This window comes from Lathyrus oleraceus, chromosome 6 (assembly GCF_024323335.1).
Source record: "Lathyrus oleraceus cultivar Zhongwan6 chromosome 6, CAAS_Psat_ZW6_1.0, whole genome shotgun sequence".
Taxonomy (NCBI): domain Eukaryota; kingdom Viridiplantae; phylum Streptophyta; class Magnoliopsida; order Fabales; family Fabaceae; genus Lathyrus; species Lathyrus oleraceus.
The window spans coordinates 31,914,507-31,986,595 of NC_066584.1; the positions used below are offsets into that span (position 1 = coordinate 31,914,507).

General features: G+C 35.2%; 1 protein-coding gene across 1 annotated transcript; it reads right to left on the minus strand.

Annotated features, from left to right (window-relative positions):
- Nucleotides 1–11,301: 11,301 nt before the first annotated feature.
- On the minus strand, nt 11,302–15,444 carry LOC127095935 (uncharacterized protein At2g24330). The gene is made up of 5 exons (XM_051034573.1): nt 14,879–15,444; nt 13,611–13,755; nt 12,829–12,938; nt 11,977–12,403; nt 11,302–11,714 (listed from the first exon to the last, which is right to left on the minus strand). The coding sequence occupies exons 1-5, from the start codon at nt 15,167–15,169 to the stop codon at nt 11,446–11,448; spliced, it is 1,242 nt and encodes a 413-aa protein (XP_050890530.1). The 5' UTR covers nt 15,170–15,444; the 3' UTR covers nt 11,302–11,445.
- Nucleotides 15,445–72,089: the final 56,645 nt, after the last annotated feature.

Sequence of the window (72,089 nt, forward strand, 5' to 3'; positions counted from 1 at the left end):
CCTTGGGAAGATTCATTTTAATTACTTGACTGGTTACATTGCCTTCGAACATATGATCTGTTGCCTCTCTCTGGGCCCTCTCTTTGTTGCCTTACGATATTACGGCCATGTCCCGCGAATGCAAGGATACCCTTAGCAAAGTCCCTTCGGTTAAATCATCATAGTCCCTCGAATGTTGCCTTCGAATACATGACTTTGTCCCTCGATGACCCTTCGTGGTAGCCTACGGTTAAATGATGATCGTCCCTTTGAATGCTAAGGTATCCTTACAAATGTTGCCTTCAATGACCAATCGACGACCCTACGATGTCCCTTTACATCCAAAGGATAAGACTACTTACTTCTCAATAGTAAGGACAGTTTTACCCTCCTAAGGATAGGAAATACCTATAAAGACCCTGGTGAAGTATAACTCTTAAATGCTTGCTCGCAGCTTAAAATACTTTTCACACCTCCCACTTTTCAAAACATCTTTTAGAAAATCACCACTTGGTGTACATTCACACTAGAATCATCGCCGAGTTATATTTTTCTAAACATCTTTCAAAATCAAACGAGATAAACAGTTTGTATACATTCGTACAAGAATCATTATAAAGTTAAACTCTTCATTCAAATATTTTCTAAACACACCACATTTCTCAAACACTTTCTCGAACAAGGAAAACATAAGTGAGCTAAGCAATTAAGAGCCCATGGATAACCATGGATACAAAGGGTGCTAACACTTTCCCTTTGTATAATGTACCTCCCGAACTCAAAATCTATAATCAAGGTCTTTCCTGTTCTTTTCCGCCTTTCCTTATTGGATAAAAGAAAAGTCGGTGGCGACTCTTGCTATCCGCGACATTTGCTTTCCAAAGCAAAAACACAAAAGTCAGTTCACCGTATAACACTATGCTATGTATCTATGTTATGTATGCATGTTATACTATGTGCTATAAGTTGGAAATGTAATGATAGGTAAAGAATAATTATTGTATATTATGGTGATTATAGTATATATATATATATATATATATATATATATATATATATATATATATATATATATATATATATATATATATATATATATATATATATATATATATATATATATATATATATATATATATATATATATATATATATATATATATAGCAAACACTTGCAGATACATGATCCTATGATTAAGACTATAATTAAGATGCTACAAGCAAATAAGGCAACAAATAATGCTGACAGTAATTACACTAATTATATTGATTGACAGTGTCAAGGTAAATTATTGGACCCACATATTAAGGGATCTTATCTCTAATTCCCCCCTTCAAACTGATGGGTGAGGAAGTCACCCCAAGTTTGTATTTGAGTTGGTTGAACCATGTGTGAGTTAATGCTTTAGTGAGGCAGTCAGCAATTTGATCAGCTGATGGAACATAGGCCACAACAATCTCATTTCGCAGCACTTGGTCTCTGATGTAGTGCACATCAATTTCAATGTGTTTGGATCGAGCATGCATAACTGGATTTGAAGCTAATGCCTTGGCACTCAAGTTATCACACCACAATGTTGGTTTTCTTGGCAGAGGGAGTTTTAGCTCATCGAGGAGTGAACGAGTCCATGCTATTTCAGCAGCTAGGTCAACCAGTGCTCTATATTCTTATTCTGTACTAGATCTTGAGACTACCTTTTGCTTCCTTGAGGACAAAGAAACAAATGTTTCACCAAGGAAGACACATTGACCTGCCATGGATTTTCTATCGTCCATACTTGTGGCCCAATCTGCATCTGAGAAGCCTGTTAAGTCCAAGTCAGTGGATGGTTTAATGTGTAGACAGTGTTGGATGGTACCTTAAAGATATCTCAATATTCTTTTGATGCCTTGCCAATGATCTATAGTGGGAGAGCTCATGAATTGGTTGAGCTTGTTAACTGAGAATGCTATGTCAGGCCTTGTATTTGTTAAGTATTGCAATGCTCCTATAGCTTGTCTGAACACGGTTGGGTCTTTTAACCTATCCCCTTCAACTGTAAATTGCTTGTCAGTTACCATAGGTGTTGGACAGGATGAAGCATTTTCCATTTTGAATTTTCTCAGGACGTCTTCTATGTATTTCGATTGCTTTAAGTACATACCAGATGCATCTCTTTGAGCTTTTATGCCTAAGAAGTGGTGTAGTGGACCAAGGTCCTTAAGGGAAAACACAACATTGAGTTGTTTGATGAAGGATTCTAAAAATTTGGTGTTATTCCCTGTGACAATTATATCATCCACATATATAAGTAGAAAGGTGATGTGGTATGTACCTCTTAGAGTGAAGAGTGAGGAATCACTTTTTGTGTTCTTGAAACCCCAACTGAGTAAGGCATTTTTTAGGCTGTCAAACCAGGCTCTTGGGGCCTGTTTTAATCCATAGATTGCCTTAGATAACTTGCATACATGTTCATGTTTAGTTGAGTCAACAAATCCCTCTGGTTGATGCATAAACACAGTCTTTTTGAGGTAGCCATTAAGGAATGCATTGTTTATGTCCAATTGTTTGACTTCCCAATTGAGATGCACTGCAATTGAGAGTAGGATTCGAACTGTACTGGCCTTGACAACTGGGCTGATGGTCTCTTCATAATCTAGTGCAGCTGTTTATTGAAATCCTTTTGCAACTGATCTTGCCTTTCTCCTTTCAATTGTCCCATCTGCTTTGTACTTGGTCTTGAAGACCCATTTAGAATCAATGATGTTTTCATGGCCTTGATATGGTACCAAAACCCAGGTTTGATTTGACATGAGTGCCCGATACTCATTATCCATAACTTCTTTCCACTGTGGTCTTGTAAGTGCTTCTGTGACATTTTTTGGTTCCTTCTCATATGTGCAGGTTTCATCTAACCCAACATATAACTGCTTTAGCTTGTGAATTCCAGCCTTGCTCTTGGTTCAATGAGTGTTGATGGTTGTGCTTGGTTCAGCAAGGTCTTGGGGAGCTTCAGCAACTATTTCTATGGGATCAATGTCATGTGAAATTTGAATGTTCCTTGTTGAATCATTTGTAGTTGGACTGACTTGTTCTTGTTCGACATTAGGATTGTTGTCATTTGAAGGTGTTACTTCTCCAGTATGTGAGCTACTTGCAGTAGGCAAAGAAAAAGAGGCAAATGGACATTCAGTTAGTGTTTTCAAGGGACTTCTTGTATTGAGAAACCCATCATGGAATGGAAAGTGTTCTTCATTGAAGACAACATGTCTTGAGGTGAAGATTCTTCCATGAGAGTTTATGCATTTGTATCCTTTGTGGGAGTTACTATAGCCCAAGAACACACATCTGGTTGTGTGGAACTGTAGTTTGTGCTGATTATATGGCTTGAGACAGGGATAGCAAGCACACCCAAAGGGTTTTAGGGAGTTGTAATCGGGTTCCTTTCTAAAGAGTAGTGAGTAAGGACTTTCATTTTGAGTGACTAGAGAGGGCAGTCTGTTTATGAGATAAACTGTCGTGGAGAAAGCTTCCCACCAATAGTGTAAGGGCATTTTGGCTTGTGGTAGTAATGTCAGGCCAAATTCAGCAATATGTCTGTGTTTTCTCTCAGCCCTACCATTTTGTTGTGATGTGTAAGGGCATGAAATTCTGAATTGTATCCCTGCTTCTATTGCATGGTTTTGCACAACCTTATATTCACCACCACCATCACATTGGATTGTTTTAATTCTTTTGTTAAACAAATTTTCTGCCATGTTTTTAAATTGGGTAAAAGCTTGTGCAGTATCTGATTTCTGTTTCAGAGGATAGATCCAGGTAAATCTACTAAAGTCATCCAGGAAGTGAACATAATATTTGAAACCCGAAGAAGATGTTACTGGTGCAGGTCCCCAGACATCAGCGTGAACTAATTCAAGAATTTCTTTAGCATGAGAGGAAGAGGTTTTAAAGGGTAAAAAATGCATTTTGCCATATTGACAAGCCTCACAAAAGTTTAAATGATCACTAGGTGATAATTTGACGTTACAATGTTTCAAGACTCTATCTAAGACTTTATTATTGGGATGAACAAGCCTTCTATGCCAGCTTTCCTTGACAGATACATAAGCACACATGTCCCTTTCAGTCCTTGAAAGCTGATACAAGCCATCTTTAAGTGTCCCTCTTGGGATTGCCTTCCCTGTCAACTTGTCCTTCACAAAGCAACAGTTTGCATCAAACTCAACCAGAATGTTATTGTCAGTAGTTAATTTCGACACACTTAATAGATTTTTGGTAATATTGGGCACATATAAGACATCATGTAAGTTAAGTGAGTTTAGTTTTGAGGAACCTGTGGCAATAATCTTCAGTTTTTCACCACTTCCAACAATTAGTGAGTTCTTACCATGATGTTCAGTCAGATCCTCAAATTTGTCAGTTTGGTGTGTCACATGATTGCCTGCACCACTGTCAAAGTACCAATCATAATCTTGAAGAGAGCTTTGTGAGGCTAAGAAGGAATTATGTGCCCCTTGCCTGTCACTGCCTGCTGAATAATTTGAGTTTGAATAAGACTTATCAAATCTGTAATAGCAATTTACTGCTGTGTGCCCGGCCTTGTGGCAAACTTGACATGTTGGCTTAAACATTCTTCCTCTTCCTCTGAAGTTAGAGCCTCTCTAGTTGCTGTTGGTGTTGAATTTGTTGCCTCTATAATCAGTTTTGTTGGCAACATTTGCTGAAGCATTAAGGGTTAGGTTGGTGAGGCTATTCAATTGATCATGTCTACTCTCAAAGGTCAGCAACTGAGCCTGAAGATCAACCCAAGTGAGACTAGTTTGATCAGATAGCTTGACCACCATAGGGTTGTATTCAGAATCTAAACCATTCAGAGCTTGAATGATTAAATCTGAGTTGGAAATGGGGTTGCCTGCAAGTTTCAGCTTGTCAGCGAGATTCTTCATTTTGACTAGATACTCCTTCATCTTCATCTCTCCTTTTCTAATGCTGTGAAACTCAAATTTGAGGTAAGTGACTCGAGATCTTGTGTGTGCACCTACTAGGCTTTGGGCTTCATCCCAAAGTTGTTTTGAGGTTTCACAGTGCAATAACTGTGTTGCCATTTCAGTAGTCATTGAATTCATCAACCATCCAAGGAGTTGTGAATCATGAGCCTGCCAATCTTCAAAAGCAGGATTTGACTTCTTGCTTGAATCTGTAGAAGCTATAAATTTTTCGGGACACTCCTTTGTCCCTAGCATGTGCCCATCGAGCCTGCAACCTTTGACTATAGAGATCACCAAAGATTTCCATAGTGGATAGTTGTCTCTGTCCAACTTGACAGACACAGTAAATGGGAGATCATTTCTGGACTTTGAATCTGCAGCGGATGCCATGATTTGTGTTGGATCAAGAGCCTTCAGGGCTTAAGTGCTCTGATGCCAAGTTGGAAATGTAATGATAGGTAAAGAATAATATTATTGTATATTCTGGTGATTACAGTGTACATATATATATATATATATATATATATATATATATATATATATATATATATATATATATATAGCAACACTGGCAGATACATGATCCTATGATTAGGCTAGAATTAAGATGCTACAAGCAAATAAGGCAACAAATAATGCTGACAGTAATTACACTGATTATATTGATTGACAGTGTCAAGGTAAATTATTGGATCCACACATTAAGGGATCTTGTCACTAATTCTATATGCATGTTATGTTATGTTATGTATGCATGTTATAATGATAAATTTTAGTGGATATGTTACGTGTGATATGATGCATGAATACAATGTTTGATTGCCATACTAGAATCAAGCTTTAAAATGACTTTCCAGATGGGAATTGGTCTTTGGAACGTTTTACCAAACGGGAACTAAACTTTGAAATGATTCGTCATACGGGAACTGGGCTTTGAGTGATTTTTTAGACAAGAACTAGATTTGGAGGATAGATTACCAGACGTGAACTAGATTTGGAGGATAGATTACCAAACGCGGACTTGAATTGATTCGCTAGACAGAAATTTGACTTGAAGTGATTCTCCATACGGAAACTGGATTCGACTGCCTTGAGAACTAGACTTTATTTGATTACCAGATGAGAAATGGTCTTGAAATTGGATGAGTTCCAAGCGAGAATCGGATTTTGAAGAAGAAAGGGTTTGAACCTCGTCAGACAAGTACTACTCTTTGCGGGTGCCAAACGATTTAGTCTCAACTTGATGATTATCAATACGTTGAAGGACCAAAACATAATTGCAAAGCTTTTGTAAACGAAAACCAATCCATTAATAATTGATTTTGATACATCCATTTAAACCAACCTAAAGCACTATCTTTCATGTAAAAAGATATAAAAGATAATCTATTTTCTGGTGACAATTGATAAAAGTTGAAAAATTGATCAGCTTGAAACAACCATTCTAATGGGTTTGAACCATCAAACATAGCAAGTTCTACTTTAGGAGTCCGAAAAGGGGGCATTGGGGGTATTTGAGGTATGTGAGAGTACGAGATCTATTAGAATCAGGAAAGATTATAATCGTGGGTGGGTGGGAAAACTGAGGGGGAAGTGAAGTAGGTTGAATAAGGTGGAGGTTGTGCAGCGGTGTTACACATCACATCGGTGACCGTAGGTTGTGGAGGGGTATTTGGAAATGTTGTTGAATGTATTTAGGGGGTGTTTGTTAGGGAGTTAACATGGGTAATAAGTGTTGTTACCATAAAGATAGATGGATGATTTTGAGTGATACCTGAAGAACTTGATGTTGAGTAAACATTAACAGTAGGTTAATGTTCCTTTTGATTAGTTATCTTATTGAGAATGGAAAATGATGGAATCATATCTAGCATATGAAATTTGTTTATCATTATCCATTCGTTTGTGGTTCTGTCCAATATGTCGCTTCATTCAGCATTAACTTTGTCAAATCTTTCATCCATTTCTTATTGGATATGATTTATAGCATTGTCTAGGTGAATGTGGGATGTTTGAACACCTTCTTCTACAATTTCTCTAGAAGAAGGATTAGGGGGGATGGGTCATGAGTTCGACTCTCAATGAAAGCACCAATATTATGTCACACTAAGGCTACAATGTAGGTCTAAGTTGCATAAGAAGAAAAATAACATAAGAATAACTTTTCAGATTTTTTATTACCCTCAAATTACAATAGACATATAATATATATTTAGGATTTAGAAACGGGTTGGACCATGGACCACTAAACAAACCATAATAAAATTAAATAAACTAGAGGAATGCCAAAGATACCCTATTTAATAATAAAAATTCTTAAATAAAACAAATTCTTTTCTCTTTCTCTAGTGGACCTCCTCTTTAACACCGTGTCTTAAATGTTAAAAAAATGAGTTATATATCACAATTTAAAAAAATTTAGTCCTGAATTCACCAACTTTTTTTTCTTTCTGAAATCTATATTAGAATTAAAGTATTCTCATTTTTATTTAAATAAGGTCAAGAATAATTTAAACTTATCTAATTGATTAGTGATAAATTATTTATTCCATGTATGAAAATGTGCCTTTCAACTGCTTTTTAAGTGACTAGTTTAAAAAAGAAAAGAAAAAACTAAAGTGTGATATAAAATAGTTTAGTGTATAATAATTTTTCGCTTTTTTATTTGAACAATGTTAAAATGAAATATTTGTTCATGTATGATTTTATATTAATTAAATCAAATTAGTATCTTTTCTAATTCTAATTATTTTTTATTTTTTATTTTGAAGATGTAAAATAATTTAAAATTTAACTAATTTATTAGTTATAATTAAAAATTATCCCATGTATGAATTATTTGTGTTAATTTTATTTTTTTAGTTGACAATACAAATTATGACTTATAAGAATGAATAAAAAGTATAAGAGTTTTTAATTTAAAATAAAAGATATGTGACAGAAAATCAAATGACAATAATATTAAATGAAAATATTTTGGATACTATATAAAAATGATACAATCATTATTTTAATAATATTTTTATTCCATGTTAAAAGGAAAATTCTATATTTATTTTTATATCTCTATATTTTATAAAAAAAGTGACAATTTTATCCTTATATATTTTTAACTAATTTATTATTTTATTTTTTTAAAAAGAAATTATTTTATTTTGCGTATCCCAAGACTTTGTAAAAGAGTTCTGATAGTCAATTTTTATGTATAAAAAGACTTTACAAAAGAGTTTCGGTAGTCATTTTTCAAATACTTATTTAATTTATTTACTTGTGTATCAGAAGACTTTGCAAAAGAGTTCTGATAATCAATTTTGATGTACCGGAAAATTTTACAAAAGAGTTCCGATAATCATTTTTTAAATATTTTTTAATTTTTTTTATGTACCAAATTTTTTGCAAAAGAGTTCCGATAATCAATTTTTATAATATTTTCAACTTTTAATAAATTATTTATATGAGGATAATTTGATCAAAATAAATTTAATGTAGAGATAGGAAAATAAACTATGGAAAATAGAAAAAAAATTATGTTCAAAGACAAACTTAACAATAAAAAAAATACATGTGTCATAAAAGAAGAGATAAGCATAAATGATTTTTTTAAATAATTTTTTTATATTTAACATCTTTCGGATATTAATATAGTGCGATTTAGTTTTTATAAATTTTTAAAATCTTTTAAAATTATTTTTGTTTTTTAAATTTTGGGTATACGCGGGTGAAATTCTACTATTATATTTATTTCAGCTTTTAAGGTCTATTTGATTCAATCAAGAAGAGGGGAGGAGAGAATTTTTTATCAAAGAGATGAAAGGTAAAGGAAAATTTTTTAATTACATGTATGTTTGATTCAAAATATAAAAAAGGAGAAGGGGGAGGTGTAACACCAAAAACCTTGAGACTTATATATTAATCTTTACACGACAATTAAAGGTGTCATCCGTGACAAATTCTCTAATAAAACAAATATGTAGAAATATCAATGTCATACAACAACTATCATTGCACGTTCACCTTCACTTAGGGTATCCTTGCGGCAATATCGACCTCATTTCAATTAAACAAGACGATATAACTTAAACATTTAGTCTCAACTTCAAAATTAAAATAAATTATTTTCAAAATGAAGAGTTATCATATTCAACTCTCAACAACTTCAACATAAAATGAATAAAGCAATTATACTCCAACCGAAACATAACAAACAAATGTTTTCAACCTCAATGTTACAGAATCAGAGCAAGACTTTTAAACAACGATGAAACTAAGCGAAGTAACTTCATGAGCTAACTTCTACTTACAACAACAAACTCTACTCATGGGTATCTGCAAGATGTTTTTGGTGGACAACATGAAAGCAAATGGGGTGAGAAACAACAATCCAATATAAACAGTATAAAGAATGCTAAGGTAGACAACACACAACAAACACACATTCATTACGCAATCATCCATAACATATTCTCACACCCAAATCAACATCATGAACAATAAACTACACATGCAATTATGTATGCAAATATACTTCATATTTGACCCATTATGCATGCGGTATCATTCATGAACACTCAGGTTCATCTCGCTCCCGATCTCCACCGTAGGACTAGAGCACACCAAATCGTTATCATCATCATAAGTAACTCTTCACCAGCTCCCACCTAGAATCAGTTACTCACTCCCAATCCCCATCATAGAACCAAAGATACCAAAACTGGACTGAAGTTCATACCCCATGATGCATGACTCTCGACAACATAAGGATCACCCTACACATCTCACCATTTAGCCATCAAAATCAACAAAAAATAATACATACATGACATATATTCATCCATAACATATTATTTTCATGGTTTAGCATATTTAATACATCAATCCCTCAAAATCTTGTTTCCGTCAAAACCTTCAAAATCCTCAAACATAGTGGAAAAATCAATATCTCAAAACAAAAAATAATACACATATATGCACACAAAATTCATCATTAAAACATTCAATAACATCAAAACATCATAGAAATTCAGAATTAATCACATTCCAATTACTAAAGAGAGTAAAGGACCTCTCATTTCTATCCGTCATGCAATACACCTAGATTGATAGCATTTTCTTCCCCCTTACATTAGATTTCCAACAATGATAGTGAATTGAACAACTTCTATGCGTCTCCCTTCTCAATCCGGACTTTCCTTCCCAAAATGCTCTTGGTTCCTCTTTATCTCTTGTTTTACATATTGTCAAATTTCTCTAAAAACTTAGCTCCTCTCCCAACTTTTAGAATATATAAAAAAAATTCTAACTATTTTCTCAAAATTACCGTTTTGTCCAACTCATTAGCTTCCCTACTCTTCCACATACTTTCTCCAATTCTCATAAATCACCCAAAACTTCTATTTTACTATTTTATTTAATTAATTCAAAGAAAATTATATTTATTCTAATATTTAACTAAAATTCTAATTAATTCTAAGCAATTATATCAAACTCTTACTCTCAATATCGCTACTCCAAGGATACTTACCTCCACAACTACACAACAAATAATTTAAAACATCAATTAATCAAATAAAATTTTAAACAATTAAATTAATTAATCGAATTTTAAGTGTTATAGGAGGCATTTTATTTACAAATATTGTTTTATAGGGAAAAAAAAGTATTTTAACACTAATTTTTATTTTTTTATCATTCTAATTTTACCATACCTTAATATTTTCTGTTTATAATTCAAATACAAATTTATTGATAAAATACAAAGAATATCATGAAAATTTTGATAAAAATATAACAATTATAATATAGGATTTAAAAAAAATTATCAAATAAAATAAAATCTAACAAAAAATATTATAAATGAACCATTAGAATAATTAAAAAATAATATTAAAATATAAAAAATAAAATAAATTTTTTTAAATATATAATGATAATAAGATAAAGATGCAAAAATATAAAAAATATATAAAAAAAAGATAAAATTTATTTAAAATAGAATTTTTAATATTTTAATAAATTAAATTTTATATTTAAATAAATAAATAAGAATAAATATGTAAATATAATTATAATTATAATTAAAATAAAACCTCTCCACTCCACTCCAAATCCCCCAAATCAGAGCAAAAAGTGATTCGGGAGAGATTTTTATCTATTCCATCTACTTCCCCTCCCTCTCTTAAAATTTGAACCAAACACATAAAACTATTAAATATTCCTCCCCTCCCCTCCCCTCCATTTACCTTCAACCAAACCAAACCAAACCTATATATATATATATATATATATATATATATATATATATATATATATATATATATATATATATATATATATATATGAAAAGAAAAATCATCTCAGAAAATTTGCGTTGAGTCACAGGCAAAATATATATGATACAAAACCAACTGCAAAGTTGCTCTCTTTATAGTTGTCAGTTTCATGGAACAATGAGACACGTATTCAAACAGCCCGTCCTTGAATGAAGCTTTCTTATAGCTATCTTTCTTCATTCCCTCCTAACTCAACCTCTTCAGATGTGTGCTCGACGATCTCACGGGTAGCATTTACTGGTTCATTGTTAGTGACCGATCTGTCAGAAGCACAAATACTATCATTTTTATCTGCCTCTCCATCTGTTTTAGGGGACCTGGTGTTTGTCGAATTAAGAGCAGATATGGGCTCAGCTGAATGCTTTGGTTTGTTCAGGGCGTGGCAGTGTGGGCAGTAGTAAGTGATAAATGGGAAATCCTCTCTCCGAGCAAGACCTGAAGAGACATAAGACCTTATCATGGTCAAAAATGTGGAAAAAAAATTTTAGTGATCAAGTGACGACCATTAATTATTCATCTTCACTATCTATATATGGTTGCATTATTGCATAGTCAAAATCTATTTCTATTAGTACTGTATAAAAAGCCTTCTTGATAGTATTGACTGAAACATAAATGGGATGGTCATGATTGGTTTTAACCATCAATGCATAATTTTATGATAAAGCCTGTAAGATAAAACCAAAATTCCACTTACCATTATGCATATAGCAGTTACCACATATGAGTGCATAAGACTGCTTTGGATCCTCACCCACAAGCAATGCTGCAATTTGAGCAATCCATCCTCCATCATACTTTGTTGAGCTTTGAGGTTGGTGATGCTCAACAACTACAACCTGTTTCTGCGTGTGAGTCTGAGTTTGATCAGTTCCCCTGGAAGCAACTAATTGTTGATCGGGATGATTTGGAGCTGTTGTCCCTAGAGTAGTGGATTGAGCTTGCCCTTGTTTGCGATTCCTAAGTCCACCAGACTGCACAAGTTCAACATTGTTGGTCTTTCCTGTCGGAGCACCAGATATGGATTCATCTGCCATGTGCAGTTTCAAACCTGATTCTGCACCCAACTTGGATGCCAAAACAGTTGCAGCAGCCGCCTTTGCTGCTGGGTCTGTGTCATATTTCTACAATCACAAGTAAAACCAAGCACAGTTAGATTGAGAACACAAAGCATACGAAATCTCATTGAAATCTAGCACGAGTTTAAAAATATATATGGTATACGGGTCTTTTTCTTAAGGGTCCTCTGTAGTAATGGTGGCATTCGCAGTGAGTGGGCATTCGAAGTGAGTGGGCTTCATATTAGCTCAAGGGAAATATTTTCCATTATTGGGTGTTATCAAGTGACGGGGGAGGGAATGTTAGGGGACCAAAATGTTTGACTTGATTTATCGATTATAATATGAAATGCACCAAATGTAGCCTCAAATTTTTTTATATTTAAGAACATGAACAGATCAATACAACCCCAAACATTGGCAGCTCCAAACAACAAGGAGAAAAATGTAATATTGAAAGCCATGTGACAAGTATCACGCCAAACAAACACCTGAATGAGTTGTTGAGTAATGTAATAGTTTGTCTTCTCTTTGAGGTCGTCAATTTTTTCCTTCCTTTCAGCTCTCAGCCTATCAAGAGTTTTTTGGTCCCTGCGATCACCTATTAAAATAACACCTTCATATTAAAAATTCAACCAATATTATTTGCGTTTGGCATATCAAACTCTAAACACGGGCTTCCAGTCCAAAAAATTGCATCCATTCAATTGAAAGTTAATGTTACAAATTCATCTTTAGAGTTGGGAATCATAGCTTATTACATCGCATGACTGATGGTACCAAGTTTCTTTGTTCAAATACTGCTCCTTCAAGCACAAATTTATCACAGAAGCTTCATTTTAGGTATATGTCCTAAACTGCATCATTTTTAGGAGCTTCTAATAAATGTCCTAATGACACATAAAGATCATGTTTTGTTATCGGTATTACTGCAAGACTACACCAAGGTAATCAATAATGCATAGAGAAAGAAGTTTGTTTTAAATTCTTGGCAGGAAATCCACTTAAAGCACAAATAACAACAGAAATTCTACAGAAAATGACAAAGTCAGAACTATTCCCGAACAGTAAAATACGTCATATATCAAGCCAACCAAAAAAATAAAAATATCATGGGAAATACAAAATTAAAGGTTTTATTGACCTGGATGTCAGACTGCAAATTCAGTAGAACAACTGACATGATAAAGAACTAGTGATCTGGTTTATGAAAATAAAAATAAACAAACTACTGCAGGATATGTGTATTAATTAGAAATTTCGTGACACATACACATCCTTATGAAGCTTACAAATGTTGAATATGCAGCAGATGAAAATGCAGGCAAAAGAAACATCGGCAAAACTCGAATTGCCCTCATTTTCCAATTCATATCCACAGTTCTTGTTGTCATAATCGCATAAGCTACGGCAATGACCTGAAAATATTGAAAATGTTTTCAGCAAAATATATTTTTCCAACAATGTCAAAAAATAAAACCCTCGGTAGAACAATATTAATATATCATCAAATTAATTTGTAATTCGAGCAAGCCCCTCTTTTCATTCTACAAAAAGACTTTTATCATCAGATAATCATATATATTTTGTAAACATCACAAGTGCTATAAACTTTAGTCTTCAAAGACTTTTATCATCAATTTAGTAACCAAAGTGTAATCTGCTTCTGTACTCTCCTTTGAAAGATAAAAAAGAAGGTAAAAAATGACTAACATAACGGGTATGTATGGAATTCCATTGCAAACTCATTGTTGGGTGTCTACACAAATGCTACGGATATTTAGACTATGTTTAGATATCATTAAATTAATAGAGCAAAATGGAATGGAGCAAAATGGAGTAGAGTGAAATGAAGATTCCATTCCATCTTTTGTATGTTTTAGGACGAAATAAGGTAAGTTTGTCATTCCACCCAAATCGGAGGGGGAGAAATATGGTGGTAAATGATGGAATGAAATCCATACCATCCCATTTCGCTCCCGCTGCATCCAATTTTAACTTATCTAAACAATGGAATAACACTTCATTCCATCTCATACCACTCCATTCCATCCAATTCCATCAATCCAAATATACCTTCTCATTTTCGCATATTTTCAAATGTAAATCAAACCTACACTAAAAGATGGCAACAACTCCAATCATTATCATACTAATCAACAACAAAAATCTTCCAAAAACCAAAGAGATAGAATGTTTGTATTTTCAGAAGACAACAAGAGAGGTTTAGTCTTATAACTTTATTTCCTCTTCAATACTCACTATAGTGATATAATCTCATTAGTAATTATAATAAACAGTATACAATACACCCCTTATCTTATAACTCAATTTTTTAGGGGTGAACTAAACACAACCTAAATTCCAAATATTATTCTAAGATCATATCATAGTATCAATAATAATTAAATTATTTTTTTGCAAGAGTAGTGAATTTTTTGGACTGGTGCAAGAATAATGAATAATAACTAATAAACACCGAAAATAATTAAAATTAAAATATTAAACATCTAGGAGTAAAAATCGGAATGAAAAATATACCTCAAATAAAACAGAGAAAATAATAATATGGCGAGAAGCTCGCCTCCAAGAACGGGATCTCTTGTTCATTCTACTCATAACCGAAGATTCTTCCTTAGAAATACTCTGAAGCCTTTTTTCCAAATTATCTCTATTAGACCTAAATATAAAATTCCAAATTCGAGAAATTAAACCTTTACGCTTCGTCTTTCCGTTTTCATGAGTAGAATCAACAGTGTCAGTCGTCTTCTCTTTCTTCTCACCGCCACCGCCACCGCCGCCGCCGCTAGTAACCGCTTTCTCTTCTGCCATTGCCGCTATCGTTCTCGAAACGCGGTGTTAGAGTCGTGATTAACGAAATCGAAGAGAGGAAAAAGAGTTGAAGTTGAAAATGAAAGCGCGTTGAATTGGATCGCGGAGAGGAAACGAAGTTCGATCTGAGAAGGTTCGAGAAGGTTTCGTCACGCGCGAGCGCGTTACTGAGTTGACGAGTTATGAAGTGGATGTGAGATACGATGGTGTAGTGAAAAAATGGGACGAGGGAAGAACCGATAAAGCGTAACCATCGGGAATTGGATTTAATTGGGGGTTTTGGTTTACTTTTCAAGATTTTTTCTTACATTATTTGTTTATTATTATTATTTTCACATTAGTCGTTATTGCATTCTACTACTATTATTATTTGTTATTTTTATCTCTCTTTTACCCTTTAAAAAAAATCTCTCTTCGTCAACATGTTAAAAAAATTACTTTGTTTGTTGTTCTGTTTCATCTGAAAAATGCTGAAATTACTAGGTAAATATTATATTTATTTATCTTAATTTTTGAAATTATTATTATTTTATCTATATATTAAAAGATTAAATTTATGATTTCAAATTCAAAATCAAACTATTCAAAAATTCAAGTAAATTGAAAATTAATACTTTAAACTTTGTTTTGTTTTATGAAAACTAAGAATATTTTGTAACTTAGTTTTTGAAAGGAAATACAAGATTTCGCTTATATTTTAAAATAATTTATTATTTTTTAAAATTTAAAAATAATATAAATATATAAATTATATATTTTTAAATATCAAACAAAATTTAAAATATAAACGTAATTTTTCAAAACTTTTTCTTCTAAAACTCTTTAAAAGTCACATAAAATAATTTCATGGAATTCAAAATTTAAAATATTTCTGTTTATATTTTTTTTAAAATGAGCATGTTATAAAATATCAATAAAATCATTTTTTATATAGAATCATGTCTAAAAACTTATAGATTTACTTTTTTATATTTTGTTTTGTGAAGACTGAATTTAAATATGAGATCATGAGAAAACACATTTTCAAAATTCAAACTTTCACCATAAAGTCAATAGAACCCTTAAATTAATATTTTATATTTTTACAAAGGTGGATATGTTATTTACTAATTATATATTTTTCTTTCCTCTCATTACTTATTCGTTTTCATTTTCTATTTGCTTTCATTCTTTAATATTCATTCTTCACATTTCATTTTCTATATACTTTCATTCTTTAATATCATTCTTCTTAATTCTTTAGTTATTTATTTCTATGTTCTTTTTTCACCCAAACAAAGCATAGTGAATTTGTGATATTTAATATGAGATCAAGACTTGTTACCAAAAAAAGAAGAGATTAAGACATACGAGCTAATCTAATTAATAACATTTTTCTTATAATTTTATAAATCACTTTAATTATCCATTTTTGGACAAGAAGTTGGTTATGCTATGGTATTGTCAATGTTATGGCGTTGAACTAGTTGACAATTAAATGCAAAATAGCTCGAAGACCATGTGGGGTGGTTTACCCAACTATCCAAATTCTAATAACTGAATATGTAAATTTCGAACACACAATACAAAATTAAAAGTAGAGTTAGTGACCGTTTTTCTATTTATATAATAACATGATAGTATCAATCACCTCAATTATCCTTTAATATTATTAAAGTTTATTAGGAGAAAATAGTAAATAACCTATTATATAATTATAGATGTTGAATTGTAATTTTTTGTGTCGAAGCAAGTTGTGTTAGTGTGTCGAAGTGTCGAATCATGTTATTTTCCACAGGATTTCGACTTAGGCATATTTTAGTACTGTTATCTATTTTAGGTTTTTACAGTTTTGGGCTTTGACTTCAGGTCCAAGTTAACATAAATCTATAAATAGAGGGAGCAACCCTTATTTTTGTAATGAAGTGAATAGAGTATTCATAACATTGTAATTCACAGTATTTTGCAGTTGCAAAATGAATAAGAAGTTTTCTACAGTTTGTGGACAAAGAGAAACTCTATAGAATTTAATTCTTCCTTCATCGTTCTTTACTTTCTTTCTTCATTCTTCTTTTTTCACTGTTATTGTGTGGGTGATAAAAATCTTGTTCATCAAGATTGATTAAAATTCTCCATAGGTTTTGGTGGATTTCCAACATCTGGTATCAAGAGCTCCGGTTGAAACGATTCGTGGGAAGAAAATCATCATGGCAACGAATCATCCAAACGAGCATTTTTCAGCAAATCTTCTGATTCTCAAGAACAACAATTATGAGAATTGGTGCAAGCAGATAAAAGTTGTGTTTTGTTATTGAAGCTAGCGGAAATATACCCGAACGTATCGCACGCTCGAGCATACAACAGAGTCGCCATCGAACTTTATTTATCCCCAAAGGGAAGGGAAAACATCAATAAACCCCTGGGGGAAAGAGATATGCTGGGTAAGGAAGTCGGTTATGTAAGGGGAAGATATTAGCACCCTAAACATCCATGATACTCCATGGGAACCGTTTTGATTGTTCTCGCTCGGTTAGGTGTTATCTAAAGATTACTCGTAAAAGAATGGGAAAAGGAAGAGAAATAGATACAGTGCTCGGTGAGAATTATGGCCCTCATGCCTACGTATCCTCATAGTGCGATAAGGAATTCAGAGCTTCGTAGTTCAAGGAACTAGAGGCGGGAGGTGAAAAGGAGTGTGATCGAAGTATGATTTGAACCAAATAATAGTGTTTTGAGCTCCAACAAGAGGTGAAAACATGAAGCCAAGAGTAAACAGGTATGAACCAACAAGTGAGGGCCTACGACACTGTATCATTGTATTGGAACAACCAAAAAAAGAGGAATTAGGTGTTTGGGTTAAGGGCCAAAAAACTCTTGGTTCATAAGGAGATACAAGATGGAGTACAAATGTATAGTGTACTTGGCTCAAAGATAACTGCTATATCACATGGAGTGAATAAAGGTAGAATATGAGTGCATCATGGGATGAACGGAGTGAAGTGACCAAAGTCACGAAATTGATTATTTGGTGATGAGTGACTGAAGAAGTATTGTTTGAAATCGAAAGGTGAAAGTATATTGGAATCCATAAGGGAAATGAGATTTCTACCATAGAGAGAAACAACTCTAACCACTATATGGACTAGTAGCCCGCCACTAGTTTGGGTTAAGGGCCAAACAACTCTAGGTAGAAAGGCGGATTATTCGTTAGGCGTCCTAAAAGGGTGTATATGGAATTCCAAAGAAAGTGTATTACGATGTCAAAGGAATAATATGTCACTGGGTGAACGATTTATGATCGAAGGTAGGTAATGGATTGTGAAAGATATGAATGATGCCCTAAGGCGAAGGAGGAATAATTAGAAGTATGTTCGCCAAGGATTCGCATCCTTGTGCCTACGTATTCTCATTGTTCAATGAGAAAGTCATACCAATCGTAGTTTGGAACTATGAGAATAGAGAGAGAGACGTTTGTCTAAGCAATAGGGACTCACAAGACAAACACTTCGTCAAGGAATGATTGTAGTATGGTAGTACAAGAAATAGTGTGTCACTTACTGGGGAAATACACAATTCGAGATCAAATAAGAATAGTATCTTGGATCCAGGAAAAGGAGATAGACTCTTGATCAAAGAGCAAGGTAGGCATTTATCAATACGCGGACCAGCAGGCTGCCACTATAAGGTAAAGCCGAAAAGAAAGACTGAATTAGGTGTTTGAGGTTGTTTGCCCAAACAACTCTAGGATGAAGAGATGGACTGTCATCAGGACGTCCTAAAAGGATAGACAATGAGTCCAAGGAGAAGTATGATTGATCTCAAAGGATGGTATAAATAGAATGAATGGTGAATGATTGATTGATAAATAGGGTAGCTCGCGAAGAAACTAGGTTCTCCTGCCTACGTATCCTTATAGTGCAATAAGGAAATCAGAGCTTTCGTAGTTTAGCCCACTAGGGCTGAAAACAAGATGATTTATGAGGCAAAAGAAGTAGAATGAAATGATTGAATGGAATAGACTTGATAGTTGTTGGATGAGATTCACACTAAAGTCTATGAGTAAAGGTGGATACGATAAGCGACAAGCCAAATGTCTCGCACCCAAAGATATCCAGAATGAGTGTAGGAAAGCTCTAGTCTCATTCCTTCTTTACCACTTAAGGCTCGTGGCATGTAACTCTCTTCTTAAACTTCAAGTGGAGAGAGAAGAGTCTTTGTAGTTATTTCTTGTGATGATGAAGACCTTATCGATCGTTCGAGTCGAATCGTACTAAAGTCTATAAATAAAGGTGAATACGATGAGCGTTGGGTCATACGTCCCATACCCAAAGATACTCAGAATGGGGGTAGGAATACTCCATTCCCACTCCTTCTCTATTGCTTAAGGCTCGTATCGTACAACTTGATTCATGATTGATAAGTTGTTGATGTGGTCCTTGTTGTTGTTTTTGCTTTGTAGTGTGAGAGAGACTTGTCAATCATATGGTTAGAATTATGTTAAAGTCTATGAGTAGAGGTGAATACGATGAGCGATGGGTCATACGTCCCATACCCAAAGATACTCAGAATGGGGGTAAGAATACTCCAGTCCAACTCCTTCTCTATTGCTTAAGGCTCGTGCCACACACTTCTAACTTTGATTTAACAAGTTCTCGAAGATACCACTTTTGATGCGCTTGAATAATCTGTTGCTTGATATAACTGAGGATGCCTTGATTGAAGATCTTGTCTTGAGGCCTTGAGCTCCACATTTTGGAAGAAAAGTCTTATTAAGTGACCAAGGGTCTTTTGGTCACTCAATTTAGACCGTGGGATTATACAGGTTCAAAGAATTTAATCAATCAAAATTGCTTTTGATCAATTTAACCATGAGTTTTGTTTTGTTTTTAGGGAATTAGGTTTGGATCTAATCAAAGTTAGTAATTGTTAGAAACTACCCTAAGGGATCATGCACTGATTTGTTAAATTTGATTGAAAATTCTAAGTCAGAGGTCCTAATGGAGCATGTACATATTGGTCAAATATTGATTAAAAATCCTATGTACGAGTCCTACAATTGTAAGGAAATGATTAAAGTCTTATGTCAAATTCTAATCCTAATGGGAGCATGCCATTCTATCACTAAAATAACAAGAATAAGCCGATGAGGGCAAAATGGCCATTTGCAAAATATGTCAAATTCTATGGTCCAAAGTTGATTAAATCCTAATGTTGATCTTAAACTAATGATGAAAATGGCCATGATTCTAAATTGAATCAAAGGTTAATTGTCTCTAACTAGAATTTAATCAAAAGTCCTAATTAAAATTCTAATAAAAAAGTCCTAACTAAATCCTAATATCCTAATGAAGATCCTAATATGCTAAAAATCAAGATTTAGATCCTAATTGTCAACCATCAATCTAATTACACTAATGTTGTCCTAATTAATCTAATCAAATTAAAAAAAACAATTAAAAAAATAAAAGAAACAAGCAATTAACTAGGAGGTCCGAAGCAGGAAATAGAGGTGCAAACAACATTTACCTCATGGGCTGTAAGTGAGCCCACTACAGTTTTTGGTATAGAAAGCAAATTCCAAAAAAATGGAAGTGGGGTGTGAATCTGAAAATGCACATGGGTTGCGTCCAAGCCCAATCAATTCAAACGTTTCCAGGGGGTGTACATTGAAAACATAGGGCGAATCCAGTAAAAATCCAATGGGCTTGGTCAAGCCCAAAATCCATTTCTCTCAAAAGGCACTAGGGGTGTATCAACAATACATGGTGTATGATAAGAAATTCTATGGGCCTTAACAACTTAAGCCCAAACCTTTCACCTCTGTTGACTTGCCTAAGTTAACAGATTCAAACTGGCCTTCTAAGCACGCTTACTCTCACTGTTCGTTCACCATGGCTTATCGCGCCGGCGTCCCTCACCGACGTTAATAGTGGCCTACACCTAACTACCACCACCATTGGATGCGCCACTGTATGCTAAACATGAATATGGGAGTGGAATTGGGAAATAGTCACAAAGTTGGTTGAATCGAGCCTAATCATGGAAGAACCCTAATCTTCAAATTTCAAATTAAATGGCGCATGACATGAATCAATCCCTAACACTATGGGGCTTTCACTCTCTAACCTGAGTACTACGCTCTGGCAAGCTCAACGTAAGAAAACAACACGGAAGAGAAAATGACATATCGGAGAAGATGATCGGTAAAATCCACCGGTGAGTTTCTGCACTTGATTTGCTTTCTTCTTCTTCTTCTTCTTCTTCTTCCGTCTCCTTCTTCTTCTTATGAACTAGAAAACGATGAAAATGAGGATGTAGTGGCTTAGCTCAAGCAAATTGAAGCTTCGATGTGAAGCTTCAATGGCTTCTAGGAGAAAAAAAGAGCTTTGAGTAGGGTGAGGGAAGAGATTGCAATAGAGAGAGAGAGTGCAGGTTCAAGCAAAATCCAAGGGTTCTGAAAATGTGAGTGATGAATCTCTTAAATAGAGGTGAGGCTTGGAACTTTGGTAGGCTTGGATTTAGGTTTGGAATCAGTTAGACATGGTTAAGAGTTAGTTGGATTTGACTCACTGAGTTAACTGAAAACTTAGTTGGTTAGTGAATGAGAAACTCAGTTAGTTATGTTAGTTTAAGTTGATTAGTGAATGAGTGAACTTAGAATTAGACAAGTTATTATAAGTTAGGATTAGATTGAGGTTATATGGAAATGATTTTAGTGACCTGCTGAACTTGTTGCAGGTTGGACTTAAGTGACTTTAGCCTTGCCCTTTGGATTGATGAGTGGCTTGTTGTGTAAATGTTATCTCTGCTCATGATTTGGTTCAAAGTTTCACATGTTTTAATACCACTGCTTGCATTCATTCCCTTGCCTTCACTTGTTTCTTTTGTTGCATCATGCTTGAATGGACTTGGCATATCATCTCAAATTAAGGTTTATCCATGGTAGCCTTTTTTATGCAAGCTTAGTCAATCCCTCTTTAGTTTCTTTTTGTTAGGCCTGATAATTTATTCCATGAAAAGAAACTTGAATTTCCTCACCTTGGTGACATTCTTTCATGTAGAATCAGGTGGAATTTGTTGCACTACTGTCACATGCCCTGTTGTACTATAGGTTGCATTTGCTTGGCTTTTTGCTCATGATGGCCCTTGTTGATATGCATGGCCACTAATAGGTTTTGCTTGTGGAAATTGCAGCTGGTGTGCAGTTGCAGGTGAAGTAAGAGCAGGTCAGGTGAAGTAATACATTAGCTCCATAATGCAAATGGCTTGGTGTTACTAGCAGGTTAATGCCTCATTGCTGTTGTTGATGATGATGGCATGATAAGCTTGATGGTTCCATGATAGTTCAGGACAGTGGTATGGAGTTTCAAAGTTTGGACTGCTCCTTATATTCTATTATCTCATAGAACTATTGGCATGATGGTTTGGTGCATCTCATGGGATATCCGTCCTTGGTTTAAACAATGCCTTAGCATGTAGCTTGTGGTATTCTGATTTTGTTTGATTGCTTTTTCTAGCAGGTTAGTAGACTCACAACCATCTGCCAGTCTGATTATGTTTCAAGGCTTGTGTTTTGGCACTCTGTTTGGAAGACAAGTCTTTGGATATTTTGTTTTGATTATAGGCCAGTTGTTGTGGACTTACAACTTCGGATGTATTTGTCTGTTTTGGATGTCATGGCTGAACCAGGGTGGATCTTCTATTGCTCAAGGCTTATGTTGGCTTAATGTTCATGTACTAGTTCTGCAGCATGTGCTTGTGGATAACAGGTATGAGGACCATGGTGGTTTGGTTTTGTAAGGCAATTGTGCAATGATGCCTTAGCTGCAGCTGATACATTGCAGGTTGGTTTGTGAAGCATTGTGAATTGGTTGGCCTGTTTGTATGATGTTTCTTGGTGGTTTTTTACCTGTCCTGACTGAGTTTGTTGTTATATTGGACTGTTTCCCTATGCTGCAACTTTCCATGATCCCTTTCCATCATCACAAGTTCCAAGCCCAATGTATGTGAGAATGTTACACTGGTCATGTAAGTGTCATGGTGTTACTGCAGGGTCCAAGGTAAGGCAATTGTGTGCTGCAGAATGTTGAATGGATTGTGTCATACCCCAAAATTTGCCCGTTAATCTTACAAAACATTTTTCGAAGCACTCCAACTCATTTTTCAAGGGATTGACCTTAAAAGAACAAAGGCCCAGCTCACGAGTGGCCCAATCCAGAAAATGGCCCAAACTGGCCTGCTCGCTAGGCGAGCAACTCCTTCGCCTAGCGAAGCTTGCGATATATCAGAATTTTCGGGCTTCATTCTGAGCCCATTAGGTCACCACAATCACTATAAATACCGACACTTCAGTCACGAAAAGGGAGACGAAGGCGGACAGAAACCCTGGCATAGAAACCCTGGAGACTAACTCAGAGAATTCCGAGTAAAGAAACCCTGAAGGTCGCTCATCCGCACCGAAGTTACCTCCGCCCAACTCCATCCGATACCAAGAGTGGTCAGTCCCTTCAACATCGCAGCTCAGTTGCAAACAGGTTTGCGCATCACTACTGTTTTATGCTTTTAATCGGTAATCTCTACATACATAAGGCATCATGATTAAATTTTCGGATATGTAATTTGATTTCACATGCGAATTTAAGTATGCCTGAATATCTTGAATGTTTGTCCATGCTATTCCTGTAATTAAATGCCATAAAGTTCAGGGTTCTGGAGATCATGCTGCTATCAAACTCAAAACCCGTAGCCGCTCGCTAGCACATCGCTAAGCGAGCCTGTAGCGAGCACTCGCTAAGCCTTCGCTAGGCGAAGCAGGAGCGAACGGGACAGTGGCTGTTTTGTTTCTTTTCTGTTCTGCCTTATGTTTATCTAATCAAGATTTATTATAATTCTGCATTATTTGGCCTGACTTTATGACTGTTGTGTTTATTTTGTGGTGCAATTTTCAATTGTACTTTATCTCGATGTTCTAACCCGTGTGCTGAATTGTGTAAAGGCTTACATATTCCCGAGGAAACGGCCGACTAGGTATTCCACTTTATGTGTGGGATACCCTTATGGAGATGGATTCTGAATTACTTAATTTTAATGTGGAGATTCATCCTAATTGCCTAATTAATTTTAATGTGGAGATTCATCCTAATTACTTAATTAATTTTAATGTGGAAATTCATCTTAAATACTTAATTGCAAAATATTACCGTTGAATATGTGATCTTGGACCTCTCTTTGTTGCCTTACGGTATTACGGTCATGTCCAGCGAATGTGGAGATACCCTTAGCCAAGACCCTTCGATTAAATCATCATGTCCCTCTAAAATAAATCATAGCCCCTCGGATGTTGCCTTCGAATATATGATTTTGTCCCTCGATGACCCTTCGGTGTAGCCTACGGTTAAATGATGATAGTCCATTCGAATGCTAAGGTATCCTTACAACCGTTGCTTTCAATGACCAATCGATGACCCTACGATGACCCTTTTACATCCAAAGGATAAAACTACTTATTTCTCAATAATAAGGACGGTTTTACCCTCACAAGGATAGGAAATGCCCATCAAGACCTTGGGTAGGTATAACTCTTAATTGCTTACTCACCAATCGAAATACTTTTCACACCTCACACCTTTTCAAAACATCTTTTAGAAAATCACCACTTAGTATACATTCATGCTAGAATCATTACCGAGTTATATTTTTCTAAACAACTTTCAAAACTGAACGAGATAACCACTTTGTATACATTCATACAAGAATCATTACAAAGTTAAATTCTCTTTTCAAAACATTTTCTAAACAATTCACAACCACTTTTTCCAGACAAACATAAGTGATCCAGCAATTAAGAGCCCATGGATAACCATGGATACAAAGGGTGCTAACACCTTCCCTTTGTATAATGTACCTCCCGAACCCAAAATCCAATTAAGGTCTTTCATGTTCTTTTCCACCTTTCCTTATTGGATAAAAGAAAAGTCGGTGGCGACTCTTGCTAACCGCGACATTTGCTTTCCAGAGCAAAAACACATAAAGTCAGTTCACCGTATGACAGAACTGGCGACTCTGCTGGGGAGAAATAAAGAGAGGTTACCTTAAAAAAAAAAACAAGATCACTTATTCAAATTGTCTGATTTACTTTTAAGGGATTGCTTGGGTATTTTATGCTTGAGTGAAAGATCCTACACCCGGATCTAGTGTACCTTAGGTAAGTAGCAAAAGATCATCGCGACTATCCGGCGTATACCGGAATGGTCAAAATGATGGCTACGGTTAATGTGACACTTTGGATGTCCTGATGTTCCTCATGTTTACTTGAGGAAAAATTTGGCTTCTGCGTGGTGTCATCAAAGCATTAACCAGACCTTTAGAACCCTAATTGACTCATCCTAGCCATTAGAAAGTAGTGAGATAACTGACTTCGGTTCCGATTGGGGTTGGTTGATACTCGATACTACACTCTTTGAGATTGGACTTTAGGGAAGCTTCGGTCAACCACTTGGTGTTGCACTGAGGTGGACTTAAAGGAAGGTCAATGATTGGAGATCCTTCTAGAACCCGGTTACTATTCTAGGACAGGTGGAACCAACCAAACTTCAGTGGGGAGGGTACTTACCTATGGAACTCATGCAGGCCTTAAAACCTAAGGATGATTGTTGTGTGACTTGTTTGTGCTTGTTATTTATTTAACATCATAACATCATAACATCATAACATCATGACATCATAACATCAAGACATCATGGCATTGTACTAACCATTTCAAGGACTTTAAACATTGAAAACATTTCATACATTGCATAACAGGTACTCTAAAGGGATCAATGTTCTCACGGTTTTCCTCCAAACAGAAAAATGGACCTCGAACAAGCTGTCAAAGATCTCCAGGCTCAGAATGCTCAATTCCAGGAGATGATCTTGAACTTATCCAAGGGGCAGGAGGAACTGAAGGCTCTCTTGCTCGAGAAAAAGAAAGACAAGAAACCTGTGAGTTACATCAACCCGGGAAGAAGGCTCAAAGGACAGGCTGCAGGAGTCAAGATTAGGATTCCGAAGAATCGAGAAGAGGGGACAGAAAATGATTCGGAAGATGAGAATGCTGACCCTCTCAATCAGGAGGACGACGATGAAGATTATGAAGATGAGCAGTACTCTCCAAAAGAGGATAAGTATAAGTTGTTGGAAGAACGCATGCTAGCTATGGAGGGTCAGAAGGCGCCCGGTCTGGATTTCGAAAGCTTGGGACTGGTCTCTGATGTGGTCATTCCTTGCAAATTCAAGATCCCCACTTTCACTAAGTATGATGGTGCGTCTTGTCCTCAGATGCATTTGAGAGCTTATGTGAGAAAGATTCAGCCGTATACCACTGATAGGAAACTATGGATCCATTTCTTCCAGGAGAGCCTGTCTGGCACACAGTTGGAGTGGTATTATCAGCTCGAGAGCTCTAACATCCGCACCTGGACTGATTTAGCAACAGCTTTCTACAAGCATTACCAGTATAATTCTGAATTAGCGCATACTCGGCTACAGTTGCAGAATACGACTATGGGATCTAAAGAAAGCTTCAAAGAATATGCTCAAAAATGGAGAGATTTGGCTAGCAGAGTCAAACCCCCTATGACTGATCGAGAATTGGTGGACATGTTCATGGGTACACTGACTGGTCCATTCTACAGCCATCTTTTGAGAAGTTCCTCATCGGGTTTCACTGAACTTATATTAACAGGTGAACATGTTGAAAGCGGAATTCGAAGTGGAAAGATACAGGCGGCTACCTCTGATCCTCCGGAGACTCCTAATGTCATCACTGCTCCTCTGCCTAGTCATGACAAGACTGTCAATGCTGTTGAAGATGCTGATAGCAATTGCGACTTGGATAGCTGGATTTTCCCAACAATTGGTGACGAACTCAGTAATTGGAAGGCTGAAGACACTATCCTGATTTCCTTTAGTCACGAGTAATTGTTATTGCTTATTTTAATGTATTAAATTTTGTTAAAGGTTTTGTCATTTTTATAAGCATATTCACATTCAATAAATCAATGGACCTTTTTGCATTCAAATATTGCGCTCTTTATCTTTCCTGTCATCTTTCAAATAAGCTATGTTTTCTTGCGCACACTCACGTAACAATTTACCGATCCATATCCACTCTGGATCCTGTTGGTAATAACTCTGCTACTGTGCATTATGACTTTGAAAATCCGATCTACCAAGCCAAGGATGGAAGTGAGGAAGTTTGTGAAGTACCTGAGAACTTGCCAGACTGTTACTGCAAGAAGGAAAGACCATACAGCCGCAGGAATAATCAATTGAAACTGTGACTCTGGGTACTGAAGTAGACAAGAACATTACTGAGGAAAAATCAAGAGATAATATGGAATGATGAATGTCAAGAAGCTTTTGACAAAATCAAGAAGTATCTCCAAGAACCTCCAATTCTGATGCCACCAGTTGAAGGAAGACCTCTAATCATGTATTTGACCGTGTTAGAAAATTCAATGGGGTGTGTTGGGGCAACATGACGAGTCTGGTTGAAAAGAGCATGCAATATACTACCTTAGCAAAAGGTACCGGCTGTGAAACAAGATACTCACAGCTCGAGAAAGCTTGCTGTGCTTTGGCTTGGGCTGCTCGCCGACTAAGACAGTATATGTTGAATCATACCACTTTATTGATCTCTAAGATGGATCTTATCAAATATACATTTGGAAAACCTGCTCTCTCCAATTTGAACAACAAGATGATTACTGAACTCTGCACGCAGTTCAAAATAAAACACCATAACTCTTCTCCGTACCGGCTGAAGATGAACGGCGCCGTGGAGGCTGCTAATAAGAACATTAAGAAGATTCTACAGAAGATGACAGTAACATACAAAGACTGGCATGAAATATTACCATTTGCTCTTCATGGTTATCGCACTTCAGTACGCACTTCGACAGGGGCAACTCCCTTCTCTTTAGTCTATGGAATGGAAGCCGTTTTACCAGTAGAAGTTCAGATTCCCTCTCTAAGAATCATGAAAGAGGCAAGCTTAGACGAGGATGAATGGATTCAGACTCGACTCGATCAGATAAATTTGATTGATAAAAAGAGACTTGCGGCTGTTTGTCACGGGCAGATATATCAGAAGCGCATGACCCAGGCATTCAACAAAAAGGCCAAGAGGCAGGTGTATCAAATCGGCGACTTGGTGATCAAGCGTATCATTCTACCACAAGGTGACTCTAGAGGCAAATGGACCCCCACATACGAAGGGCCATTTGTAGTTAAGAAGGTATTCTCTGGTGGAGCCATGATACTTGCTACGATGGACGGCGAAGACTTCCCACATCCCGTGAACGCAGACATAGTCAAAAAATACTACGCATAAAAGAGACCCGCTAGGTCGACGTACCTAGGCAAAAGTAAGGGTATCCCGACGAACCAAAAGGGTTCAGGCAAAAATTAGGGATAAACATATAAAATGTACACCCGGCAAGTCGAAAACTTGAAAAGGCGGCTTGGGCAAAAAAGGGTATCCTGGTGGACTGAAAACCTGAAAAGGCGGTCCAGGCAAAAATTAGGGATTAAAAGCGTATGACTATGTCCCGTTCTCAGACAGCTTTATCCAAGTTCAAGGGACTGAACAAGCCAATCAATTCTATCCGACAGCAGGAGATGAGACGCTTGAAGACATAATGACAGTAGTAGAATTAAAATCAACAGGGCTTTTCCTTCATAGCTTTTCTTTATGTTCACGACAATTTCCTCTTACTAGGATTTCTGTCTCCATGTATACAAATTGCCTGTTTATAGGCCCTCTTTCAAAATCAATATAATTTTATTTCCAAAAAGACGCTTTTGTTTTACTTTTTCTGTTTTGTTTGCATAAACATCCATTGATTTAATTTGAATTGATATGTGCATTTGAATATGATCGATGTGTACCAAAAATGCATGCATAAAATAGAAATAGCAATCACTACGAGACTTCAGGATCGAGGAGAAGGTCTAACCATGCTTTCCAATGAATTCGTTGCTAATTCTATTCCCCAGCATAAACCAGCTATTCCCCAGAAGAGGTTGGCATCACCAGACAGACTGGTCATCTCTTCCATCCCCAGCCGGGCTCTGTTGAGTGTTTCCATCATCAGACAGAAATCAAGTACCCCCAGCTAAGAAAAGGTCATCAATACAAGTATCTCCAACCAGAAGATGGGGATTTATTTTCCCCAGGGAGTCGCCAGGAAAAACTTTTCAGATGCATAATTCATTCATTACATCATTTCACAACATACGCATGCATACATTGTTCGCATTCATTTTCATAAGCATAAAACATCTCATGCATCATGACATGGCATGAAGCTAACTTTATTTTTCAGGTTAATTATCCTCCTGATACGGTCAAAACAAAGGTCCGTTCAGACGGACATCTTTATCAATTACATTCAAGATTCGACTATATCTCAGATATTCGTTGCAAATACAACATATACGAATACTATCAGATATAGCCCGGCGTACGGTTCATTCTGACTCAACTCAACATATGACTTCTTCAACTCAGATACGATATAACGTACGATCCATTCTGACCTTCAACTACTCCAATACGGTCTAATGTACGACCCAGTTGGAACTTCATTCCTCAGATACTACCTAGCGTACGGTACATTCCGGGGTGTAGTCTAGCGTACGACTACTTTCTTCTTCAGATACAGCCTAACGTACGGCTCATCCTCCAACTGCTCCAATACGGTCTAGCGTACGACCCATTTGGATGTTCATCCCCTCAGATGCTACCTAGCGTACGGTACATTCTGAAGTGTAGTCTAGCGTATGACTACCCCTTTCGTCATCAGAAACAGCCTAACGGACGGCTCATTCTGCAACTCCAATACGGTCTAACGTACGACCCATTTGGATCTTCAACTCAGATACGATCTAGCGTATGATCCATTCTGATTCTACCTTCGTCAGATACAGCCTAACGTACGGCTCATTTTGCAACTCAGATACGATCTAACGTACGATCCATTCTGGCCTTCAAATCCTCAAATACTGCCTAACGTACGGTACATTCCGGGATGTAGTCTAGCGTACGACTACTTTCTTCTTCAGATACAGCCTAACGTACGGTTCATCCTGCAACTCCAATACGGTCTAATGTACGACCAATTTGGATCTTCAACTCAGATACGATCTAGCGTACGATCCATTCTGATCGTTCATCCCCAGCGAAGTCATCCGCCTAATTCAGATACGGTCTAGTGTATGATCCATTCTGATCTCTTATCCCCAGCAACGTATAACACACCCTGACTCCCCGGCGAAGTCGACAATGGAGGACTCGCGATACGGTCTAGCGAATGACCCGGTATGACACCCATGTCTTCAGATATCGTCCAACGTACGACACAATCTGAAGCTCTCATCATCAAACTTCCTGGATGGCATCTTTAAGCCCATCTCCATCAAGACTAATTGACAAGTGCAAATTTTTGGGGCATTCTAGTCTTCAATAATCTTCCACCTCCAGACCACGAATGGCATACATGTCATCCTAACTCTCTCGGTTCAAGAATATTGAACAGGGGCAACTGTCATACCCCAAAATTTGCCCGTTAATCTTACAAAACATTTTTCGAAGCACTCCAACTCATTTTTCAAGGGATTGACCTTAAAAGAACAAAGGCCCAGCTCACGAGTGGCCCAATCCAGAAAATGGCCCAAACTGGCCTGCTCGCTAGGCGAGCAACTCCTTCGCCTAGCGAAGCTTGCGATATATCAGAATTTTTGGGCTTCATTCTGAGCCCATTAGGTCACCACAATCACTATAAATACCGACACTTCAGTCACGAAAAGGGAGACGAAAGCGGACAGAAACCCTGGCATAGAAACCCTGGAGACTAACTCAGAGAATTCCGAGTAAAGAAACCCTGAAGGCCGCTCATCTGCACCGAAGTTACCTCCGCCCAACTCCATCCGATACCAAGAGTGGTCAGTCCCTTCAACATCGCAGCTCAGTTGCAAACAGGTTTGCGCATCACTACTGTTTTATGCTTTTAATCGGTAATCTCTACATACATAAGGCATCATGATTAAATTTTCGGATATGTAATTTGATTTCACATGCGAATTTAAGTATGCCTGAATATCCTGAATGTTTGTCCATGCTATTCCTGTAATTAAATGCCATAAAGTTCAGGGTTCTGGAGATCATGCTGCTATCAAACTCAAAACCCGTAGCCGCTCGCTAGCACATCGCTAAGCGAGCACTCGCTAAGCCTTCGCTAGGCGAAGCAGGAGCGAACGGGACAGTGGCTGTTTTGTTTCTTTTCTGTTCTGCCTTATGTTTATCTAATCAAGATTTATTATAATTCTGCATTATTTGGCCTGACTTTATGACTGTTGTGTTTATTTTGTGGTGCAATTTTCAATTGTACTTTATCTCGATGTTCTAACCCGTGTGCTGAATTGTGTAAAGGCTTACATATTCCTGAGGAAACGACCGGCTAGGTATTCCACTTTATGTGTGGGATAGCCTTATGGAGATGGATTCTGAATTACTTAATTTTAATGTGGAGATTCATCCTAATTGCCTAATTAATTTTAATGTGGAGATTCATCCTAATTACTTAATTAATTTTAATGTGGAAATTCATCTTAAATACTTAATTGCAAAATATTGCCGTTGAATATGTGATCTTGGACCTCTCTTTGTTACCTTACGGTATTACGGTCATGTCCCGCGAATGTGGAGATATCCTTAGCCAAGACCCTTCGATTAAATCATCATGTCCCTCTAAAATAAATCATAGCCCCTCGGATGTTGCCTTCGAATATATGATTTTGTCCCTCGATGACCCTTCGGTGTAGCCTACGGTTAAATGATGATAGTCCCTTCGAATGCTAAGGTATCCTTACAACCGTTGCTTTCAATGACCAATCGATGACCCTACGATGACCCTTTTACATCCAAAGGATAAAACTACTTATTTCTCAATAATAAGGACGGTTTTACCCTCACAAGGATAGGAAATGCCCATCAAGACCTTGGGTAGGTATAACTCTTAATTGCTTACTCACCAATCGAAATACTTTTCACACCTCACACCTTTTCAAAACATCTTTTAGAAAATCACCACTTAGTATACATTCATGCTAGAATCATTACCGAGTTATATTTTTCTAAACAACTTTCAAAACTGAACGAGATAACCACTTTGTATACATTCATACAAGAATCATTACAAAGTTAAATTCTCTTTTCAAAACATTTTCTAAACAATTCACAACCACTTTTTCCAGACAAACATAAGTGATCCAGCAATTAAGAGCCCATGGATAACCATGGATACAAAGGGTGCTAACACCTTCCCTTTGTATAATGTACCTCCCGAACCCAAAATCCAATTAAGGTCTTTCCTGTTATTTTCCACCTTTCCTTATTGGATAAAAGAAAAGTCGGTGGCGACTCTTGCTAACCGCGACATTTGCTTTCCAGAGCAAAAACACATAAAGTCAGTTCACCGTATGACAGATTGTTGCAGTAGCAGGGCCAGACTTATTGCATCATGGACTCTTCAATAGTTAAACCATGCATTTCCTTTGGGCTTGGTGTGTTGTTTTTGGTTAGAGCCGTGAGTGATAAGTAAAGGACAATGTTGTGCTGTTAGAGAACTCTTTGGAAATTGATTTAGGACAGACCAAGGCAAATGGTTAATGATTCCAAAATGTCAAAATGACATGGTGTGCACCATGTGAATTACTTGTAATGGAAGCAATAAAGAGAAAGCACCACTAAGCATGAAGATTGAATGACATATCAAAGAAAAAGGTTAGGCTAAGTTTGGATGATAAAGGGCAAATGAGAGTTGACTTTGGTCAAAGTTAACCAAAAAGTCAACTATTGACCAAAGTCAACAAATGGTCAAAATTCAATTTTCTTTGTAATTTCTTTATAAATGGACATTGAATCAATGGTTATGTGTAATTTAAAGGTTTTTAGATTTTGGGTTGACTTTGGTCAAAGTTGACCAAAAAGTCAAGTGTTGACCAAAGTCAACAAATGGTCAAAATTGTCAAGACTTGTAACTTTTCATGTAAAATCAAACGTGATGGTTTAGAATGATATGAAATGGATTGAAATCGATTGACAAATGGTTTGAAATTGGTTTTACAGTTGGTTTATTTTTTGACTTGAATGCTTGACTTTGAAAAGAACATGACTTGACTGGTAACATGTTAACAAGGCCATGAACCGAGGGCATAAGATTATGGTTTGAATGAGATATCCATGAATCAAAGGGCATGACTTGCAATTGGCTTGTGACACAAGAAGTTTGGTTTTTTGGGTGACTAAGGCCATAGGTGTACCAACAATCAACTGAACAACAACATGACTTTGAGACTAAGACCAATGACCATATGAGACCAAAGTAGGGTTAGACCAAGCACATTAATAATAGGTGAAGATTGGGGGTCATGGATGTACAGTCAGACCATCAAGTCCATCTAATTCACCATCTCCCTGATTAGGGTTTCCTTGAGGCTTACCCTTCAAGCAAGTCTCTTGAATCAAGCCATATGCTCCAACCATCAGTCTTGTAGTGTGTGAACCTGCATTAGGGTTTTGAAGACCAAGACAAGGCCTATGGAAGCTCCATGAGATCATGCCTTAAGGAATTAGGGTTTTGAGGGCCCTAGAGGATTTCCTAAGACAAGCCTTTGTTGAATTCAAGCCTCTACCACCACAATTAGGGTTTCACATCCCCATGCTTGATGATATAGTCAGACCATGCTTTTGAGCCTTGATATCCACACAAGTCCTAGCTTCACAAGCCCAAGTTTTTGAATCCATGATGAATGATGCACGAGGATGAATTATGAATGTATGCAAGTGATCTCCTGATCAAGTGGTTTGTATGAATAATTAGGAAAAGAGGAGGGCAAATTTTAGGGTACAACAGTTATCAAGATCTTTGGGATCTTGTGAAGGAAGGAGTAGCAATGCTTGCAAAAGACTGCGACATATATTCTGAACAGATGTCCGACGAAGAAACTAGAAGGAATCATGCCATAAGAATGTCGGTCTGGTGTCAAGCCTAGCTTGAGTCATCTAAAGATGTTTTGATATATAACACATAGATATGTGCTAGATCAGTTGAGAAGAAAACTTGATGACAAGTCGAATCAGATGATCCAGATAGGATGTCATTCGAGTGGAGGATACAAGTTGTTCGACCTAGTGAATAAGCAAGTGGTGATCAGCAGGGACGTGATCATAGATGAGCTTAAGGAGTGGGATTGGACTAAGAATGTTAAGAAGGATTCAGTGAGAATTTTTTGTGATGAACTAACTAGTGAAGTCGAAAGAGAAGTTCGACAGGAAGAAGTCAAAGGTAAAGCAGGCCCAAGCAGACCTCAAAGAACAAGATGCATGTTTGCAAGGTTGCAAGAATGTGTGATTACATCAGATGATATGGTCAATGAAGAAGGTGAGTTGGTACATTATGCTTTCTACGCAGATGTCGAACCAGTCAATGCAGCTGAGGCATTGAAATATTCAAAATGGATGAAAGCAATGGACGAAGAACTGAAGCTAATCGAAGTCAATAACAGTTGGTCACTTATGGAATTGCTCCAAGACAAGAAGGAAATCGATGTGAAGTGGGTATACAAGGTGAAGTTGAATCCCAAAGGAGAAGTGACTCGACATAAGGCGAGACTTCTGGCGAAAGGATTTCTTAAGAAAGAAGGAATCGACTTTGATGAAGTTTTTACACCTATTGCTAGGATCAAAACAACCAGGTTGGTTCTTGGTCTAGCAAACATGAACAACTGGAGGATGTGTCATATGGACGTGAAATGTGCATTCCTGAATAAACCCTTAGAAGAAGAAGTTTATGTTGCACAACCAGTTGGGTTTGTGAAACTAGGCGAAGAAAGAAAGGTGTACAGGCTGCATAAAGCCCTGTACGAACTTAAACAAGCTCCAAGAGCTTGGAACAAAAGGATATATGACTTTCTAAGAGAGAAGTAATTTGTGAAGTGCAAATCTGAACATGGAGTATATGTAAGAAGAAGTAAAAGTGAATTGCTTATACTATGTCTCTATGTCAATGACACGTTAATAACAGGTAGATGCAAGAAGGAGATCGAAGACTTCAAAGGTGATCTTAACAAGGAATTCGAAATGTCATATATGGGTGACATTTCATAATTCCTTAGCATCAAATTATAGAAGAGTGGTAAAGGTTTTATAATGCACCAAAGAAGGTATGCATGCGAAATACTCAAGAGATTTGAGATGCAAGATTGCAACCTAACTTCGACTCCAGCTGAGCCTAGATTACAACTGTCGAAAGATTCAGATGAAGATGGTGTCGACCCAACCCAATATAGAATACTTATTGGGTCACTTCGATACCTTTGTCATACAAGACCTGACTTAGCATACAATGTATGTATGGTGAGTAGGTTCATGCAAAAGCCAAAGGTATCATATCTAGCAACGGCGAAAAGGATACTAAGGTATCTGAAAGGAACTCTCGACTATGGCATTTTGTTTCCTGTAGCTGATGAAGGAAAAAAATGCAAATTAGTGGGATACACCGACTCAAGTTAGTGTAGTGATGCTGAGGATCGAAAATCCAGAGTTGGCTATGTGTTTATGCTATATGGTGCACCAGTTGCTTGGAGTTCGAGAAAGGATCCAATAGTGGCATTATCATTGTGCGAAGCAGAATACATAGTTGCTTCTCTTTGTGCATGTCAAGCAACATGGATGTTAAACCCGGTCGAAGAGATAACAACGAAGAGTCATTGAGCAATTACCATGAAGATCGACAACATGTCAGTTATCAATCTGACGAAGAATCCAATAGCACATGATCGAATCAAGCACATCGAGATGAGGTTCCATTATCTTCGAGAGCAGGTAGCAGATGGGAATATGGATACAAAACACTACAAAAATGAGAATTAAATTACAGACATCATGACGAAGGGAGTGCAGGTTAAAGTGTTCAGAAGACTAAGAGCTATGATGAATATAGATAGCTTAGACACAATGAATTAGGTGGTGTGTTGAATTGTAATTCCTTGTGTCGAAGCAGGTTGCTCGAAAGAAGCAAGGAAGTGTCAAATCATATAGTGTATTGAGTTGTGTTAGTGTGTCGAAGTGTCGAAGCATGTTGCTTCACACAGGATTTCGACTTAGGCCTATTTTAGTAAGGTTTGCTATTTTGGACTTTTATAGTTTTAGGCTTTGGCTTGAGGTCCAAGTTAATCTAAATCTATAAATAGAGAGAGTAACCCTTATTTTTGTAATGATGTGAATAGAGTATTCATAACATTGTAATTCATAGTATTTTGCAGTTGCGAAGTGAATAAGAAGTTTTCCACAGTTTGTGGACAGAGAGAAAACTCTGCAGAATTTAATTCTTCTTCTCCTTCATCGTTTTTTACTTTATTTTTTTTCTCCATTGTTCTTCTTTTTTCACTGTTACTGTGTGGGTAATAAAAATCTTGTTAATCAAGATTGATTGAAATTCTCTATAGATTTTGGTGGATTTTCAACAATAAATTCCATCACAAAGGTTTGTTCTGCCATCTTACATTTTTTTTATCGGTTCAATTTTTCTTTCTCTTCTTTTTTATCCAACTTCCCTCTTTTTTCATTTAATTTCTAACTTGATAATGTCTCTCCTCAGTTCCCCAACATGAAGAACAACCTCAAGAACACTGATACATACAACACTCACATCCTCTCTACTCATTCATCTTTCTTCAACACTATCTAAAGTATTATCTTCTCTCAACCTGGTTTCTTCTTTAGATTTTAACTATGGAGCAATAATTCATGTGAATATTTTTTCATTATCACAAAATATATTTTTTCACCATTTCCATCTTTTTGAATACCACAACATATATCTTTTCAATGCAAATAAGAAAACTTTGAAACAATGTTGCTTTTTGTTACTCTTTTCGAACTAAAAAAATGTTACTTCATAAATATCTAAATATCATGATTCTGGTTTCGAAGTCATATGGCATATTCGAGTGTTATGTGTGAAAGCTACAAACTTTTTGCACATCTTTGATTTCTTTGATGTTTGAACAATATTTTCTGCTAACCCAAAGATTTATTTAAATTTGGACCTTTTTATGATTTCTTGTCCATCCTTTTATCGACCTGTTGATGTTTGAACATTGTATGTTTGCTATCATTGTTGACATGTTTTGTTTAAATGATAAAGATGATGTGGTATCTCTTCAAATATGTGTAATATTGTACTAATGATTTTTCTTTTCTTTTCTTACTATATATTTCCATGCTTAAAAGTTGATTATTTTTTAAGATAGATGTAACTTATTTGCCTTTTGTGACTTTTTAGATCACCACTACACCATGTCAAAATCACCTATTATGATTGCTGATTTGAAGGAAGGTAACAATGTTTGAAAGATCGTCATTCGTGTGGTTGATCTATGGACTGTTAAGGAGCGGAATGGACAACAATACTTTGAAGGGGTTATCCAAGATAATAAGGTATTCATTCTTGTTGTCACAATGTTCTGTAGATATCAATGCACTTAAAACTCATGCTAACTATTTATTTCATTTATAGGGCAACAAAATCCATGTCGTTACCCGGAATCAAGATTTTGATACGTGGAAATAAAGCTTACAAGAATATCAAATATATATGGTTTATAATGGTGACCCTTTACTCATTGAACTACCTTTGAAGATCCATGACAACCCCTTGAAGCTATTTCTTAATGGTGGAACCACTATTACTATGGTAGACATGCCGAAAATACTAGAGCACAAATTCAATTTCAAACTCATTATCGATTTCTTACACGGGGATTTCCATGTTAATCGATTATACAATAAGTGAATCAACATTTTTATGATTTCCAATCCTGGGAGATTTATCAATTTCAATGACTTTACCATACATTTTCCTCTCATGCAGATGCTATTCATGTACTCCACCAAATAGTGAAGACTCAATTTAGTAAAAGAGTAATTTTTTTTAGCTTACTCAAAATGATAGTTTTTAAATTGAATATAATCTAATAATTAATTAGGTAAAAATGTTAATTAATTATTAGATTAGATTCAATTTAAAGTCTATGATTTGGAGTAAGCTATAACAATTTACTCTTTGAGCAAGTTGATCCCCACTTTTATATATATATATATATATATATATATATATATATATATATATATATATATATATATATATATATATATATATATATATATATATATATATATATATATATATATATATATATATATATTGAATAATCCTAGTTTAAATAAATGCGGAAGTAAATGCGAAAGTAAAAATGGATGTATTTAAATACATTATTTTATTGAAAACACTTACAAGAGGTGATTACACGAGTTGATGACAAACTTAGGGTTTCTATATTGAATCTCTCAATTTTTGAATTCCCTTCACCACAAACTGCATTCTCTTATATAAAGAAGAAAAGCATATGAATTTCAAATAAAATTCAAACCACCCTAAAACTATACAAACAAGTGGCCGACAAGGCCTAATAATGAAATACATAATCAAATATAATATGACCCACGTACCCTTTAATAAATAGAACAAGCCAAAAAAATAACATGACGGTATGGTCTAATAAAGGTCAACCTTATCTTCAGAAAAGTATTATGATCTTATCTTCTTCAGAAAAGTAATTTGATCTTATCTTCAAACAATATCCTTATCCTTCGAGATCTGTAATTCCATAACAGTCATCTTCATTGTCATTCAAGTGGTCAAATATGCTGGAAATACTATCACTTTCTGACAAAGCAGACATAACATCTTTCAATTTATTTAAAAATTCATTATGACTGGTTGCAGCTGATAAAGTGGCAGCAACTTAGATCGATCCATAAGAAATGCAGTATCTTATGAACTAATATTGATATTTTTGCAAAGGTTGGGATGTGATTTACACCAGGATTCCAACTTTTTTGTTGTTAATATGTTTGTATTAAACTTAATCCACCATTTAATAGAAAATTTCTTAATTAATTAAGAAGCTGAACAATATTTCCATAACTGCTCAGACGAAAAGGTCCAGGAGGTAATCAAAGTAATCTTAAAAACTGCATAAAAAGATAATAAAGCCTTGTGCGAAGGACAAATAGTAGCCGAGGTAAAGTCATTGAAGGCTTTAGAAGTATAATTGGGGAAATATCCAAATTGAGTCCAATAAGTTGAAACCATTGGATAAACGAATAGGGAAAGTTTAATGAAATATCTTTATTAAACCAAATAAACCAAGTATGGTTAAATGGTTCAATTGCTAAGAAATTGGATCATGCGTCCATGTAATCCAAACAATTTTATGTTTGAGAAGAGTAAGATCTTGAGAAGGATTTTCCTTCTGTTGGGGGTTATTTCCAATATGATGGAGATAAAACCTTAATAATTTTGAATTTGGAGAACTTAATTTTTCATTTATCATTCTCATCATATTTACGAGTAAGAGAAATATAATCAGTATCAACCAAAATAAATTCATAATGTTCTCGGGTTTTTAATAAGTCTTTTGGTAAAAAGAAAAATCCAGGAAGGAAAATTCTTGAAATAACGTGTAATAATGACACATCTGAAAGACAGTACATAGGCTCAAAAGGGATAATCGATTCTGACAGATTTTTGGTAATAAAAAAATATTTTGTAGAAGATGGGGGAATGTAAAAAGCTAATTTTGATGTGAGTTTATTTTGAGAAGATGGAGAAGTAGTAATTCTCTGAGTAAAAGATAATGGAGATAATAATGCAGACTTAATTAAAGGTATGGGGGAAGAAGGTATTGGAGAAGTAACTTTTGTAATATATGAAGGTGATCCTAAAACTATGGCTTTATTATTTGATGATAATGGAGGTCCATAATTATCTTTGGGATCATTCAGTTTCTTGCTCATTTTTACCCTATAAAAATTCTCGAGTTAAAAAATCTCGTAAATAATTTTTAATTCCTTCAATATGTTCTATTTCAAAATCAAAATATGATAGCAAAGATTGTCATCTAGCAAAAATATATTTTGAAACCAAATTTTTAACATCTTTCTTTAAAACACTCTTAGGAGCTTTGCAGTCTGTTTTTAATAAAAATGATTTTGAAAACAAATCATCTTGAAATTTGGCAATGCATAAAACAATGGATAAAATCTCTTTCTTAATGGTACTATAATTTAATTGGGCTGGAGATCGAGTTCCAGAGTAATATCTAACAACTCGTTCCTTATCTCGTTCCTGAAATTAGTTGTCTTAATATACCATCAAACCCTAGTTTTGAGGCATATGTTTCAACACTAAGATTAACATTTGGATCAAGGATTCCTATGCAAGGTAATCTCTTAACTATTTGACTTAATTGGGTGACACTTTTGGTTATGGAACCATTCCAAGATTTACAAGGTGAGAGATTCTTTCTAAGTCTCTTAAATAAAGGAAGACAAATAGTTCTAAGATTAAGAATAAAGCCTGAAACATAATTAAGACAGCCTAAAAACCTTTGTAATTGAGTTTTTTCTTTTAATTTGTCATGAAATTTACTAACAAATTCTAAGGACCTACTAATAGGGGTGTACATGCCCTGACTAATATCAAAATCCAAAAATCTTACTTTACTTTAAAATAAGTTTAATTTCTTTTCAGACAAAACTAAACTATTGTCTTTAATTATTTCATTGAATTGATTAAGGTGTTGTAAATGTTGATTAATGGAGTCCGAGAAAACTAAAATATCATCTAAGTAGACTATAGTAAAGTGAGAGTAATCATTAAAAATATAATTTATTATATTTTAAAATTCTGAGGGGGATGTTTTTAAACCCTACGGGCAAAACATTCCATTCATAGTGCCCAAAGGGTACTACAAAAACGGTCTTATATTTATTAGTTTCTTCTAATTGAATTTGATAATATTCAGATTTAAGGTCAAATTTATAAAATATACTCCTTATGATGTAATCTTTTAATTAAATATATTTTATTAGGTATATGATATCTAATCCATCGTAAAGATTTGTTTAAAGGTTTGTAGTTTATTACTAATCGGGTACTACCCCTTTCTAATTCAGCAACATTAACAACATAAAACACATAGTAGCTCTAAGGAGTCTGACCTAATTAATTTTTTTTCTAAATAATCTTGTATTTCTTTTTTACAATAATCTAAATGTTGTTTATTCATCTGTATAGGTCTGACTTTAGTCGAGATATTTTTTTCTTTAAAGTCAGACTCATAAGACAAATAAAAATAGTATGTATCTTCCTTTTTTAGAAGGCATTAGGTCGTTCTTAACAAAGATCTTTAGTAAACATATTTTGCATATTTTTAATTTTTTCTTGAACAAATGAAGATTGCAATTGTTCTTCTACCCTTTTAAAATGTATTTATTTGTTTATGAAATTAATATGTTTTCCTTTATTATTAATAATATTAATAAAAGATATATCTTTACTTTGGACATAATTAAGATCTCTAATCCTAGGTTGGTCTAAATATTTAAACTTAACTCCATGACCTAAAGCATTAGTAGTTATAGCTAGGTTATCAATGATAAAAGGATAAAGTAAAGTCATAAAATGGATTCTTAGAATAATAACTTCTTGAATGTTTTTAACTAGAAGAAAAGAAGTTTTATAACATATTTGATCTTTACAAATCTTAGCATTGGATGATTTATATGACACATGTAATTTGTTGTCGTTAGCTTCTCGTAAGGATTCTTTGATTTTCTCGTAATATTAGATCAAGATTAACCATTCTTAAATGCAGTTTAAATATGCCCTTGAGTCTATTAAAGCAACTAGTTCAAAAAAATCATCTTTAATAACGAGATTTGTTTTACTACACCATTTGTGAGATATTATCTTTTCTATTTTATTGATATAAGGATCTTCATTGGTTGAAACAATAACTTCTTCATTAGTTTCCTCACGATTCTTACTAGAAGAAGCTAACATATGTTGATTTTGAATAATCATGTGACCTTGTAATTCTAAAAGTTTAAGTTCTATCCCAATCATCCCGAGTTTTTAGAGTTTAAATTTCATTTTTTTAATTCTTAATTTTTTCTTGTAACTCATTAACAGAAACGGTTTTCTCAACTGTTTTTTTAAATAAGTTCATAACATCCTTAAATTCTACTTTCTTAACATGCTTTTTACAAATATCGTTTTCATCAATAATGTTTTTAATTTGTCTCATGAAAGCATTTTTACTTTCATATTCTTCCATCTTATCTAAAATTCCTATCATGGTATTAGCTTCATGGTTAGTGAGAATATTAATTCTTTTATTACAACTATTACAATTACAAAACTTATTCCTAAACATTCATCATAATCAAAACATGACTCCTCATAACTATTAATTTGTCGAATTTCTTCATAAGAAGATTCTTCATAAGATGAAGAGTTATCTTCTTCTTCAAAATTTAGCAAGATATTTTTTAATGTAGATATCAAACTTTCTTTTAACTCATCTGAAATATCTAAATTTCCTAATTGATTAGTTTTCTCTTGCATCCTACACTTATTAGCATAATGGTCAAAACGACCATATTTATAACATTTAACATCTTTGTCTCCTATTTTGGATTTAGCATATGATTTTTTTGTAAGGTTTCTTACCATAATTTTTCTTATGAAGGGCTTTATAAAATTCAGAGTTATCTTTGTAAGTTTGTTTCTTATGGCAACAAAAGTTTTTCTTACTTTTAATAGCAACCTTTTTATTTTTAGGGTTATTGTGAGCTCTTAAAGGAGTAATTCCATACAGTTTGCAAAATGAACCTATTTCGCGTCTATTACCTTTTTTTTTTTTTTTAATCTTATTTTGAAGTTTGTAATCAGTATAAATTTGTATACCAGTTTCAATAACATAATTAGATAATTCACCCACAATTAAGGACTGATAAGGAATAATTTTATTGAAATTTTGTTTAATATTTGTCTTAACCTTCTCAACAAATAATCTGGGTAAACCACTAATAAATCTCTCTTTCCAATAATCAGCAACACCATCTGACCTAAGGCAGAGTTTAGAAAGAAACATATCTCTATAACACCTATAATCAGACATGGTTGGACAATATAAATTTAATAATTGGTATGCTGCTCTTTGTTGGAACTTTAAAGGCTCTCATACAAAGAACTTGGTAATAACATACAAGAGAGTTGTAACACAAATAACTTCATTGAATTCTATTTTAACAGCTAAGTTAATTTGGGTTTTGTCTTCAAGACTAAGGAGATTATCCCACCATCCTTTTAATTTCCATGTAAACCCCATAACTAATATATCTCTGGTATATTTGTCTGTGTTTTCTTTGAGTTTAAAAGTTGTAGCAGCCATGGTCATATTTTGTATGGTATCTAACACTTGTTATTTAGAAGCACCATCGATGTTCCATTCTACAATGGATTCTCCTGAATAACTATTTTCAACAAAACTACTTCTTTCTTCAAATTGCACATCAACAAATGATGGTCTAGGATAGTAGTTTTGAGTTTTAGATCTTGAAGCTCTTTCACCTAATTTACTCACCATATTATCAAATTCTTCTTCCCGATATATAATATTTATCTCTTCTGAAGAATTTCTCATATTTAAGGTCCTTCATTTTTCAACTAATTCTTCTATCTTATGGTTAGCATCACGACCTAAGCTCATACCCTTTAGCTTTTGAGTAGAAGGAGTATGGTAATGATATATAGGTCGGGTAGGATCTATTTTAAAGTTTTTAACATGCTTAGGTAAAGGGATAAAGTTATCTATTATGTATAATTGTTGGGCAATAGTGTGAAGTATTTGGTTTGAGTAATTCATCTGACTATGTATATCATTTATATCTCTCATATGTTTTGTAGAATTGGTAATTGATTTAAAGGGAGAAGCCTTTATTTATATGTTTTCTTTGGAAGGGGTAATTTTTATGACTTCTAAAGGTGGATGGATGGATTCTATTATATCTTTTTTAAGAGTCTTCCATTTAGTACTAATTCTAACATTAGCATTTAGGTACATCTTAATAGCACAAGGATTTTATGTCTCTTCTTCTAAACAAAGTAATTCAAACCATGTAAAGAAATAAACATTAATCTCATGATTTTCTAAAAATTTGTAAAACTTTTGTAAATACATTTGAGTATGATTTTTAGAGAAAGATGAGAAATACCAATTTCTCTTCTCTGAATTATACTCAGCCTTAAAATCGAATCTAATCCAGGCTTTGTCAATGACAAAGGGTTCTTCTTGGATAACAACTCATAAGATTTGAGACTCAGTTGGAGATGGTGACCTAGAAGTCCTCTCAAAGTAAATAGGTCGGGGAATTATAGGAGCAAAGTTTATTCCTGGAAGATTAACCCTAATGGTTGAATCAACAAAGTTTCTAGCGTTGTATGTCGATCCAATGCTACTAGACTGATTGTAACGAAAGGACTGACTCCTATTCATTCGAATCCTGACATATCCATCAATATACTGAATAACATCTCTAATAGATCTGACTTCAATATTTTCATATTTAACCATATCTTACAAAATCCATTCCTGAGGGAATTTGTCAATAATATCAGAAGCAGTACGAATCTTTGGGGTCATAACATTAAATCTCTAAGATTGACTTCAATAATACATGTGTCATTTCTATAAGTAATTTTAAGAGATTTAAAATTGTAATTAACATTAGAAACTTTGTAGGCAATTCTACGTCTATGTTGACAACTCAAGGATTAAATGCGTCACTTGGGCCTTGAACGTATATGACAAGTGAGTTTTTAGTGAATTCATCAGTTATACTCATAGAGTAATTAGGATGAAAAATAAAGTAAATTGGACAATCATTAATGTTAGATTTAATTATAGCAATAATTGAGTTATGAAAATCTTTAATATGAGTATCACGAAGGACTAATAAAATAAAGGTGTTTAACCATAGTTTATGGAAAGGCTTTATAGCTATTTGGATTAATCCTAGATGGATAATGATATCCTTTTCTAACATGATCTTCTATCAACTTTCTATTTAACAAATTAATGAGTTCGTGTTTATTGCATATAGATATAGCAGATTCTGTAGTATGAATACTTTTTTTACTATAAAAATCAGACGTTCTCATTTTATAAATTTCTTTTAACATAATTTATGGCATAGACCAGTTAACTAATCTATTTTCTATTTCTTGAATTTCTAACTCCTAATTTTGGAAAGAATCTCGATCTAGTTCAAATTTATCATTTATAAGGTAGCAGAAACTAAGATTCAGCTACTAATATTACTACGTGAACTGCATCCTAACTCATTCAAAACCTTGATGATTTGAGACATAGTTACTAAACAGTAAATTATTAAACAACTTTCTATTATGTAACTGGTTATTTCTTAGTTTTCCTACTTACTCTCTATCTCTATCTCTTCCCCCTTTATTGGTTGTTTTCTTAATGACAACTACAATGTGCTAAATCAACGGTTTTACTGCCTCACTTCTCAAACTTACGACCTGGACCACACACTATCAACAGATACCCTTAAACAAAATCAAAGTTCAGGGTTATGGTAAAAAATAAATAATAAAATAAGTCAAACGTTTAAAATAATTCTTTTTTTATAGAAAAACTAATTAGAAAGTAGTATGTACCTTTTATATATATATATATATATATATATATATATATATATATATATATATATATATATATGTGTGTGTGTGTGTGAGAGAGAGAGAATTATATTTTTACGTGAGAATATGAAAATGAATCTAATCATTAGATTAAAATAAATTAGTGAGATTAAAGCATCACTTAAGTGAGTCATGTGTCTTTGTAATGTGCAATTTTTATTCTCGTAAAACTTTCTCTCTCCTCCTCACGTGTAATTTGGATTTTTGACACATGATTCATTTAAAGCTATGTTTTAATCTTAACCCTTCCTTTTAATCAGATGATTCATTTAAAGTTATGTTTTAATCTCAACCCTTCATTAGATGATTCATTTAAAGCTATGTTTTAATTTCAACATTTCCTTTTAATCCGATGATTCATTTAAAATTATGTTTTAATCCAACCCTTCCTTTTACTCATATGATTCTTATTCATTCTCATATATAAAAGTCATTCTCGTGTATATATATATATATATATATATATATATATATATATATATATATATATATATATATATATATATATATATATATATATATATATATATATATATATATATATATATATATATTCATGAAGGTGACTCGAAAAAATATTTTAGTAGTGATTTCATTGATAGATCAGAAACTAATGACAATGATACTTTCGAGTATTTGATACTATAATTTTTGAGTTGTCTGAAAAACGTCTGGTTTGCCAAACCACTTCATAAAATTGAAAGTTGACACAATCATCATGTTGATAAGGAATTTGGATCAATCAAAATGAATTTGTAGCGATACAAGGTTGACAATTACTAAGTTAGTTAACCATGTAATTGAAACAAAGATAATGTTAGATACAAATACTGGAAACACTATTTACATCACGAGAATGTCTTTATCTCCTTCTCAATCTCAATGGTCGTTCAAATTTATTCGACAGAAACTCTTAATTATAGTGTTATTTGCTATGACAATCAACAAATCTCATGACCAATCATTAGACCATGTGGATTTATATTTGCCCAAGAATATTTTTAATCACATATAACTATATGTCGCCACTTCATTTTTATTTTAACTTATTACACAAAGACAACAACTCATTCCTCAAAAATAAAAAAATATTGTATTCAAAGAAGTTTTCCATAATTTCATCTAGGTACAACTTATTTTTTTTGCTTTTTACTACATTTTTTCCTAACATTATAATATTTTCATATCAATACCATCACCTCCATTTATTTATGCAGCTTTCACCCGATGCCATTTTTTACTCAATCATATATTTTTGCCATTCAAATGTGATACCTTATTTATATGTCACAATAATATTTTTTTTCTATATATAACTCTAATATATCACTAATAAGCCCTTTATTTAAAATGTTTAGGTTATGTGATTTCTACAATTGCTCCTAGTCGAAATATAACATTTGATTTTTCATAGTTATTAGAACTTAATTTTTTAATATTCTTTGTTGGACATATTATGATTATGTTATTCACACTCATTGTAATATCATGAAGTTTATATCCACTTCTATATCCTTTGTTGTGATAATTTTAATAATGTTATATCTATTATATTGTATGTATCTCAAGTTTCTGTTTGTATTTTTTTAATGTCATTTTAAAATGAAATGTTTAGGATCTTTTATTATATATGAATGAATTTTCTCGTGCGGACGCACAAGTTTTATACTGGTTAGTACTATAAAATATTGAGTAATAGTATATTTTTAATCGCTCAATTAATATTATTTTATTATATTATATTTAATTATTTATTAAATAATTAAAATTATAAAATTAAATTTTAAGAGTGTACTAAATCTCCCTCTTCATTAGAATATATACACAAGATATTTTTCCCAAATAACGAATTCATATTTATTTATTTTAATAAAACTCATTTTTATCCTCTACAGTTTATTATAAGTTAAAATAAAATAAATATGTTTGAAATGAATAGAAAAAGTCAAAGTGTTATCTAAAAGAATTATGACCTTTTTTAAATTTACTTATATTTTAAGTCATTTTAGCCATTTTTTATATCATAAAACCATTTAAAAGTGTCATAAAGTGATTAAAACATCATATACATAAATAAAAAATTCATATATTAATTAAATTAAATTTAAAATGTATTGACCATACATAATTTTTTTCCGAAAATACAAAAAAATATAAACTACTAGGTATGTCCAATCCTCTGGTTTCTCCCCTGTTTGTACTACAAGACATTTTGTGTCTGGGCAATAATGCCTTTTATATGGGCTAACCAGGGACTGCCTTCCTTAAAAAGTTCAGCCTCAATGCCCGATCTCGCCATATATATAATACACTGACAAACTGACAAAACATCTTGGGTGTGGTTATCTCTAGCATCAAATGTCTTTTGATTATATGGCCTAAATGGTCTTACAGAAGTATCTGAGATCATGATAAGATGTGACACCCTATAATAACAAGTGTAACAAAAGAGCTGTGAAAATATTAATAATAGTAATTTACTGTAAGCAGCGTGCAACTTCCTGTCAACTATTTTGTTCTCTAAAGACAACCTTCGCCCAACAACGTGCAACTTCCTGTCAATTGATTTGTCTACACGGGCATTTGCATCAATAACGAGTTCCTTCTTATTGGATTCATAAGATGTAGGGGCTTCACGTGAAGTAGATGTCTGAGACATACGACTTTGGGAAGTAGAAGCGGATGATTGTGAACCATCAAACGAGGTAGCATTGACATGTGGTCTAAATGGTCTTACAGAAGTATCTGAGATCATGATAAGATGTGACACCCTATAGTAACAAGTGTAACAAAAGAGCTGTGAAAATATTAATAATAGTAAATTACTGTAAGCAGCGTGCAACTTCCTGTCAACTGTTTTGTCCTCTAAAGACAACCTTCGCCCAACAACGTGCAACTTCCTATCAATTGATTTGTCTACATGGGCATTTGCATCAACAACGAATTCCTTCTTATTGGATTCATAAGATGTAGGGGCTTCACGTGAAGTAGATGTCTGAGACATACGACTATGGGAAGTAGAAGCGGATGGTTGTGAACCATCAAACGAGGTAGCATTGACATGTGGTCTTGTGGCCATGTCTCTGGCCCTCTCATGTCGTACATACGCATGTTGAACATACGATCAAACATCAATTTGTCTTGGTTATTTCCAGCCATTGTACCTTTAATAAAACTAGAAAATCACATCAAAATGCAGTTAGGTCAAATTCGAAGATACATCTCTGAAAACCAGTTCAAACAAAATCTGGAGATGGATCTCTGGATATACTCGCGAGTTGAAAAAATGGAAGAAATCTCATTGAAGCACTAAACTCTAACCAAACAGAAATGCATGTCAATATCAACTACCTATTTAAAATCTAACTATTACCTATTGCATCTTAAACAATACATTTTAGCTAATACATTCATCATATCTAAAAAAAAGAAATTAAATGAGAAACTTACGAATGAGAGTTGTGGATGAAAAGCTTAAATGCAGTGAGTGGAATGATCTGAGAATGATGTAGTGAAGTAGTAATAGTGTTGAACCTTTAAAAATAGACTTGAAAAAACTTGCTCACGAACTCAAATGAGGTTTAGTGAGTTTACAACAAGTGAAGAAGGAATATGGAAGGGTCTGGCGCGAGTATATGAATTAAATGCGTCCGGAGATGCATCTTCGCAAAACTCGTTGAGTTTAAAATTAAGGGTTGTTATGGAGATGCATCTCTGGACTCACCCTAATGTTGATACAGAGATGCATCTTCGAACTAATTTTTGACAAAATATAGGTGACTCACCAATTTATGCTGAAGAGTGAGTAAAAAAAGATTCATTTGAAGATGTATCTCTGAATTTTAAGGGCAGATGTGACATTTCATTGCAATGGGAAAGTACTCCATGAAATTTAGAGAGTAACTTCCTTATTTAATCTTTCAAAACTTCCAATGGTTGTTTAAAGCCCGAAGTCCATTAATATTTCTAATTCCAAATAAAGTCTTATTTTAATTGATTGATGGGGCAAGTGTTATGTCCTTAGCATGTTTTTCGTCAAACCCTTGACTAAGAATGTTGGTGAATTGTAGTGATTCATCTGCATGGTAAAACCGTTGCCTTTTCTTTTGCCTTCTACAATAATGATTGTTCCCACTTTCATTTCTATGCACAGAAATATCAGTTTACCTTCATCATATTTTACATATTTCAGTTGTTATGATTAATTATTGTTTATTTTATTTTGGGTACCAAGAACAGTGATAGAAGTGCAGGGCCGTCCCCGATAATTTGAAGGCCATATTCCAATTTTAAAAACTAGCTCCAATAAAGAAGAATGTAGAGAAATAATATCACATTCGGGTTTCTTTTTTTTTTTTTTTGTAAAGTATTACATTTAAGGATCGAACCATTGACTTTTGAGTAAAAAACAAGTTTTTTACTGCTACGCTAACTAGTTTACATTACATATTAAATTGAACAACTAATACTTCTATATTTATTTTAGATTCATAATTTATAAAAAATAATTTTAAGGCCTTTGTTTTTTGAAAGTTTTGGGTTGTGGTTCTGGTTGCCTTAGCCCAAGACGGGTTCTGTAAAAATGTATATTACCATACAAAGATCAAAATTTTATTACAGGAAACCACACTTAAATAGAAATTCATTTCATTTTTATTATTGTTAGTGCATGAGACATTTGTGTGAGTGAAGTGTTTGTGTCGAAGGAAAGCGAGAATAATAGAGAAAATAAAATTGTTATTATTGAATGAATATAATAGTGTACAATTGAATTACAAACTATATCAACCCTAACTAACTTATGGGCTTGGGCCTAACCAAGTATCTAACTTAGATTATATTCACAACACACCCCCTTATAATCCAAGTTGTCGAACGCACAAGCTTGTCAAACACGAACATACAAACTTGTCGAACACACTAATTAGTTGATCTAAATTATTCCTAATTTCTTTCTCAATGTTAGAAATATGTTTATCTTGAAGTCTTTGGTGAAAATATCGGCCAACTGTACTTCACTAAAGCAATGCCTCACTTCAAATTCACATCAATTCACCTTCTCCCTTAAGAAGTGAAATCTAACTTCGATGTGCTTGATTTTCCCATGCAGAACTGGATTCTTTGCAAGATTTATGGCTGACTTGTTGTCATTTGTAGCACCAGGGGTTTCTTCACTTCGACCTTCATTTCTTCTAACACGTTTATGGCTGACTTGCTTGACAAGCTGCATAGGATCCAACTATATATTCAACCTCACATGACGATAATGCCACCACAAGTTGCTTTCTCGAGCACCATGAGATTTATGCACCAAACACTTGAAAGAAATGTCATCTTGTGCTTCTTAGATCTTCCTTATCTCCACAATAATCAACATCTGAATAAAAATTAACAATAACTTATTTGCTTTCTGAATCTCGTGGAAACAAAATTCCACAATTTATTGATCCTTTCAGGTATCTCAGAATTCTTCTTGCAACCTTCATGTGTGACACTCTTGGTTCACTCATGTATTTGCTCATTAATCCGACTGAGAAACCTATATCAGGTATATTGTTGCATATATACCTCATAGATTCGACTATTTGTTTGAACAAAGTTGCGTCGAATCTATCTTCTTTTCGATGTTTTTCTAGTTTCAGGTTTGTTTCGATAGACGAGGATGCAGGATTCGACTCATCCATCCTGAATCCCTTGAGTCTTTCTTTGACATACTTTCTTTGATGCAACATCATCCCTTACTTGATATTTTGAAATTCCATGCCTAGGAAATATGACAAATATCCCATATCCGACATTTCAAATTCCCTCTTCATCATCTCTTTGAACTTCGACAACTTCTCCATGCTATTTCCTATTACCAGCAAGTCATCGACATACAAACATATGATGGTTATATTTTGTACCTCAACCTGTACATAGACACCATACTCTGACCTGCATTTAACAAAACCCAATTCGACTAAGTAAGAGTCAATCTTTTTGTTCGATGCCATAAGTGCTTGTTTAAGACCACATAACGCTTTGTATAACCTGTATACTTTCCTGCTTCCTCCTGAATCACAAACCCAGGAGGTTGTGTGACATATACAACTTCGTCTAAGGGACCATTCAAAAATGTTGATTTCACATCTAAGTGAAATATCGACCAACCTTGCTTGCATGCCAAGGCTACCACCAATCTGATAGTTTCCAATCTTGCTATTGGGGTATATACTTCAGAATACTCGTGTCCTTCTCTATGAAGAAATGATTGAGCTACCAATCTTGCTTTATGTCTTTCTATTGACCCATCATCATCATGCTTAAACTTGAACACCCACTTCACTTCGACAGCTTTTGTATATGCTGGAAATTCGACTAACTCCCATGTGTTATTCCTTTCAATTTCTTGCAGCTCTTTGACCATACCTGACTTCCACAATTTATTCTTTAAGTCTTCACTATAGTTGATTGGTTCAGCACCTGCAAGTAAAGCAAAATGAACTAATTCACCATCTGTTGTAACTTCATCATCCCCACAAACTTCATAGTCTTGAAGCCTTGCTGAAAGAACTATAGTTATTTGTGGTCTTTGGCTTGTACCGGTCATACCCTCTCGAATGTTTTCTTTGATGTCGACTATATATGGAATCTTAGCAACGTCTTCGACTTCAACCTCATTAGTTTCTTCGCCGATGCCATAACTCATCAGTGGCTTGTTAGTTGCTTCACCAGAATTCCAATCCCATGCAAAATTTTCATCAATCATAATATCTCGACTTATTATGATCTTATCATTTATTAGATTGAATAGCCTGTATGCTTCAGTATTATGATATCCTACCATAATCATAGGTTCACTATTGTCTTCAAGCTTCCTTCTTATTGCATCAAGAACATGCTTGTAACACATAAAGCCAAACACATTCAGATGACTCACTGTTGGTCGTTTGCCACTCCACACTTCTTCAGGAACCTTGTTCTTCATATTCTTGGTAGGGAACTTGTTCAGTATTGTCATACGGTGAACTGGACCTTTTTGTGGTTTTAATCGCAATGTCGCGGTTAGCAAGAGTCGCCACCGACTTTTCTTTTATCCAATAAGGAAAGGTGGAAAAGAACAGGAAAAACCTTAATTTAGATTTTGGGTTCGGGAGGTACATTATACAAAGGGAAGGTGTTAGCACCCTTTGTATCCATGGTTATCCATGGGCTCTTAATTGCTCGATCACTTATATTATTTTTGTCTAAAAAAAAGTGTTTGTGAATTGTTTAGAAAAATTGTTTTGAAAAGAGAATTTAACTTTGTAATGATTCTTGTATGAATGTATACAAAGTGATTATCTCGTTTAGTTTTGAAAATTGTTTAGAAAAATATAACTCGGTAATGATTCTAGTATGAATGTATACCAAGTGGTGATTTTCTGAAGGTATTTTGAAAGGTGTGAGGTGTGAAAAAATGTTTTAGGTTGTGAGCCAGCAATTAAGAGTTATACCGACCCAAGGTCTTTATGAGTATTTCCTATCCTTATGAGGGTAAAACTGTCCTTATTATTGAGAAATAAGTAGTTTTATCCTTTGGATGTAAAAGGGTCATCGTAGGGTCATCGATTGGTCATTGAAGGCAACAGTTACGAGGATACCTTAGCATTCGAAGGGACTATCATCTTTTAACCGTAGGCAACATCGGAGGGTCATCGAGGGACAAAGTTGTATATTCGAAGGCAACATCCGAGGGACTATAATTTATTTTATGATGATTTAACCGAAGGGTCTTTGCTAAGGGTATCCCCACGTTCGCGGGACATGACCGTAATATCGTAATCGTAAGGCAACAAAGAGAGGTCCAAGATCACTTATTCAAAGGCAAAGTTTTACAATTAATTATATAATTAGGATGAAACTCCACATTAAAATTATTAAAAATAATATATTAAAAAATTAATACATTAGAAATTAATACATTAAAAATTAATTTAGGGTGAAACTCCACAAGGGTATCCCACAAATAAAGTGGAATACCTAGCCAATAACCTTTTCCTGGGATATGTGAACCTTTACGAAACTCAAAAAAAGAAACATGTCAGAACACCAAATCAGGGTGCAATCGAAGATTACACCGGAGAAATATCACAACAATAAATAGGATAGGATAAATAATGCATGACTATGATAAAAACATAAAAAAAACAGAATAGGCCACGGATTTTGAATTTGAAAACAGCCCCATGTTAGGAACTTTGAATTTTATGGCATTTTATCACAGGAATAACATGGTCAAACATTCAGGGTATTCAGGCATATTTAAATTCCCATACGAAAGCAAATTATATATCAACATTTAATCATGATGCATTATATATGTAGATATGGCCAATTGAAAGTATAAACAATAGAGATACGCAAACCTGTTTGCCAATTCAAGGTTGAAGGGATTGACCACTTGTAGTATCGGAATAAGTTAGGCAGCGGGAATTGGACGGCGATGGCTTCGGTGCAGATGGGCTGCCTTCCGGGTTTCTTTACTCTGAATTCTCCGGGTAGGCAGGGTTCCTATGCCAAAGTTTCTATCCGTCCTTCTCTGTTCTCTCTCTTTCTTTTTCCTCAAGGTTTTGTTCCAAGGAAACCTCAGAGTGTTTTGCTTCTCTTCCTTCTTTCTCCAGTAAATCTCCCAGTGTAAACTCCAAATGTAACTCCCCTACTGAAACTTCAGTATTTATAGACTAATTTCGTGGGTAATGGGCTTGAAATGAGGGAGACCCAAGTCCAAAATAATTTGTTATATTTTATTTATATATTTATTTTAATTATTTAATTAATTAATTAATTAAATTTTTTTTTTTTTTAGGAAAAATGATGGGTAATTTTTGGGGTATGACAGCTGCCCCTGTTCAATATTCTTGAACCGAGAGAGTTAGGATGGCGTGTATGCCATTCGTGGTCTGGAGGTGGAAGATTATTGAACACTAGAATGCCCCAAAAATTTGCACTTGAGAATCGACAGTTGATCTTGATGGAGATGGGCTTAAAGATGCCATCCGGGAGGTTTGATGACGAAAGCTTCAGATCGAGCCGTACATTAGGCCAATTTGAAGACATGGGTGCCACACTGGGTCGTACGTTAGACTACACTTCAGAAATGTACCGTATGTTAGGTAGCATTTGAGGGGATGGACATCCGAACGGGTCGTACGTTAGACCGTCGCAGAATGAGTCGTCTGTTAGGCCGCATCTGATGATGAAAGCGGTAGTCGTACGCCAGACTACACTTCAGAAATGTACCATACGTTAGGTAGCATCTGAGGGTTGTAAGATCCAAACGGGTCGTACGTTAGACCGCGTTGGAGTTGCTGGAGTTCAGAATGGATCGTACGCTAGATCGTATCTGAGTTGCAGAATGAGCCGTACGTTAGGCTGTATCCGAAGAAGAAAGTAGTCGTACGCTAGACTACACCCCTGAATGTACCGTACGCTAGGCAGCATCTGAGGATTTGAAGGTCCAAATGGGTCGTACGTTAGACCGCATTGGAGTTGCTGAAGAAGTCATATGTTGGGCTGAATCAGAATGAACCGTACGTTAGGCTGTATCTGATAACCTGTATATGTTGTACTTGCAATAAATGTCTGGGATGGGCTTAGAGATGCCATCGTTAGGAGGATATCGACGTGTTGTCAGAATGAATGTTCCCATGAACTGTATTTGAAATATGTATCTGAATCTTGAATGTGATTGATAAAGGTGTCTGTCTGAATGAACCTTCTACTTTGACTATATCAGGAGGATAATTAACCTGCAAAGAAAAAGTTAGCTTCATGCTATGTCATGATGCATGAGATGTTTCGTGTTATGCTAAAATAAATGTGAATGTTGTATGCATGCGTATGCTGTGAAAGGATGTAATGAATGAGTTATGCGTATGAGAAGTTCTGCTTGGGGACTCTACTGGGGAAAATAAATCCCCATCTACTGATTTGAGACATTTGTGTCGATGACCCTTTCTCGGCTGGGGATGCTTGATTTCTGTCTGATGGTGGAAATATTCAACAGAGCCTGGCTGGGGATGGATGAGATGATCAATCTGTCTGGTGACGCCGACCTCTGTTGGGGAGTAACTGGCTGTGCCTGGGGATACTGCCATTTTCTGAGGAAAAAAAAACAGGCTTGCTGGGGAAGAGAATTGGTAGCGGATTCATTGGAAGCATGATTAGACCTTTTCCTTGATCCTGAAGTCGGGTAGTAATTGCTATTGCTATTCTATGCATGTATTTTTGGTAAACATCAGTCATATTCAAATGCACATATTAATTCAAATTAAATCAATGGACATTTACGCAACCAAAACAGAAAAGTAAAAACAAAAGCATCTTTTTTTGAAAGAGGGTTGTATTGATTTTGAAAGGAGGCCTATAAACAGGCAATTTGTGTACAAAGAGACAGAAATCCTAGTAAGAGGAAATTGTCGAAAACAAAGAGAAAGCTATGTGGAAGAAGTCCTATTGATTTTAAGCCTACTACTGTCATTATGTCTTCGAGCATCTCATCCCTTGCTGTCGGATAGAAGTGATTGGCTTGGTCAGTCCCTCGAACTTGGATGAAAGTTGACTGAGAACGGGACATAGTCATACGCTTTAATCCCTAATTTTTGCCTGGACCGCCTTTTCAGGTTTTCAATCCACCAGGATACCCTTTTTTGCCCAAGCCGCCTTTTCAGGTTTTCGACTTGCCGGGTGTACATTTTTTTTTATATATCCCTAATTTTTGCCCGAACCCTTTTGGTTCGCCGGGATGCCCTTACTTTTGCCTAGATACGTCGATCTAGCGGGTCTCTTTTATGCGTAGTATTTTTTAACTATGTCCGTGTTCACGGGATGTGGGAAGTCTTCACCATCCATTGTAGCGAGTATCATGGCTCCACCTGAGAATACCTTCTTAACTACAAATGGCCCTTCGTATGTGGGAGTCCATTTGCCTCTGGGGTCAGTTTGTGGTAGGATGATGCGTTTGATTACCAAGTCGCCAATTTGATACACTTGTCTCTTGACCTTTTTGTTGAATGCCCTGGTCATGCGCTTCTGATATATCTGCCCGTGACATACAGCCGCAAGTCTCTTCTCATCCATCAAATTTATCTGATCGAGTCGAGTCTGAATCCATTCGTCCTCGTCTAAGCCCGCCTCTTTCATGATCCTTAGAGAGGGAATCTGAACTTCCACTGGTAAAACGGCTTCCATTCCGTAGACTAAAGAGAAAGGAGTTGCCCCTGTCGAAGTTCGCACGGAAGTACGATAACCATGAAGAGCAAATGGTAACATCTCATGCCAGTCTTTGTATGTTACCGTCATCTTTTGTATAATCTTCTTAATATTCTTATTAGCCGCTTCTACAGCGCCGTTCATCTTTGGCCGGTACGGAGAAGAGTTATGGTGTTTTATTTTGAACTGCGTGCAGAGTTCAGTAATCATCTTGTTGTTCAAATTAGTACCATTGTCAGTGATAACTCTTTCAGGAGACAGCAGGTTTCTCAAATAGGTATTTGATAGAATCCATCTTAGAAGTCAATAAGGTGGTATGATTCAACATATACTGTCTTAGTCGGCGAGCAGCCCAGGCCAAAGCACAGCAAGCTTTCTCGGGCTGTGAGTATCTTGTTTCACAGTCGGTACCTTTTGCTAAGGCAGTATATGGCATGCTCTTTTCGACCAGACTCGTCATGTTGCCCCAACACACCTCATTGAATTTTCTAACACGGTCAAATACGTAATTAAAGGTCTTCCTTCAACTGGTGGCATCGGAACTGGAGGTTCTTGGCGATATTTCCTGATTTTGTCATAAGCTTCTTGGCATTCATCATTCCATACCATCTCTTGATTTTGTCTCAGTAATTTGAAGATGGGTTTGCAGGTAGCAGTCAAGTGTGGAATGAATCGGGCAATGTAATTCGAGTGCCCCAAGAAACCTCTGACTTCTTTCTTGTTTATTTCAGTACCCAGATTTACAATTTCAATTGATTCCTCATGCGGCTGTATAGTCTTTTCTTCTTGCAGTAGTCGGGCAAGTTCTCCAGGGACTTCACAATCTTCCTCGCTTCCATCCTCGGCTTGGTAGATCGGATTTTCAAAGTCATAATGAACAGTAGCAGAGTCATTACCAACAGGATCCAGAGTGGATATGGATCGGCAAATTGTTACGTGAGTGTGTGTAAGAAACATAGCTTGTTTGAAAAATGACAGGAAAGATAAAGAGCGCAATATTTGAATGCAAAAAGTCCATTGATCTATTGAATATGAATATGCTTATGAAAATGACAAACCCCTAACAAATTAGCCATTGTGCCTCGGGCATAGACACAATGCTTTAAGAAGTTTGATTGTAAAAGAAAATTAAAATTTGCAATTCTAGAATAAACAATAACAATTACTCCTGACTAAAGGCAATCGGGATAATGTCTTCAGTCTTCCAATTGTTGAGTCCGTCACCAATTGTTGGGAAAATCCAGCTATCCAAGTCGCAATCACTATCAGCATCTTCCATAGCATTAATCTGATTTTTGACTATCTTTCCAGAGTTAAACCCCAGGCCAGCTTTATCAGACTTGTACGGTACATTGATCAGTTGACCCCAACCAGCACGATCACCATTTTCAATCGCGGCTTGAGCATCTTTCAGAGAGATCATGACAGGGGGAGCACGAACAACCTTGGGCACAAGGGGAGTTGGCTTAAGGACAGGACTGGGTGGAGGAACCACTTCAAATGACTGAGAAGGAGTCTCAAAGAATTCACCATCCATCTCGACGTATTTGAAGGCTTGCACACTACTGACAATATACTCTTCCTCTCCACATACAGTGACAACCATGCCTGCTATTGGATACTTCAGCTTTTGATGAAGCGACGAAGCTACCGCACCTGCCCCATGGATCCAAGGGCGCCCCAACAAGCAGGAGTAGGCGGGACGAATGTCCATCACGTGAAAGGTAGTGTTGAAGACTTGAGGTCCTATCTTGATAGGGAGAACCACTTCACCATAGACAACACTCTTCGCACCATCGTAAGCACGCACCACAACATCACTAGGTTTCAGTTCAATGCCTTTGTAGTCAAATTTATCGAGTACAGCTTTCGGGAGCATATTCAAGGAAGAGCCGTTGTCGATCAACACGTGAGCCAGGGTGATCCCCTCACACTCGATGGAGATATGCAGAGCTTTATTGTGATTCTTTCCTGTTGGCGTCAGGTCAGCATCGGAAAAGCCTAGGCCATTGTCAACAGTCAAATTAGCAACATAATATTCGAATTGATCGACGGATGTTTCTTGAGGCACATGAGCGGTCTTCAAGAATTTCATCAATGCATTGGCATGGGATTCAGAGGATAATAACAAGGACAACATTGAGATTTTAGACGGAGTATGCCCCAATTGTTCCACTACATCAAAATCGCTCTTACGGATGATTTTCAGCATCTCTTCCATTTCCTGTTTGGCAACATCTTCAGAAGTAACTTCGACCGATGTCTTTGACTGAGGAGGATTGACTGGTCTTTTTCCTCGAATTTCGGGAGCGGGAGGTGAGATTTCTGGGGAGTAGATCCTTCCACTTCGAGTAACTTTACTAGTCCCCACAATATCATTAGGATTAGCAGAACTACCAACTTGCTTTATGCCATGGATGTAAACGTCGCCTCCATAGTTCCACGGAATAGCTTTGCTGGAGGAATATGGCACGGGGCCAGGTGCGGTAATAATCAGGGGAGCCACTTTGGGCTCAGCGGTAATCTTCACAGGCACTCTAGTAGCGGTAATCTTCACTGGAGCTTTGGACCTAGCAATCACAGATACCTCTTCAATAGAGTTGTCCACCTTAGGAACCCTTTCAAATAGAATTGTACGATCATCCATCAGCCGTTGAATGCCGTTCTTCAACTTCAAACAATCATTGGGTCGGAGTACACAGAGATCGCAATCTTCAGCACAACCTGGAAATAAACCAGCTTGCAATAAATTCTTCTTAACGATCAGGAGAGGAGATGCTAAATCAGCAACGTCAGTAACGTGAGAATTGTCGTCCACAACATTAATATTCTGGTCATGATTAGGCATAGGTGCTGTGATGACATTGGGGGTCGCCGGAGGATCAAATTCAATTTCTCCAGCGTCGATCATATCCTGAATCTTGTTCTTCAACAACCAGCAATCATTCGTATCATGCCCGGGGCTATCGGAGTGATAGGCACACCTGGCGTTGGGATTATAACGAGGAGAAGTAGTGTTGGGATTTGCAGGAGGGCCTCTGAGGGTAATCAAATTGCCCTTTAACATACTCTGCAGTGCTTGGGTTAAAGTCATATTGATCTTGGTAAACTGTCTTCTCGACCTGTCTTGTCTGTGTTGGAAGTTCTGAGATGGCGGTGCGGCAATTGTAACTGCCCCAACAGTATGGTCACGATTCTTCTTGTTATGCTTCCTCTCACTGTACACAGCATTTGATTCACTCTTTCCATTATAGGACTTTTTGGTGCTTGCAGAAGTAGCTGCCTGTATCTTTCCACTTCGAATGCCGCTTTCAACCCGTTCACCTGTCAAGATAAGTTCAGTGAAACCTGACGAGGAACTTCCCAGTAGATGGCTGTAGAATGGGCCAGTCAGTGTACCCATGAACATGTCCACTAACTCTCGATCAGTCATAGGGGGTTTGACTCTGCCAGCCAAATCTCTCCACTTTTGAGCATATTCTTTGAAACTTTCTTTAGAGCCCATAGTCATATTTTGTAGCTGTAGCCGAGTAGGCGCTAACTCAGAATTATACTGGTAGTGCTTGTAGAAAGCTGTTGCTAAATCAGTCCATGTGCGGATGTTAGAGCTCTCAAGCTGATAATACCACTCTAACTGTGTGCCAGACAGACTCTCTTGGAAGAAATGGATCCACAGTTTCTTATCAGTAGTGTGCGGCTGAATCTTTCTCACATAAGCCCTTAGATGCATCTGAGGACAAGAGGCACCATCATACTTAGTGAAAATGGGAACCTTGAATTTGCGGGGAATGACCACATCAGAGACCAGACCCAAGTTTTCGAAATCCAGACCGGGCACTTTCTGCCCCTCCATAGCTAGCATACGTTCTTCCAGCAACTTGTACTTATCATCCTTCGGAGAGTACTGTTCATGTTCATAATCTTCGTCGTCGTCCTCAGAATTGACGAGATTAGGATTCTCATCTTCCGAATCATTCTCGGTCTCTTCTTCTGAATCCTTCGGAATTCTAATCTTGACTCCTGTAACCTGTCCCTTAAGCCTTCTCCCCGGGTTGATGTAACCCACAGGTTTCTGGTCCTTCTTCTTCTCCATCAAAAGAGCTTTCAGTTCTTCCTGCCCCTTAGATAAGCTCAGCATCATTTCCTGGAATTGAGCATTCTGGGCCTGGAGATCTTTGACAGTTTGTTCGAGAGCCATTGTTCAATCTGTTTGAATCTGCTGTTCTGTTTGATTAGAAAATCGTGAGAACACTGATCCTTTAGAATACCTGTTATGCGATGCAATGCAATGTATGAAATGTTTTCAAGGACTTTCGGGATTTAACTTTGCATAAACTACTAAAAAGAGCTTTTTTTTTTTCTTTTCTCTTTTGTTTTTGCTTTTGTTTTTGTTTTTTCTGGTTTTTTTTTTAGCAGAGTTAAATCCCTAAATCCTTGAAATGGTTAGTACAATGCCATGATGTTATGATGTTATGATGTCATGTTGTTAGATAAATAACAAGCACAAGCAAGTCACACAACAATCATTCCTAGGTTTTAAGGCTTGCGTGAGTTCCATAGGTAAATACCCTCCCCACTGAAGTTTGGTTGGTTCAACCTGTCTTAGAATAGTAACCGGGTTCTAGAAGGATCTCAAATCATTGACCTTTCCTTAAGTCCACTTCAGTGCAACACCAAGTGGTTGACCGAAGCTTCCCTAAAGTCCAATCTCAAAGAGTGTAGTATCGAGTCTCAACCAACTCCAGTCGGAACCGAAGCCAGTTATCTCACTACTTTCTAATGGCCAGGATGAGTCAATTAGGGTTCTAAAGGTCTGGTTAATGCTTTTATGACACCACGCGAATGCCAAATATTTCCTCAACTAACATGAGGAACATCAGGACATCCAAAGTGCCACATTAACCGTAGCCATCATTTTGACCATTCCAGTATACGCCGGACAGTCGCGATGATCTCTTGCTACTTACCTAAGGTACACTAGATCCGGGTGTAGGATCTTTCACTCAAGCATAACATACCCAAGCAATCCCTTAAAAATAAATCAGACAAATTGAATAAGTGATCTTGTTTTTAAGGTAACCTCTCTTTTTAAATATTTAGGGTCCCCAGCAGAGTCGCCAGTTCTGTCATACGGTGAACTGGACCTTTTTGTGGTTTTAATCGCAATGTCGCGGTTAGCAAGAGTCGCCACCGACTTTTCTTTTATCCAATAAGGAAAGGTGGAAAAGAACAGGAAAAACCTTAATTTAGATTTTGGGTTCGGGAGGTACATTATACAAAGGGAAGGTGTTAGCACCCTTTGTATCCATGGTTATCCATGGGCTCTTAATTGCTCGATCACTTATATTATTTTTGTCTAAAAAAAAGTGTTTGTGAATTGTTTAGAAAAATTGTTTTGAAAAGAGAATTTAACTTTGTAATGATTCTTGTATGAATGTATACAAAGTGATTATCTCGTTTAGTTTTGAAAATTGTTTAGAAAAATATAACTCGGTAATGATTCTAGTATGAATGTATACCAAGTGGTGATTTTCTGAAGGTATTTTGAAAGGTGTGAGGTGTGAAAAAATGTTTTAGGTTGTGAGCCAGCAATTAAGAGTTATACCGACCCAAGGTCTTTATGAGTATTTCCTATCCTTATGAGGGTAAAACTGTCCTTATTATTGAGAAATAAGTAGTTTTATCCTTTGGATGTAAAAGGGTCATCGTAGGGTCATCGATTGGTCATTGAAGGCAACAGTTACGAGGATACCTTAGCATTCGAAGGGACTATCATCTTTTAACCGTAGGCAACATCGGAGGGTCATCGAGGGACAAAGTTGTATATTCGAAGGCAACATCCGAGGGACTATAATTTATTTTATGATGATTTAACCGAAGGGTCTTTGCTAAGGGTATCCCCACGTTCGCGGGACATGACCGTAATATCGTAATCGTAAGGCAACAAAGAGAGGTCCAAGATCACTTATTCAAAGGCAAAGTTTTACAATTAATTATATAATTAGGATGAAACTCCACATTAAAATTATTAAAAATAATATATTAAAAAATTAATACATTAGAAATTAATACATTAAAAATTAATTTAGGGTGAAACTCCACAAGGGTATCCCACAAATAAAGTGGAATACCTAGCCAATAACCTTTTCCTGGGATATGTGAACCTTTACGAAACTCAAAAAAAGAAACATGTCAGAACACCAAATCAGGGTGCAATCGAAGATTACACCGGAGAAATATCACAACAATAAATAGGATAGGATAAATAATGCATGACTATGATAAAAACATAAAAAAAACAGAATAGGCCACGGATTTTGAATTTGAAAACAGCCCCATGTTAGGAACTTTGAATTTTATGGCATTTTATCACAGGAATAACATGGTCAAACATTCAGGGTATTCAGGCATATTTAAATTCCCATACGAAAGCAAATTATATATCAACATTTAATCATGATGCATTATATATGTAGATATGGCCAATTGAAAGTATAAACAATAGAGATACGCAAACCTGTTTGCCAATTCAAGGTTGAAGGGATTGACCACTTGTAGTATCGGAATAAGTTAGGCAGCGGGAATTGGACGGCGATGGCTTCGGTGCAGATGGGCTGCCTTCCGGGTTTCTTTACTCTGAATTCTCCGGGTAGGCAGGGTTCCTATGCCAAAGTTTCTATCCGTCCTTCTCTGTTCTCTCTCTTTCTTTTTCCTCAAGGTTTTGTTCCAAGGAAACCTCAGAGTGTTTTGCTTCTCTTCCTTCTTTCTCCAGTAAATCTCCCAGTGTAAACTCCAAATGTAACTCCCCTACTGAAACTTCAGTATTTATAGACTAATTTCGTGGGTAATGGGCTTGAAATGAGGGAGACCCAAGTCCAAAATAATTTGTTATATTTTATTTATATATTTATTTTAATTATTTAATTAATTAATTAATTAATTAATTAATTAATTAATTAATTAATTAATTAATTTTTTTTTTTTTTTTTTTTTAGGAAAAATGATGGGTAATTTTTGGGGTATGACAAGTATATAAACAGTAGTCGAAACAACTTTACCCCATAAGGATCTTGGAAAATTCTTCTACTTCATCGTGCATCTCGCCATGGCCAATATGATCATGTTTCTTCTTTTTGCTATTCCATTATGTTAGGGAATATAGTGAGCAATTACCTCATGATCAACACCATGTTCTGCATATAATGCTTCGAATGTCTTGGATGTGTATTCACCGCCTTCATCTGTACACAAAACCTTGATCTTCTTTTCACTCTGGTTTTCGACAAGCTTTTTGAATCTCTTAAAGATTTCAAATACTCCGTCCTTTCGCTTGATCACATAGATCCACAACTTTCGATTATACTCATCAACAGATGAAACAAAATACATGTTTCCCCCAATGGTATGATCCTCGAACGATCCACATACATCTTAATGTACTACTTCTAGTATGCAAGAGGATCTCATCGGTACAGTCGAAGCAAAATAGTTTCTGGATTGCTTCCCTACTAACCAACCTTCACAAAGCTTGTCGGGCATCACAAGACTTGGTATGACATTTACCATCTCTTGAGTAATCAATTGATTGAGTGACCTAAAATTCAAATGGCCAAATCTCAAATGCCATAACCAACTATCCTTGTTGTCGACAATTGTCTTCAAGCATTGTATCTCTATCGAGCAGATCTTGATCTTAAATGTCTTATTCTTCGACAACGGAGACTTTAAGACCAAATTATTCTGTGTCAAATAGTTATAAGGCTCCATTTTTCATCACCAATGAGAAACCTTTTTCGACCAGTTGTCCAACACTAAGCGAATTTCACTTCATTCCAGGTACGTAGAGTACATCTTTGATCATGGATTTTCCACCATTGCTCCTCTGAATAACTATGCCGCATGACCTTCTGCTTGCAAAGAGCCATTATCTACAAGTTTTATCTTACTCATCTTCGATTCGTCGAAGTATGCTAACCACTCTCTTTGACCAATCATGTGGTTCAAATAAATTATGTCGAGGAACCAGATCTTGGACTCGACATGTTCATCTACAACTGCAGCCATAAACACCAAATCTTTAGAATCATTTGAATTTTGACGTGCAAGGTTTGCTCCATCGTCCTTGCCTTTTGTCACTTCCTTTTCTTTTCTGGACCAACAATGTTTGTCCTAGTGACCCCATTTTTCACAGTCGTAACACTATACACATTTCTTTTCTTCTTTATTAGTCGAAGTTCCTTCTCCTCACTTGGAGGATTCAGAATCGGCCTTATGTTTTTTAGGATTCGACCAAGACTTCTTACTCCGAGTCTTGTCTCTGAACTTGTTAGAACCACCATGCTTCTTTCATGTTTGAGCCTGTAGTGTCTGTATCGAATCTTGAACACCCTTTCTTTTAACAATTCTCAACTCGTGCGACTCCAACGAACCAGTCAAGTCTTCTAACTTTAGTGTTTCAAGATTGCTGGATTCTTGAATAGCAACGATAACGTGATCAAAGTGAGAGGTTAACATACACATTACCTTCTCAACTGTCATCTTATCAGTTATGGTTTCACCACAAACTTTCATGATATGAACAAGATTATGCACCTTAGCAACATAACCTGCAATCTTTTCGTCTTATCCCATATACAGTAATTCTTACTGTCGTTGAAGCGCCTGCAACTTGACACCTTTAACCTTCTCACCGCCTTCGTGATACTTCACAATAACATCCCATACCTCATTTGCTGATTCAGCATGAGAAATCCGATCAAAATTTCCCGAGTCTACCGCCGATTGAATACAGAACAGAGCCTTGCAATCTTTCTTCTTGGCATCCTTGTGGCTGACTCTCTGAGCATCAGTTGCATTTGCAGCAAGCACAAGAACGTCATTAGTAACCACTTTAAAGGTTTCATGGAACCAAATACAACGATTGCATTTGTTTATTCCACCGAATCTAGTTCTTGCCGTCAAGAATTGGAAGAGAGTTTGGAATGCCACCACTATTGTCGTTCATCTTTGCAGCGATCAATTAACAATCCACAATTCCGAAAACACGATCACCAACGTGTGATTCTTGAAAACACGATCAAGAAAATCGGAGATCTATATACCAATTTGTTAGTGTGCGACGCACTTGTGTGAGAGAAGGATTCGTGTCGAATGAGATAGAGAAGAATAGAGAAAATAGAATTGTTATTAGTGAATGAATAAAATAGTGTACAATTGAATTACAAGCTACATCTATTTATATACATGCCTAACCCTAATTAACTTTTGGGCTTGGGCCTAACCAAGTAACTAACTTGGATTATATTCATAACAATTACATATCTGTTGCAGTTAGCTCTTGTTACTAAATAATACTACATTTGTTCCTTTATATAAGAGACAACTCAGTTTTTAAGTTCATTGAATAATCAATGTAATTGGCCAATTTGTGGACTAAATATATTGATCAATGAACCTAAAAAGTGATTTATCTCTTATATAAATGAACAAAGGTAATATCATTATATATTTTGTCATAGTTAAAATGTGTCTATAATTAAAAGTTTTACAAAGTCTCCAAAAATTTAAGACGGTTCTATTTATTCCTACAAATATGTTTTTTTGTTTACGTACTTATCAATTCTTAATACATTATTATAAATTAAATTAAATACTGAGATATTTACGTCATCTTATATTTTAATTAATTTCCTTACAATGTGATGTTTTTTATTCAATGTTAAGTTTTTTTTTTATAAAAGTGTAAACAAGTCTATAATATAAGAAAACTAATGGTTCTGGAAAAGTTAATTATGTCTCTTGCCCTTTTATAATCACTTATGCAATTTTGTTTATCTATTATTTTTCTTCTTCTCATTTTAGTTGGATTTTATTATTATTAAATTATGGTGATTATTATATATAAAGGTTAAATAAATTTCTCTACACATTTGCAAATTTCTTTTCTCTTTTTCTTTTTTCCTCGGGCTCTCTCTCTCTTTTCTCCTACCATTTTTCTTTCTCTCTTCTCTCTCTTTGCTTGTTGCATCTCTCACATTCCTCTCAATTATTTCTTCTTTATTTTCTCTCATTCTCTCATTCATTTATATCTCATCTCTTTATCTTCATCAATATTTTACACCTTTGTGATTTATTTTTATTTTTATTTTTCCTTTTTGTTTTTTTCAAGTTGTAGATCTATATTGAGAAGGAAATTGGTTTTAAGTATAATTTTTAACGTTTTTTATCTTTTCAAAAAGATAACTAGCTTTAAAACAATATTAAAAGGAGAAGATTAACAGCGTAAAATATTTTTACATTGTAAACCAATGATACTCGTGTATCCCGTCACATCACACTTTTATTTTTAAAATATTGTTATAATTTGACAATATAAAATATTTTGATTGGATGTCAATGTAATATTTCTTTACACTGACAGTGCACTACCTTTAATCTCTATTAAAAGTGTAACTTTTAATATAAAAGTTTTCTTGTTCTTATCTTCTTAACATCTTTTTCACTTCTTTTAATTTTTTTTCCAATTGTAGATCTCCCTAAACAAAGATGAACCTGGATATTAAAATAACATCTACCATATTTATGAAAATATAAATTATGGTTAATAATTTCATATCAGATCTATTATTTTTATATATGTTATTTTCATATTTGTCATTTATATATCAGACACGAAATAGAAAAAAAAATCAAATAAGGATTTAGAGTTCTGTGTCGAAACTTGATGAAAGGGGAGAAGGTTGAAAAAATAGATTTTCTGGCTATAAAGATTTTGAAGGTATGAAGGGGAGATTTTGAATTTGAGAGCGTGGGTGATATATGGGTTGAGATCTTCAAATATAAGAGGTTTGAGGTGATTTCTGGGCTAGACTTTAGTGAAGATTTGAGGTTATGAATTTGTAAGATCTTTGAAGGAAAAATGGATATTCAAAGATTTTTGACTCAATTGAAGATGGTAAAGAAGATATGCGTTGGTTTTTTTGGGTAAAAAGTTGTTTTTGTAAATTTATGGGTTTTTTTATCTTTTAAAATATGAACAAATCTTCAAATATTTATGGGTACATTAAAAAAATGATGAATGTTTTAAGAGAAAATTGAGAGAAACTTAATTGTGATGAGAAAGAAAGAAATCAGTTTTTTTAGAATTGATTTGATCATTTTGATTATCATTATTCACATTGAGATAAAGCCTAATCTACATAGTGTCAATTGTTAGATAATGTGGGATGGGGTTTTATTATAATTGGGTTAAGGGTTTTATTGTATATTTATATTTTGTTATATATTAACTTGATAAAACTTATATTTAAGACATTTGTCATTCTAATGGAAACCCTAACCGCTTTCTCTTCTCAATATTTGTAATATTAACATGCTATCACAGAGCATGCTGAATTTAAGTTCGGTTATTCTGTATATTTTTGTTGCTTCCACTTCTGTTTATAATTGTTATTAAGTGACATAAATTTGCGTAAGTTTATTTATTTTTTGTTTGTTAATGTTATTGTGAACGTACTGGTACATGCGTGAGTGAGCTGATAATTGTTTTTACATGTGAAACCATTTGAAGCCATTTGTCTACTGCAGGGACGGAGTCAGAAATTTCGAATAGTGGGGTCAATAATCCTTTTATAAACAATATATTTTAATTTCATCTCAATGACTTGAAAGATATAGTAACATTTTTTTGTCTTATATCGGGATCGTTATGAAGTTTTTTCAATTCAAACTCGATTTTTTTCATAAACGATCCAAATTTAAAACTTCTATGTTCATCAAGTGTTTGAGGATTAAGAGTCTATAATTCCTCTATGGATTTTCTTTTTAACAAAATTTTCATTCCTTATTACTAAAAATGAAAAAGAAATAACACAATTAAAATCATATTAAAAAATATTCATACTTATACTATAAAATAGATACAAACACAACATTTGCAAACATTAGTACGATCTCAAGTTCAATAAGATAAAAAAATATTTTATCTTTTATTACAATAATAAAATACATAATAAATTCATAAATATTAGAGTTTAAAAAAAATTCTTTTAGAATATCAACCATGAAAAAAAATCAATATCAAAGAGGAAGAGTGAGTGATTTGTTTGTGCTTGAAAAAAAGTCAAAAATAATTAATAGGAATTGGAAGGAAAAATTGTTTGCTTATTATTTTACTAAAATCATTTATTTCATTTAATATACAAATTTATTATTTTTAATATTATATACTAAATAATGGGGGCATAGGCTCACCCTTTGAATAACCTGTCTCTGTCCCCGGTCTACTGTACGTGATAATTGTTCGGTTTGTCTATTATTTCTACCCTTATTGAAAGCCATTGAATGATTTCTATCAAATGAAAGTCATTTGATATATTTTTTTTATGTATCTCGCTTATATGTCAAATAATTTTCAATTGATATTAAATTTTATAGACACTATTTATATAATAATAACTTTCAATCCAACAATAAATTTTTTATACGAATATACGGTAAAAGAGTTATCGGAGATTTTATGTTACTGAGGTTACATATTTGTGTCATTTGATTATATATATATATATATATATATATATATATATATATATATATATATATATATATATATATATATATATATATATATATATATATATATTAAATGGTGATTGTTGAAAATCCCCTAAAACCTATGGAGAATTTCAATCAATCTTGATGAACAAGATTGTTATTACCCACACAATAACAATGAAAAGAGAAGAACAATGGAGAAAGAAAGAGTGTAAAGAACGATGAAGGAGAAGAGTAATATAATTCTACAAAGTTTCTCTCTGTCCACAAACTATGGAAAAACTTCTTATTCACGTTGCAACTGCAAAATACTGTGAATACAATGTTATGAATACTCTATTCACTTCATTACAAAAATAAGTATTACTCCCTCTATTTATAGATTTATGTTAACTTGGATCTCAAGTCAAAGCGCAAAACTATAAAAGTCCAAAATAGCTAACACTACTAAAATAGGCATAGGTGGTTCGACACTTCCTTGCTCTGTCGAACATCCTGCTTCGACACAAGGAATTACAATTCAACACACCACCTAATTCATTGTGTCTAAGCTATCTACATTCATCATAGCTCTTAGTCTTTTGAACACTTTAACATGCACTCCCTTCGTCATGATGTATGCAATCTGATTCTCAGTTCGGCAGTGTTCCACATTCATCTTCTCATCTGCTACCTGCTCTCGAAGATAATGGAACCTCATCTCGATGTGCTTGCTTCGACCATGTGCTATCAGATTCTTTGCCAGATTGATAGCTGACATGCTGTCGATCTTCATGGTAATTGCTCCATGACTCTTTGTTGTTATTTCTTCGACCAGATTCAACATCCATGTTGCTTGACATGCACAAAGAGAAACAGTTATGTATTCTACTTCGCACGACGATAATGCCACTACTGGTTCTTTTCTCGAACTCCAAGCAACCGGTGCACCACCTAGCATAAACACATAGCCAGTTGTGGATTTTTGATCCTCAACATCACTACACCAACTTGAGTCAGTGTATCCCACTAATTTGCATTCTTTTCCTTCATCAGTTGTAGGAAACAAAATGCCATAGTCGAGAGTTCCTTTCAGATACCTTAGTATCCTTTTCGCTGCTGCTAGATGTGATACCTTTGACTTCTGCATGAACCTACTCACCATACCTACACTGTATGCTAAGTCATGCCTTGTGTGATAAAGGTATCTAAGTGACCCAATAAGTCTTCTATATTGGTTTGGGTCGACATCATCTTCATCTGAGTCTTTCGACAGTTGTAATCTGGGTTTGGCTGGAGTCGAAGTTGGGTTGCAATCTTGCATCTCAAATCTCTTGAGAATTTCGCCTGCATACCTTCTTCGGTGCATCATCAAACCTCTACCACTCTTGTAGAATTAGATGCCAAGGAAATATTAAATGTCACCCAGCTCTGACATTTCGAATTCCTTGTCGAGATCACCTTTGAAGTCTTCAATCTCCTTCTTGCAGATACCTGTTATCAACATGTCATCGACATAGAGGTATAGTATAAGCAATTCACTATTGCTTCTTCTTACATATACTCCATGTACATATTTGCACTTTACAAATTCCTTCTCCCTTATAAAGTCATCTATGTCCTTGTTCCAAGCTCTTGGAGCCTGTTTAAGTCCGTACAGGGCTTTATGCAGCCTGTACACCTTTCTTTCTTCGCCTTGTTTCACAAACCCAGCTGGTTGTGCAACATACACTTCTTCTTCTAAGGGGCCATTAAGGAATGCATATTTCACATCCATCTGACACATCTTCCAGTTGTTCATGTTTTCTAGACCAACAACCAACCTGATTGTTTCGATCCTGGCAACAGGTGCAAAAACTTCATAAAGTCGATTCCTTCTTTCTGAAGAAATCCTTTCGCCATATGTCTCGCCTTGTGTCGAGTCACTTCTCCTCTGGGGTTCAACTTCACTTTGTATACCCACTTCACACCGATTACCTTCTTGTCTTGGGGTAATTCGACAAGTGACCAAGTGTTGTTGACTTCGATTGACTTCACTTCTTCGTCCATTGCTTTCATCCACTTTGAATCTTCCAATGCCTCATCTGCATTAACAAGTTCAACATCTGCGTAGAAATCATAATGTACCAGCTCACCTTCTTCATTAACCACATCATCTGATGTAATCACACATTCTTGCAACCTTGCAGGCATGTGTCTTGTTCTTTGAGGTCTGCTTGTACTTGCTTCACCTCTGACTTCTTCTTGTCGAACTTCTTTTTCGACTTCACTAGATGGTTCATCACAAAAGATTCTCACTGAATCTTTCTTGACATTCTCAATCCAATCCCATTCTCTAAGCTCATCTATGATCACGTCCCTGCTGATCACCACCTGCTTATTCACTAGGTCGAACAACTTGTATCCTCCAGTCGAATGATATCCTATCAGGATCA

Coding starts and splice junctions, on each gene's coding strand:
- LOC127095935 (XM_051034573.1), bottom strand. CDS start 15,169: ATGGCAGAAGAGAAAGCGGTTACTAGCGGCGGCGGCGGTGGCGGTGGC. Junction 13,756..14,878: donor TTTTCTCTGTTTTATTTGAG/GTATATTTTTCA, acceptor CAATATTTTCAG/GTCATTGCCGTAGCTTATGC. Junction 11,715..11,976: donor TAACTGCTATATGCATAATG/GTAAGTGGAATT, acceptor ATGTCTCTTCAG/GTCTTGCTCGGAGAGAGGAT.